Below are 60948 nucleotides of genomic sequence, written 5' to 3' on the forward strand. Positions count from 1 at the left end.
CCCCTCCTGACTGACTCATGAGAATTCTGTATATATATAAAGAAATATTCTCATTGAATTGTTTGACCATTTCTTTGTATCTACACTTTTGAACCATTGTCCAATGTGAACAACTTGACTCTATCCACCGAACCTTCCTGTACAACCTCCTTCTCGTTCCTGGAGAACAATTGTCGGTTCTCCGCAGAACAGTACTGCTGGGGAACAGCCCTTTCAGCTCAATGCCTGTGCAAACCACAAAGTCAATCCAAGCAAATCCCACCTTCCCGTACATTGTCCTTATCCTTCAATTCCATGCCTGTCCATATTGTATGTCTGTCAAAACACCCTTTAAACATAGACTACAAGAGAAAAACTGCAGGTGCTGGAAATCTATGGAAAAAAGTGGAGTCGACATTTCTGGCCAAGACCCTTCAGCAGGACTGGAGCAAAATGAGTAGATTTAGAAGTGGACGATAGGTGAAACCGCGAGGGGGAAGGATAAAGTAAAGAGCTGGGAAGTTGATTGGTGAAAGAGATACAGGGCTAGAGGGCCATGGAAGAAAAGGGGGGAGGAGTACCAGAGGGAGGTGATGGGCAGGCAAGGAGATAGGGTGAGAGAGGGAAAAGGGGACGGGAATGGTGAAGGAGAGGGGATTACTGGAAATTCGAGAAATCAACATTCATGCCATCAGGATGGAGACTACCCAGATGGAATATAAGGTGTTGTTCCTCCAACCTAAGTGTGACCTCCTCGTGACAGTAGAATGGGAGGTGGAATTAAAATGGGTGGCCACTGGGAGATCCTGCTTCTTCTGGTGGATGGAGCGTAGGTGCTCGGTGAAACGGCCTCCCAGTCTACCTCAGGTCTCACCGTTATACGGGAGGCCACACTGGGAGCAACGGACACAGTATATGACCCTAACAGACTCACAAGTGAGGTGCCGCCTCACCTTGAATGGTAGTGAGGGAGGAGGTGTAGGGGCAAGTGTAGCACTTGTTGTGCTTGCAAGGATAAATGCCGGAGGGAGATCAGTGGGGAGGGACAAATGGACAAGGGAGTCGCATAGGGAGCGATCCCTGCAGAAAGCTGAAAGTGGGGGTAGGGGAAAGACATGCTTGGTGGTGGAATCCAGTTGGAGATGGGGGAAGTTCTGGAGAATTACGTACTGGACGTGGAGGCTGGTGGGGTGGTAGGTGAGGACAAGAGGTACCCTAGCCCTGGTAGGGTGGCGGAAGGATGGGGTGAGGGCAGACATGCGTGAAATGGGAGAGCTGTGGTTGAGGGCAGCGTCAAAGGTGGAGGAAAGGAAACCCCTTTCTTTGAAAAAGGAGGACATCTCTTTCATTCTAGAATGAAAAGTCTCATCTTGAGAGTAGATGCAGTGGTGACGGAGAAATTGAAAGAAGGCGATAGTGTTTTTACAAGTAACAAGGTGGAAGAGGTATAGCCCAGGTAGCTGTGAGAGCCTGTGGGTTTATAATAGACATCAATAGATAAGCTGTCTTCAGAGACAGAAACAGTGAGATCGAGAAAGGGGAGGGAGGTGTTAGAAACGGACCAGGTAAATTTGAGGGCAGGGTGGAAGTTGGAGGCAAAGGTGATGAAGTCAATGAGCTCAAGCATGGGTGCAGGAAGCAGCACCAATGCAGTCATGAATGTAGCGTGGGAAAAGTGTGGGACGGTCGCCAGTGTAGGCTTGGAACATGGACTGTTCCACGTGGCCGACAAACAGGCAGGCATAGCTAGGACCCATGTGAGTGCCCATGGCTACCCCTTTTGTTTGAAGGAAGTAGGAGGAGCCAAAGGAGAAATTATGTAGAATGAGGACAAGTTGTGCTGAGCGGAGGAGAGTGGTGGTGGAGGGGAACAGTTTGGGTCTGGAGTCCGGAAAGAAACAGAGATCTTTGTGGCCTTCCTGGTGGGGAATGGAGGTGTATAGAGACTGGACATCCATAGTAAAAATAAGATGATGGGGGCCAGGGAACCTGAAATAATTGAAAAGATCCAGAGCGTGTGAGGTGTCATGGATGTAGGTGGGAAGGGACTGAACTAGGAGGAATAAAACGGAGTCCAGGTATCAGATATGAGTTCAGTGGGGCAGGAACAAACTGAAATAATGGGTCTACCTGGACAAGCGAGTTTGTGTATCTTGGGTAGGAAGTAGAAACCGAAGGTGTGGGGTGTGGGAACTGAGCTTGGTGGCAGTGGATGGGAGATCCCCAGGGCTAATAAGGTCAGTGATGGTGTGGGAGACGATGGCCTAGTGTTCCTTAGTGGGATCCTATTGAGGGATAAGTAAGAGGAGGTGTCTGAGAGCTGGCGCTGGGCCTCAGCAAGGTAGAGGTCAGTTCGCCAGACTACTACAGCACCTCCCTTACCTGCGGGTTTGATGGTGAGGCTAGGATTAGTGTGGAGCGAGTGGAGAACAGAGCATTTGGAAGGGGTAAGGTTGGAATTGGAGAGAGGAGTGTTGAAGTCAAGACAGTTGATTCCCTGTCGGCAATTGGCAATGAAAAGGTCCAGAGCAGGCAGAATACCAGGGCCAGGAGTCCAGGAGGAGGAGGAGAGTTGAAAACTGGAGAAGGGGTCATCAGTGCGGGATGAGGAGTCCTTGCCAAAGAAGGCAGCTCAGAGACTGAGGCAACTAAAGAAAAGCTCAGTGTCGTGGTGGGCACGGAACTCACTGAGGTGTGGGTGCAGGGGGACAAAGGTGAGGACAGAACATCCTGCCTCAGGGAGGGGAAGGTCGGAGGGAATGGTGAAGATCCAGTGCAGATGATTCGGAGGGGAGAAGAAGGTTGGTAGTGTCTGTGGAGAAGGGAGGTTTGGGATATTCAGGGATGGTGGGGTGAGAAGAAGATGGAGTCTCTGAGGACCCAAGAGCTGGCAGTGGGACCTGTGAGAGATGGGATTGCAGAGTGGCAGTGGGGGGAAGGGGAGACATGGGTTCCAGCGACAGCGTGTGAAGTCCTGTCCTGGAGGTCAAGGCCAGAGTCAGAGTTGGAGGAAATGTCGACCGTACTTTTTTCCATAGATGCTGCCTGGCCGGCTGAGTTCCTCCAGCATTTTGCATGTGTTGCTTTAAACATTGCTGTCGAGTCTGCTTCTACCATCTACTCTGGTAGCCTGTTCTGCGCCTACCACTCTGAGAGTAAAAAATCCTGACTGTAAATACCTTTAAACTACACCCCGACCCCATAATCAAGGAGACCTCCCACTCTAGGCATTCTCGCTTCTCCCTTCTCCCATCAGGCACAGGATACAAAAGCTTCAGAGCACCTTCAGGCTCAAGGATGGCTTCTATCCCACTGTTACCTGGTCCAGTAGCATAGCAGTTAGCGCAATGCACCGGCTCAAAGACTAGAGTTCGATTCCCGCTGCTACCTGTAGGAGTTTGTACATTCTCCCCGTGACCACCTGGGTTTGGTTTCCTCCCACGTTCCAAAGACATTAGGGTTGCAGGGTCAGGAACGTTCGGTGAATTATGGGCATGCTATGTTGGCACCGGAAGTGTGGAGATAGTTTCGGGCCGCCCAGCGCAATTCACGATAATTTGATTTGACGCAAATGATGCTTATCACTGTATGTTTCGATGTTCATGTGATGAACAAAGCTAATCTTTATCAGACTCTTAAACAGACTTCTCATACGCTAAAAGATGAACACTTGGACTCCCAGTTTACCTCATCGTGCCCCTGGCACTGCCCACACTGTACTTCCTCTGCAACGGTAACACTATATTCTACCTTTTGTTTTCCTTCTTACAATCTTGATGAATGGAATAATCTATCTGGATGGTACATAAAACAAAAATGCTTTTCATTGTATCCTGATACTTGTGACAATAATAAAGCAATCCCAATTTCCATCCTGGGTAAACGGCTTTGACTGTCTACCCTATCTATACCTCTCAAAGTTTTATGCATTTCCATAGGCTTGCTGTCTCAGTCTCTGACGCTCCAGAAAATAATCCAAGTTTATCCAGCCTCTCTTTGCAGCTAATGCTTTCTAATCTAGATAACATCATGATGAACCTCTTCTGCACTCTCTCCAAAGACTCCACATTGTTCCTGTAATGTGGTGATCCGACCTGCACACAGTATTCCAAATGTGTCCGAAACAAAATTTTGTACACCTGCAGCACAACTTCCTGAATTATATACTCAACACCCCAACTGATAAAGACACATATATTGCCTGCCTTCTTTACCACATTATCTACCTGTGTTGCCACTTGTACCCCAACATCCCTCTGTACATCAATGCTCCAAAGGCTCCTGCAACTTCCCTCTTTCATTTGACATCCGGAAGTGCAACACCTCACATGTGTCTGGATTAAATTCTATCTTCCATGTTTCTGCCAACTTTTCTAACATTGGTATCCTGGTGTATCCTTTGGCAACTTTGCACACTTTCCATAACTTTGCCAATTTTTGTGTTATCTGCAAACTTACTAATGAGCCCCTCTGTATTTTTGTGCAAATGATTTGCAGATATCACAAACAACAGAGACCCCAGCACAGAATCACACCACTCCACCACCACTCTCTGCCTTCCATGGCCAAGCCAGTTTTGACTCTAGCCTCTGAAGTCTCTATGTATTCCATGTAACATAATCTTCTGGATCAGGAGACCGTGAGGGACCTTGCTGAAAGCTTCAATAAAGTCAACATGACCTGCCCCAGATATGTCGAATCTTACAGCTGAAATAGTCGGAGTTATACAGGATGGAAACAGGCTCCTCAGGCTACTGAGTCCAGACTGTCCATCAAGACAGGTGACCCTAGCCATGATCAATACTCTTCAGAGATTGTCTGCATGGTGACAATGGTCACATAACCAGGACTTGTGATATGCACCACCTGCCCCCATGGCTTTATGTGACCCTGATCGGGGGGCAAAGCAGGTGCTGCACTTTCAGGATAGTGGAGGGAAGAAGCACCTTACGCCTCCCTTTGGTCGAGACGTATCTCCACCCCACCACCCACAGGGGCCACTTACAGCAGCCAACTAACTCACCGATCCGTGCATCTTTAGGATGTGGGAGGAAACCGGAGCACTCAGGGGAAACCTCCGTGGTCAGTGGGGGAACATGCAAACTCTACACAGACAGCACCCAAGGCCAAAACAGAACCTCGTCTTCGGGAGTTGAGACAGCATCTTTACTAGCTGCACTGCTGTGTGTCCCTTTCAACAATGGAGCTCATGGGAAGGCAGATGCCTACCATTGTTGTATGTGACTAGCCGTACCTGAAGCCAGTCTAAGGGTCTCAATGCCCCTATCAGATTGACCTTGGGCACAGCTCCCTCTCATTAAGATTATCAGCATGCCAGGTTCTCAACAGGAGGAGGTAGATGAAATTAGTTAGCATTTTGTTTATGGAAGATGTTTCTAAAATTATGATGAGGGGTTTAGGAAGAGGGTCGAAAGGGGATCTGGGTAAGGGCAGTTTCACTCAGTGACTGGAACCTGCCTAGAGAGTGTGGTGGACGAGTAGAGAGTGAAACGTTTGGGAAATAAGAGAAGCACTCGAGTCACAAAGACATGAAAGACCAGGGCCAAATGCCAGTACCTGAGTTATCAAAAAAAAAAAGCTGCTGGAGGAACTCAACAGGTCAGGCAGAATTTGTGAAGTAAAATGGACACCTGATGTTCCAATGAGCATGTGAGAGATTACAGGGAAATATGTGGAATGGGACTGATGGGAATAGTCTAATGGTCCAAATAGCCTCTTTCTCTGAAAACCGCTTCACCACCCACCTGCACACAGTTGTTTATAGGAGCTTGCTATGCAGAAATTCACGTTTCCAACTTCACAATGGTGTCTACGAACCTAATTATTTCATCAGCTATGAAGCACTTTAAAATGTCCTGGAAAAAAAGGGAGGTATAAGAATGCAAGATTTTTTTGATATATTGAAATGTCTAGATACGTTACTTAACACTAATTTGTCTACTTATTATGGGGGATCAAGAAAGTAATCTGAGTGTTTGATTAACAAATTAACAGTGCACAGGGCTGAGAATATCCGTGTGGAATTATGTAACAGCTTGGTCTCCAAGGAACACTGGAAACATTCCATTTCTGGAAACGTACAGAATAAGGCCACCGGCTGCTGTTTAGAACGTAGAACATTGAACACTACAGCACTACAGACTCCTCAGCCCATGATGTTTTGCCCACAAGTAGATCTGGGGAATGGGATGCTTAGATTTACGTATATCTCTGGTGATTGCACCCTTCACAGTTTTTCAGGGGTGACATAGAGATGCCCCTCCTTCTCTGTTTCAGCATTTAAACAAGGCAAAGAGCAGGAGGCAGAAATGTGAGGCTTTCTGCACAGGTAGGGCGAGGGGGTTTCCTGAGTGGGATGTTGTGGTTGGAGACTTCAGAGGGATGGATGGGTGTTCAAGGGCGATAAACACAGGGCTAGGATAGCTTGGGCATGAGGTGGAGTGAATTCCCTACAGAGAGATGATCACGGACAATGAGGCCGATCAGCCCATTGAGCCTCTGCCATGTTGTTTTTAATTATAGAGTCATGGAGACACAGGAGACTGCAGATGCTGGAGTCAGGAGCAAACAGCAACCTGCTGGAGGAACTCAGCTGGTTTGTGGGATGGGGGAAATTATCAACGTTGCCTGTCAAAACCCTGCATCGGGATCAGTCACGGATTTACTATACAGTGCAAAAGTACCCCCTACAGCCCACCACATCGATCTGACCTTTTTCCCCCATCTACACCAAAGCCATGTGTCTGTATTTGGATCATATGCCTTCCCCATTTGTGTCTAAATATCTCTTAAATGTTGTAACTGTGTTTGACTCCACAGCTCCTCTGACAACATGTCCTGGTATCAGCCACACTCTGTGTGGGAAAAGAACACTTACCCCACAGACCCCCTTTAAAAGTCTTTCCTCCCACTTGAAAGCTTGACTTCTTAGTTTTTCGCTTGGTTAGGTGAATTGTGAAGATTGATTAAAAATATGTGGAATTAAATGATTGGTCCGTTTTCCAATTCTCTTATACAGAAGATATTTTTAATTAAAATGATCTGCAAATTTCTGGAACAAGGTAATCAGAAGGTGAGGTGTTAAGTCAAGGTCCCACCTGCTCTCTGGGGTGGAAGGGAGAGAGCCCGCAGAGACAGAGACTTCTCCACAATGTCTTGGCCAATATTTATCCCTCATTCAACCAAATTATGGTTGTGGGAGCTTGCTGTGCCCAAACTGACTGCTGTGTTACAACAATGACATGCTCCACTTACTGTTAAACATTGGCATATTCCAATGTTAGGAAAAAGGTAGAGGGGTAATGGATAACAAGAGAATTGACAGCCAAGGCAAGGGATGAAGAGAGACGGAATCAAGATGTCACGGGGCTCTCTAATCTGCTTACTCACTCTATGAGCTCCTTGTAATGGTGGATGTATAGCTCCTCATGCATGTAAACTGGAAGAAGGTAGTCAGAAGGTGAGGTGTTAAGCCAAGGTCCCACCTGCTCTCTGGGGTGGAAAGCAGAGAGCCCGCAGAGGAAGAGACTTCTGTAACACAGTAAAATGGCCACATCAATGCAAATTATTTCTTCATTAAGTAATTGTGTTACAGGTAAGTAGTGTTTAATTCCAGAAACACTCAGCAACTGTGGAAAGTCAAACAGCCTTAGCATTTCAAGACCCTTCACAGATGCTGCCTGACCTTCAGAGTGCTTGCAGCATTGCTAGTAATTTTTCTTGTTATTTTGTGTTTAACCTTCGGTTTGTGGAGTTTCTGGACTGAACGTATTCATCAAACCTCCAGGCTGCAACTTACAAGCACACGACTTTTATGTTTGACTTCTAAAATCAGTGAGTGCTGAGCAAAGGGTTTCTAATTTATTGACATGTATAATTGATGAAACTCTGGTAAGAATTCTGGTCTTTCTATTAGTGAACAGGTGCATGTGCAATGAGGGAAGAGGGCGGCCTCTCTGAGCAATGCAGGTTGCCCAGTCCCATTTCTGCTCTGATCAGCCATAAACACTCTCCACTGGAGGAGGAACTGATTGCATAAGTGGATGCCAAACTTGCTTATTTAGCTAATGCTTTTCAAACAAACTGGTTATACTCAAAGTGTTTGGAGAATCTTCAGGGTTGTGACGAAATAGAGCTTCTCTTCTGTAGCTTACCAATACACACCACAGTGCAGGGGCAGCTTGTCTTTTTGAATCAAAGGCTAATGCACTGTTTATTCCTCAGATTGTAAATGGTTTGAAAGGGATCCCCTTTTGCTGGCAGGGTTTGAAGGCTTTCCTTAGATTATAACACACGGCCGGGCAGGGCAGTTCGAAGGACCGGATGGGTCTATTCCTCATTGCATCCCGATAAATGAATGTATAAATACCCTGTTCTATAGCATCGTTTTCAGTCTCTGTTACCTTTGCCCCTTTTTTCATTGATTACTTCAAACTTTGGTCCTCTCTCACAAACGAGCAATGGCTACAAATTTCAAAGTAAATTTGTCATCAAAGTATGAATACATCATCATACACTACCTTGAGATTCACTTTCTTGTGGAGTTCACAGTAGAACAGAGAAATAGAGTACAATCAGTGAAAACTACAAACAAAGCTGACAAACAACAATGTGCAAAGGGATACAAACGGCTCAAATAACAAACAAATAAATAATTAATACCGAGAACATGAGTTGTAGAATCTTTGAGGTGAGTGAATTTATCCGTGCGGGTCAGGAGCTGGATGGTTGAAGGGTAATAACTATTCCTAAACCTGTTGGTGTGGGACCTAAAGCTCCTGTACCTCCTTCATGATGGCAGCTGCAAGAAGAGAAGAAGTCCTGGATGGTGACGGTCCTTGATGATGGATGCTGCTTTCTTGTGGCAGTGCTCCTTGTAGAGGTGCTCAATGGTGGGAGGAGCTTTGCCTGTGATAGACTGGGCTGCGTCCACCTCTTTTAGTAGGCTTTTCCGTTCCTGGCCATTGGTGTTTCCATGCCAGGCCAGAATAGACAGGAAGAGTCCTTTCCAACAACAAAATCTCCTCTCAACTGCTGTTCGGGAAATGTATGTGGGGACCTCAAGGGAACAACCCATGAGGAAGTCATTGCTTGTTTCTATCCCATCATCAGTCTGAACATTTTTCACCCCATCACTGCTGTGCAATACTTGTGGTGTGTAATGCCTACAGGAAGGTCTTTGTAAATGGAACACACCACATCTTCGGCATCACTTTGCAAATAGTGAGGTTTACTATCCAGGACGATGACAGTAGGTATGCAAAAACACCTGAAGGCTCTCTTTGCTGCCCCTTGGTCTTAGAACTCATGGCTCAGTACCACTGTGGAAGGACTGCAGTGGGTCTCTATGTTGGCTCAGCACCAAATAAAGGCAATAAATGATAGGCTTGCCCGTGATGAACATGTTCCAGAGAAGGATCTAGTATAAAGTATCATGTCTGCCTGCAGGTCCACCTTCCTGGTAAGAGTGCAGCAAGGGTGAGATAATAGATTTACTGCATCATTGATCTTAGGTGACAAGAGTAAATGGGATGGATTTGACAGGATAAATAGAGATTCCTGGAAGAACAAGTGGAGTTTACAACTAGAAGCTGCCCTTTAAGAAGGTAACAGCAGCAGGCAGTATCCCAGCAGGGCCCTGTACACGGGTGGATTTGAGGACTGAAAAAGTGGGTTCACATCCTGCCATTGCCTGCAAGTAGTTTTTAATCTTCTCTCCGTGGCCCCGTGGGTTTCATCTGGTTGCTCCTGTGTCCTCACACATTCCTAAAAGACCTACAGATTAGAGTTAGTGAGTTGTGGACAGGAAGCATGGTGACACTCAGTAGAATCCTCAGATGTAAAATGACACATTTCAGTTTTGATGTAGAGGTGACAAATAAAGCTAATCTTTAATGATGAAGTGAAGTGTCAACGTGTGCTGCAATGTGTGCCTGTTCTCTCCACAACACCAACACAGCCACACCCCATTCCACCCAGCGGAGCAAACAGCTCCATCCACAGAGTAGCTGAGCCAAGGATGGGGTCACAGTAAAACTGGGATGGCTGCGTTTTACGTTGCACAACATCACAAAGAATTGCAGAGCCAAGCAGGAAGATGAAGTCAGGATCTAATTAAAGGTGGAACACATTGGGAGGCTGAATGATTACTTCCTGTTCCTGTGTGTCGAAGCATAGACACTGGCTCTTCGGCCCATCACATCAATGCCGACTATTGTGTCCGTCTGTACCAATTCCACTTGATTGCATTAACTACATACCCTTCAATGCCCTGCTCACTCAGGTGCCTCTTAACCTCCCTGACGAACTCTGCCTGAGCTGACAGAAACACCAAGTGAGAATCTCTGTCCTTGGATCAGGCAGGCACAACAAGAGACCTGTTGAGAGACTTGGAACTATGCTGTTTCACACCGCAGTGCCCTAGTACTGTCCTATAGACCCATAATACTTACAGTATTGAGCATAAGAGAAACAAAAATAGATCTAATTATTTTTCCTAGTCATGGAACAGAATTCTTTTGGCTTTCGTTTGGTCTTTACTGCCCTCTACTGGCTTGGAGTGAAAATATGCATCTCTTTAATTGTTTAATTGGCTCAAAGATGTTTGAATCTAGGTTGCCACAAGCTTCCAGACAATTGCATGCAATGGTTTTGATTCACGATGCATTCATTAATGACTAGATGGAACTTGCACCGAGTTTTCAGTGGCTGCACTTGAGAATATGGGAACAATGCCTCATTAGTTGCAGGAGTGGTCAGAGATCTAAGGCACTAATGTGCTGTGTCTGAGACACAGGCTGACACTCACCAGCACTTCACACAAACATTTGCTGATTGACAGATCACACCAAGGGAAATAACTTCTAACTCCTGTTCCAGAAACACTTGTAAAAGAGGACTGAAAAATAAGTACAGTGTTTATTGGCAACCCTGCATCAGTCAATGAGCTGGGGAGGGATGCACGGTCACAGACAACAGTCTATTGTACACCACACTAATTTACTCAGGAAACACTGATTAAAAGGTGGAGGGAACAACACACGCCAACTCTCGGTAAACGCATGGTAACTTCTCCTGGAAAATGCAGTGAGTGGAGGTTATTTACACATAAATTATGTGTAAATTCGGCTTCAATCACTTAAAGCAGAGTGTCACTAAGTTCGATTGACAGGAAATTACGCAAACATTTTCAGTCTAACAGGCTAAAGTACGGTCACAAAATGCACTCTTTTAAACAGGATTTGATGCACTGTCTCTGTACAGTACCTGGCCTTACACAAAAGAAACATAAGTGCCTTTTTCACTGCTTTAAATAATATATTACTTTATTAGGCAATAAATTAGACTGCAGCTATATGAAACGATTATGGAAACATTTAAGACTTCAGCTGCGTATAATATACATCAGTGCATATTATGTCAGTACAGTAGTAAGGTTACAGTACATTTAAGATTTACAGACATCCCTCGTTTCCAGTTAGCACACACGACATGTTCAAGGTATACAACAATATTCCACAAGGTTGTGTTAGGAATTACCCCGTATCTAGCTGGCTTTCAGCCGAAATACTGGTGACATATAACATGTGTTTCTATAGGGCAGGAGGGAGGGGAAGGTGTTGCACATACTGTACAAGGACTATTGTCAGTAGAAACAAATGGTTTGCCAAATATCAGCTAATTTAAAGATTCCACACTGATCGGACACTGTGATTGCCCGGCACTGCTGAGCACATTTATCTGCTCTTTTTTGAGAAGTTACTTATGTTCAGGAGATTCTGACAATCAATCCCACTCATCCCAAATGAAGAACCGTGGATGCTGAAAGCCTTCAGTAAAACTGAAAAATTCAGGTCAGACAGCTTGTGGAGATAGTAAAACTTAATGCTCAAAGTCACCAAGCAATGAAACGTTTGTCTCACTCCACAGACTTGATGCTTGGCCTGCCGAGGATTTTTGTTTACTTATGACTGATCCCACTTACCTTGTGGGATGAGGAACAAACAACAAGACGTTCTGCAACAAACATACTGTTTAGCTCCTTGCACTTAGGGATCCAGGCCAGTGGGCAATGGAGAGCTTTCAGAGACTTATGAGCATGTTGCTATGTTTAGTTACGAGGAAGGACGAGTAGCCTTGGGTTGTGTGCTTTGGAACAGGAGATGCTGAAGGGAGATTTAACTGAGGTATATAAAATTGTGTGAGGTTTTGACAGGGAGCGAAAAGAATCTATTTCGCTTAAATGAGCAGTCAGTAACCAGTAGGTATAGATTGAGGTATTGGGGAGGATCAGAGTATAACTGAGGAAGCTAACAGACAATCCAAAGTGGAACGTGGATCAAGAACTGACAGCCTGAAAGGGTGACGGAGTCAAACACCCTCACAACATTCATGAAGTATTGAAGTGAGCACACGAAGATTATAATCTACAGTCTGAATGCCGGGAGTGGGATTAGTCTCATCAGAATGGAGGGATGCAATGAGACAAATGGCTTCCACCCACTACATGCCTTGATAATTCTTTCCCCTATATAAATACTTGTATTTATTTCCTCCTGACAGAGGTACACTTGTCTTAAGAACCATCTCCGCTGGTACCATTGCTGCCTGTCTTTTGTCAGTTTTGGTTACCAATAACTAAGGTTAGAGTTATAAATTGCACAAACAGCAATCTACAGTGTTGGGCAGCCAGTGAGTCATGGACCTCCTCTGACTGTCTTTCCGTTATGCATTACACAGAAATTAGCTCTACAATATCTGTGGATGAATGTTCCTAGGGTTGCTTAATGGCCAATGGAGCCAAGGCACAACTCGGTGTAGCACTGAAGCATAGAGAGCTGAAGGTTCTGGGCGGTGGTCGGTAGTCTGTGCCAAGCAAACTGCTTATAGCCATGATTCAGTAGGGAAACTGCACATGAAGCATTCCCTGGGCTATGGACTGGATTCTGGTGACACTATCATCTACTGGAGGTGTGCAATACAAAGATACAGATTGGGCTCAGTTATGGTATGCTTCTAGTCAAAAGCTGTGCCCTATGTGAACAACCGCTTGGGTGAAGTATCGGAGGGGTGAGTGGGACAGCACTAAATCACATTCAGGATGAGAGGAAAAGGCTGGGGAGTGCCTGAGGGAGGGGGTCGGAATTTTGAAAGAGACCACAGTCTTGACAAATCAAGTGGGATCTCCTGCCCATCCTTAATACAAACCCACAAGTTTCAAAAACTAAAGTCCTATGAGAACGTGAAGAGGCATCTCCCATGGGGAGTGCAAACCTATGGAAGACTTTAGTGTTTTTGAAGTGAAAGATAACCGTCGCAGAGTTCTGTCTAAAATACACTTTTTTGTTTTAATTGTGTTCTTTCTTGTAAAAACTGTGAATAATTTATATTTATGTTTTCTTGTGAATGCTGTTTCTTTGATGCTATGTGCCTGTGATGTTGGTACTAGTAAGTTTCTCACTGCACTTGTGCAGATGACAATAAACTTTGTTTAACCTCATCTCATCACTCATAGATCTGTAATGACAATGCGGTTCAGACATTATATGAATGTTATGTCATGAGTGACTGGGGGGGTGCGGTGTGAGGCTTTCAGTCTTCTGTTACAAATTAGCCCACCTCACTATCAGTTGGCCCCATCTCCAATATGGTTCCTAGGGGTTGTGCTACTGGACTAGTCATTTTGAGGCCTGAGTTAACAAAACAGACATAACTTATTATCCCATCATGACACTTCATACATTTGAGTTCAGTTAATTTAAATACTGTAAATCTGGAATAAGATAGTGATCACGAAAATCACATGACCATGACCATGACTGGACATCTGCTTTCCATGGCCAGTTTGGACTAAACATGACCCTGTAAAGTGAAAACTCTGACTAGCCATGGGCATGGAGGGATAGGCAATAAATGCAGACCGTGGTCGCAACACCCATATCCCAGAGACCAAATTAAAAAACACTAGCCTATATGACAGAGAAATACAATTAAAAACATCTTAACATTGGAAAAAATACTGAGAACAATGAATAAACTAAGTTTATAGTTTAACTAGGACAGATAAAGAAATTAGGAGGGAAATGAAGAACAGAAATTTAAAATTGTGCTCCGATCAAAACCACGTTTCACATATTTCTGATTTCTGATATCCAATTAGTTTATATAACAAGGTTAAGATTAATTTAGGCTGCACAAATTGAGAGCTAAATTAAACAGCTCTTTAAAAGTGTCAGTAATAAGGGTTGGAATCCAAAAGGTAGTTTGATCTAAGAATACAGCGTGTTAAGGAACTGGTCAGGTCATTTCTAGAGTTTCACAAGTCAGCATGTGTTTTTACAGGGAGACTGTTCCCACCAGCAGGGGTGTAAGAATGCTGCTCAAATCTCTCATTCCCATTCCACGGCAACTAGCTAGCACAGAGTAGAATCCAATTAATGAAGGCAGTGAACAAGGCCGGAGACGGGAGTAAAAATTATGCAATCGGTACAGGGAGATTATGCCAGTGGGAAAGATCAACAGCTGGGGCTCCTTCCTCTCGAAAAGAGGAAATTACAGCAAAGATTATGAAGGAGTTTAATGATGGTTTAACTTGTATATTGATCAAGCCAGAAAGCCATAAGTTTTCAAATAGGAAATAAAAGAGGAACTTCACCGAGAAGGTAAGAGGCATAGACCGAGTGAATAATCAGACACATTTTCCCAGGGTGCAAATTTCTAATAAAAGGGAGCATAATTTTAAGATAAATGGAGGAAAGTATCGGGGGCAATGTCAGAGGTAATTTTTTTTTACAGAGAGTGGTGGATGCGTAGAATGCACCGCAGGGGTGGTGGCAGAGGCAGATACTTCAGGGCATTTAAGAAACTCTTAGACAGGCACATGGATGATAGAAAACTAAAGGGCTAAGTAGGACAGAAGGATTAGATTGATCTTAAAGTGAGTTAAAAGTCGGCACAATATTGGGAGCCAAAGCACCTGTACTCTGCTACAATGTACATTCTACCTTGAATAGTATATGCAAGTTTTTTTTTTAAAAAAACTAAATAAACATGAGAAATAATTAAAACAGACATAGGATAAGCTATGTGTAAATGATGGCAGAGACTTGCTGGTCAGGATAGTGCATTTGTCTACTTTAGGCCATCAGCCATGGTTGATGGGCTGAATGGCCTAATTCTGCTCCTATGTCCTGTTTTGAATGTCCAATTACTCCCCCTTTGTCTGAGCATATCCTGAAAGATGCTGGATGTTCTTGTGCTGAGGTGGTAGTGGATTATCTCAGCCAGCCTGGACCTTAGAGCAGCTGCCAGATACGCTGAAGAGAGTACAAGTTTGTCCAGAGTGTTTCTATCGTATTGTAACTCCACCACCGTATGAGCTGAGTTTTCAACACTCTATTTGAAATAAAATACAGCTGCCAACAAATAAAACGTCTCACCCTCTTCTACCTTAAGTGGTATTACTCCCTACATTTAATCAAACAAACTTGTCACTAATTACCAGTCAAATCTGTTGCCATCAGCTGAGCTAGTCCATGGGCTATAAGGATATCAACCACTGAACTGACACACTGAATGTTGCAGCGAGCAGCCCGGTGAGAGGCATTACTGCTGCGGTACTACCCAGCTTTCAGTAACCACCTCAAATGGCAGTAAGTCAAAAGGGCCGGTAAGAAAGTGGCCAATACTGCTTTTGTGACATGACTGTACCAGTAAGGAATTCACACACAGTACTGGTGGGAGCTTTAAATACTACACCCCCGAAGGATGGACAAACAAGACGAGGCGGTTCATGTCTTTGCCATAACATAGAAAATCAAGCAATACAGTGAGGGAGGGGTGCCAAACACCATCAAAAGTAGCTACAGTTAGCTAAAGACTTCAACATGTGTAACTAGTAACCAGAACCCAGTCTGCAAAGCTAGGTCAAATCCAAAGCTCTGAGACAAGCTATGAAGGTGTCACTTTTCAGTCAGAGTTGCTGGGTTCTCATCAGCACAATTTGTTTTCAGGTAAACTGCAGTCAATTGTGCACACAGAGCCAAAAATAATTCATGCTATTGTATAACTCCTCACTAGATATTTCTTCCTGGAAGCGGTGGCGGGGGGATGGGCAATGAGAGGAAGGGGTGGGGGGGGGAGACTGGATTCTATAATGAACCGGTCCATTCCCAATAGGACATGATTTATAATCAACTCCAGTTGTCTTGGCATTTAAAGCTTTCCACAAATAGTTATAATTCCCTTCAGAATTCCTAATTATTACAATAATGCCACTGCAATTTCAATAGGAAACACATTTCGGATAACTAGGTCTCATTCAGATTTTCCTGACGCTGTCTAAGTAAGCACTGCCATTTTTAGACTGAGAACATGAAACCTCAAGCTGCATAAACATAGATGAACCGCTTTCTTGTTAAGTAGAATTGTCCTTAAAATATAGACATTAAAAGTAAACTTTCAATCCTATTCCTAAACAAGTCTTTAATCCAGCTAAATACCTTTGCTAGTGGAATTCCTATAGATGGGTGAATAAGTCATGGAGTCGGGGTGATACTTCAGGCCTCAATATGAAAAAACCCAATCATCGTGATAAAGTGGGAGATGATCGAAAACATATTGGTCAATTAATGGGTACATTTTTCACAGCGGGAGATTTCAGATCTTTATAAACTCATGAAATTTAAAGAGGTATCACCTTCAATGAGAATTGTCCTTCATGTTTGGCCAATTACATCTCTAGGTGCCCTCAACCACACCAGCTTCCCCCAATACGTGCTGACATTTAATCGTGAAAAAGATGATACCCTTGCAGAGTTTGGTTAAGCACATTGTTTTTCGTGGTCAGACCTACAGTGTGGGGTCTCTTGGCACTTGGCTATACGCGCAACAGCTGTATCACATGCTTGTACCATGCCCACCTCTTGAAACAGGAGATCGGAACAGCTATCCTCTGGACTCCAAGGACCTGGTACAGAGAATGAAAAGTAAAAAGCTGTGCTCTGTAACTTGGGATAACACTTTTACCCTTCAAAAATTACACCTATAACCAGAAAAGTGTAAACACATTCCATTCTATAGATCTAGGATACTATAATTTAAAAATAAGTCACTGACCCTGTACATCAATATTAATCTACACATTCTATGAACGGTACTTCTCACCAGAGTTCAATCCCAGTTTACGAACATCACAAAAGTGGTTATTGTTCATAACGGAGCTCGGTACCTGACCCCAGCCCTTGGGGCAGACTAGACAAGTTGGGTTTGTTTCCTGTCAATTTGTTTCTGATATAGTTTCAGGTACTTTTCCAAGGTCAGGGTGACTTATTTAGTATTAACACCTGTCCTCTACTCTTGATCAAAGTTCTGATCCCAAACACGTCATCTACAGAATTAGGATGAAGAAAGAAAATGCCGGAAACACTGAGCAAACACACTTGGAGTATTGTGTTCAGTTCCGTCTGCCTCATTAAAGGAAGGATGTGGAAGCTTTACCAGGATGCTGCCTGGATTAGAGAGCGTGCCTGAGGACAGTTTGAGTGAGCTATGTTTTATTTATCTTTGGAGCAAAGGAGAATGAGAGGTAACTTGATAGAGGTATACAAGATGATAAGAGGTATAGAGTGGATAGCCAGAGACTTTTTCCCAGGGTGGAAATCACCAATACGAAGGGACATAATTTTAAGGTGACTGGAGGAAAGTATTTGGGGGGGGGGTGAAAGGTAAGATTTTTACACAGAGAGTGGTGAGTGTGTGGAATACCCTGCCAGGGTGGTCATAGAGGCAGATACATAAGGGACATTTAAGATGCTCCTAGATAGGGACATGGATGATAAAAAAAAGGAGGGCTATGCGGGAGGGAAGGGTTAGATTGAGTAGGTTAAACGATCAAATTAACATATTGGGCCGAAGGGCTGTACTGTGCTGTGATGTTCTATGCTTGAAGTTCTATGTTCTCTGTTCTAAATCAGACAGCTTATGTGGAGAGAAACAGAGCTTACGAGGGGCTTCGGACCGGAAACGCCAGCTCCGTTCCTCTCCTGGAAGGGGACATGAATTAAACTGTGAACCAAACACTGGGCATTTCCCAGAGAGCTGTGAGCCTTGAGGGTGGTGGCTCTCTGCAGGGCTGCTAGGAGGAGCCAGTGGAGTTCCTGGCAGGAACAGAGATCAGAGGACAAGACCTGAGCACTGACTTCAACATGGATATCAGCAAACAACACAATCTGTATCAGAACAGAGAACAGTACAGCACAGGAACAAACCACTTGGCCCACCATGCTGTGCTGAGTTTGTTTATTCTCCCAGATGGGTTTCAATCTGTGCAGAGGGTTTGGAGAGAGAGGTGGTGGTGGAGGAGGAGGAGAGAGGAAGTATTTAGTCCTAGCAGTTCATTGTTGGGCAGTGTTGATGGACCAGCTCCCCACCTGCCCACCATTTCTGTATGTTTACACAAAGATTTACACCAACATTTTTGTGACTGTGCCTCACATGCCATGAGGCCAACATTACCCGGTGAACTTCTGACCAAAGCCTTCTGCCATCCTGAGACCTACGAGTAGCTGGTGTGTTGCTGCCTACGCCGGGCGGTCCTCATCTTCTCAAAGCGAGCCTCCATTTCCTCCAGCACTTTGGGCGTGTACCGCACCACCAGCTTCACCGTGCCTTGGGCTGCTTTCAACAACTCCACAGCCTTCTCATGCTGCTCCCCTTCCACACTCTAGGTACAGAGGGGCAACGAGACAGACAGAAGTAATAGGTAAGTGTCAGTAATACAACAGAATGAATCATACGTTCCCCCCCATGCACTGGGTATAGACGGACAACTAGACAACCAGGAAAAGTCAGTAATATGCAGAATGAAACAGTAATGCCCCTACTCCTACGTTGTTTCTCTTCACCACACCGCTTCTGATGGTCCACATTCACATAGTGAGACTAGGCAAGGGAACACATGACGTATACAGACAGAAACAAGCCATTCAGCCCATTCAGTTCATGCTGACACTTATGCACCACACTTTCCTCATTTAAACCTGGCCAGTAAACTAACCTGCAGTAACACACACTAAATGCTGAAGGAACTCAGCACTCAGGCAGCATCTATAGAAATGCATAATCAGTCGATGTTTCGGGCCCAGACCCTTCTTCAGGACGGGAAAGGAAGGGGGTGAAGCCAGAATAAAAAGGTGTGGGGGGGTTGAGTAAAAGTGTAAAAGTTTGTTAAATTCCTCTGGCTTAGCTGTAGATCCAGTAAAACATTCCATCGAGACCATCTGCAGAACTAATCCACAGCACCACTTTATCTACAGTATATTTTACGAAAAATGCAAAGTAGAGTAAAGATCAGAGTGTTAGTAAAATGCAGATTTACTGTGAAAAGGGACCATCAATCCCCACCCATCCCACTTACACAACTGTGGGGCCACTGGTGAGCAGGGTGTCTGCCTCCTGGTGGCATTAGTGGGGCCGCACACAAAGTGTTGTCACAGTTTTGCTCTTTAGCCACGACCTCAATGTTGGAAAAATAACCAAAACGTTAAAATGTGGACATAGCAAACACAAATATTTAAATGGCATGCTTTTAAAAAGTTATTTATAAAGGTAAGTATAACCTGTACCCTGTGGCTTAGCATGTCCAAACTACCAACTCAGGTCACCAGATAAAGTATTTAAATACATGGAGACTAAAAGCAGAGTATTAAACTCTGGTGGTGCCCAAGAGAGAAGTGACTGTTTACATAAAGATTCATGACGAGGGGCAACACCTTCCCCCCAAAGGAGCAGTGGGTGTGGGTATGTAGGGTGTAGAGTGATAAACTGGTGGGGAGTCAAGGCTATGGAGAGAGACTAGGATGGTGAAGGCTGGAATTGGATCGACCCTGGTCTCACTGAGGGGATGATTGGTAGAGTCCTGCTCCTGTATCTGTTGTTTCCTCCAGATCCCCAAATGAGAGGAGGCCCATCACTCTGAAACCCAACAGACGGTGTCAAAGATATGAACACGATTTATACCAACCTTTGAAAAGGGTGAGAGACAGCCATTCCTAGTGTGTGGGTCTATATGAGCAGGCAGAGTAAGCCCAATTGAACAAGGCTAACCTTACAGAAAAGAGCAAAGAGTCAATGTTTGGCCCGAAATGTCGACCATTTACTCTTTTCCATCGAAGCTGCCTGGCCTGCTGAGTTCCTCCAGCATTTTGTGTGTGTTGCTTAGATTTCCAGCATCCGCAGATTTTCTCTTGTTTGTGATAAGACTAATTCCAATCAGGTGGCACGGTAGTGTAATGGCTAGCACAATGTGTTACAGTGCCAGCAACCGGGGTTCGATTCTGGCCACTATCTGTAGGAGGTCTGTAAGGAGCTTTTCCCTTGTGATTGCGTGGGTTTCCTCCGGGTGCTCCAGTTTCTCTCACGTTCCTAAGACAAATAGTTAGGGTTACCAAGTTGTGGGCATTCTAGGTGACACTTGCAGGATGTCCCCAGCACACCCTTGGACCGTGTTGTCCATTGGCACAAATTTTGCATTTCACTGTAGGACCATGAGAGATAGAGTCAGGATTAGGCTATTTGGCCCATCCAGTCATCGCTGCCATTTCATCACTGCTGATCCATTTTCCCTCTCAATGTTTTGATTTTTCAATGTACATGTGACAAATAATCTTTAACCTCTGGTTGGGCAACCACCTCGGCAGTCTTCAAGCTGTAACAGAAAGCTCCACCTGGAGTAACCTCATGCACTTCTGAGCACTTCGCCTCAAAAGGAAAAGGTGTACTGTAGATTCACTAAGCTAGATCGAGTGAACACAAGAACTTTACTAATATCTAAGTTAAAAAGAAGATTGAATTCTGAGGGCAAGTCATATAGACACAGTTTTATTTCCTCTAAGGTACGGGTAATCTGATTGATGTTTGAAGGTGATCGAGATGAATGATTTTCACTGGAGTGGAGGACAAAGTTTAACAGAAAAGCCCGATTGCTCAGAGTTGGCTGAGGAAGAACTTCGCTGGATAGAGGTGGGTGAGAATCTACAACTCTCAATCGCTAAAGATTGATGAGACTGGGGGTGACCGGAAAACCTTGACCGCAGATTGATAGAATTCTGTTTCGCAATGGGTTAATGAATATGGGAGAAGGGGTTGAGATGCACACCTGATTGGATTACAGGATCAACACAGAAGATGCTGCAAGAACTCAGACAGCATCTCTGGAGGGAATTGGACATTTGACATTTTTTTGGGTCAAGACCCTTCGTCGGGACCTGAAACATAGACTGCCCATTTCCTTCCACAGCTGCTGCTCAACTCGCTGTGCGGTGCTCCAGCATTTTGTGCGTTGCTCCACACTCCAGCATCTGAGGTCTCTCAGGTCTCTGGTGAACTACAGATCAGCCTCTGAAAACTGTCATGGCACCCTATAACATTCAAGCATTTTTTTGAGAAACAATGGAAAAGCCAGTGCTTCAAAACACATCGCCCACTCACATATATCAGTCTAACTCTATGACGTTAGCACCCACCACTCCGTTCACTGAGAGAAGCTGATCGCCGCGCTTAAGTCCTCCATGTCTATCTGCCACTCCGCCGGGAATAATTCGGGATATGTAGATGGGGGAGTTCTGTTCCTTCCCACCCATTATGTTGAAGCCAAGTCCCTCTTCTGTCTTCGGAAGTTCCACAACCCGAGGGTGTGCGTGGCCCTCACTGGCTGCGAAAGCCGCCACTGTTGCCTGCATTCGGGGGTGGGGGGGGGCAGGAGGAAGGAAATCATCATGGCTGGAAGATTTTTTTCTCTGACAAGAAAGACATACTTGCAATAATATTTTCAGAGCCAGAAGCATTTTACGATCAAAGTCTGTACAATATGTTTGTATGAGATGTGGTGGGTAACTTGTGCAGAGCGAGATCCCAAAAGCAGCTCAGATGTAACCTGAAGCTGCAAGATGTGCTACAGAAATACACGTTTCCCTTGGGATATGTACAAGCAGCTATAACTTATTCATCAGCTAATCGTTACCTTGGCTGTTGCGTGGGCTCTTATCTCAGGGCTGCCACTGATGTCGAGCGTCTCGTAAAGCTGTTCATACACCTGGAATGAGAAACATGTAGCCTATTACCTGTGCTTGTCCCTGGCTTCACACCCCTCTGGACCTATCCAAACGTCAAAACCTGTGACAAAGCAAAACTAAAGGAAGAAAAGAGAGAGAAACGGCAGCCAGAGAAAATTCCCCAAGCACATGTGCTGATGCTAATCCTGGGTTTGTCAAAAACTATTTCAAGTCCACCCATGCAACCAGACACTCCAGTCCCCTTCCTGATGCTGTCAGCGTGTCTGTGGATTCCAGCAGCAAACGGGAAAATACAGTAATCCAGATGCCTCTGTAATAAAGCAATCACATATTACTCTATCATCAGTGAACTGCACTCTGCTCTTCAGAAATTAATGGAATAGACTAATAACTATAATCACCCAAGAACAATGGATGTTCACTAGTGGGTTATAAGCTAATACCAACATATCTCTTGTGGCATCGTCATGGTATAATTATAACAACAGGACTACTAATCAAGAGTTAGCTTCACAAATGCCTTCCAAGACTTGACAAAAAATTACTAGTACATCTCCCATGGAGGTGCACGCGGAATGAAGATTGGCTTTAGAGTTTAGATGAAGCAGTGTTAGCTGAGAAATAGTCACTGAAAGCCTGTCCTTATCTAGATAGATAGCACCAGGCCATTGTCTCCCACACTATCAACGACTTTATCCGCTCAGGGGATCTCCCATCCACTGCTACCAACCTTATAGTTCCCACACCCCGCACTTCCCGTTTCTACCTCCTACCCAAGATCCACAAACCTGCCTGTCCTGGCCGACCTATTGTCTCAGCTTGCTCCTGCCCCACCGAACTCGTTTCTGCATACCTCGACACTGTTTTATCACCCCTTGTTCAATCCCTTCCGACCTATGTTCGTGACACTTCTCACGCTCTTAAACTTTTCGATGATTTTAAGTTCCCTGGCCCCCACCGCTTTATTTTCACCATGGATGTCCAGTCCTTATATACTTCCATCCCCCATCAGGAAGGTCTCAAAGCTCTACGCTTCTTTTTGGATTCCAGACCTAATCAGTTCCCCTCTACCACCACTCTGCTCCGTCTAGCGGAATTAGTCCTTACTCTTAATAATTTCTCCTTTTGCTCCTCCCATTTCCTCCAAACTAAAGGTGTAGCTATGGGCACCCATATGGGTCCTAGCTATGCCTGCCTGTTTGTTGGGTTTGTGGAACAATCTATGTTCCGTGCCTATTCTGGTATCTGTCCCCCACTTTTCCTTCGCTACATCGACGACTGCATTGGCGCTGCTTCCTGCACGCATGCAGAACTCGTTGACTTTATTAACTTTGCCTCCAACTTTCACCCTGCCCTCAAGTTTACCTGGTCCATTTCCGACACCTCCCTCCCCTTTCTAGATCTTTCTGCCTCTGTCTCTGGAGACAGCTTATCCACTGATGTCTACTATAAGCCTACTGACTCTCACAGCTATCTGGACTATTCCTCTTCTCACCCTGTCTCTTGCAAAAACGCCATCCCCTTCTCACAATTCCTCCGTCTCCGCCGCATCTGCTCTCAGGATGAGGCTTTTCATTCTAGGACGAGGGAGATGTCTTCATTTTTTACAGAAAGGGGCTTCCCTTCCTCCACTATCAACTCTGCTCTTAAACGCATCTCCCCCATTTCACGTACATCTGCTCTCACTCCATCCTCCCACCACCCCACTAGGAATAGGGTTCCCCTGGTCCTCACCTACCACCCCACCAGCCTCCGGGTCCAACATATTATTCTCCGTAACTTCCGCCACCTCCAACGGGATCCCACCACTAAGCACATCTTTCCCTCCCCCCCCCTGCATTCCACAGGGATCGCTCCCTACACAACTCCCTTGTCCATTCGTCCCCCCCATCCCTCCCCACTGATCTCCCTCCTGGCACTTATCCGTGTAAGCGGAACAAGTGCTACACATGCCCTTACACTTCCTCCCTTACCACCATTCAGGGCCCCAAACAGTCCTTCCAGGTGAGGCATCACTTCACCTGTGAGTCAACTGGGGTGATATACTGCGTCCGGTGCTCCCGATGTGGCCTTTTATATATTGGTGAGACCCGACGCAGACTGGGAGACCGCTTTGCTGAACATCTACGCTCTGTCCGCCAGAGAAAGCAGGATCTCCCAGTGGCCACACATTTTAATTCCACATCCCATTCCCATTCTGACATGTCTATCCATGGCCTCCTCTACTGTAAAGACGAAGCCACACTCAGGTTGGAGGAACAACACCTTATATTCCATCTGGGTAGCCTCCAACCTGATGGCATGAACATTGACTTCTCTAACTTCCGCTAAGGCCCCACCTCCCCCTCGTACCCCATCTGTTACTCATTTTTATGCACACATTCTTTCTCTCACTCTCCTTTTTCTCCCTCTGTCCCTCTGAATATACCTCTTGCCCATCCTCTGGGTCACCCCCCCCCCCGTCTTTCTTCCCGGACCTCCTGTCCCATGATCCTCTCGTATCCCCTTTTGCCTATCACCTGTCCAGCTCTCGGCTCTATCCCTCCCCCTCCTGTCTTCTCCTATCATTTTGCATCTCCCCCTCCCCCTCCAGCTTTCAAATCCCTTACTCACTCTTCCTTCAGTTAGTCCTGACGAAGGGTCTCGGCCTGAAACATCGACTGCACCTCTTCCTACAGATGCTGCCTGGCCTTCTGCGTTCACCAGCAACTTTGATGTGTGTTGCTTGAATTTCCAGCATCTGCAGAATTCCTGTTGTTTGCCTTATCTAGATTTGTTTCTTTCATTATAAGCTCTAGCATTTATAAATGATGTTATGAACATACAGATGCATTGTGCATGAGGGGTGGCCCGGCAGAGTCCCTACAGGATGGAGGGATGCACTGCAGCATGACGGATCCCATCTCAATGCGGGATTTTGAAGAAAGAAGAGGAAGCTATGGACGGTGGACTCGTATCAGAAACCTAAACAGCAAACTGTTCAGGTGTTTTGGATGGTGAGGTTGTGGTGGTGTGAACTGATCAGGAGGAACAGAGACCGAGGTTCACTGTATCACCACACACCATTCCACTCCAAACATAAATAGTGAAACTGAAAGATTATTAACATTTTCCCCAATGTGACATGATAAATTAGACAGACCACACAACAAAAATTTCCAATTAACCTGTCCATGCCAGATCTATAATTCTTTTCCCAACCCAGTATCATCAGTACATCTTTCCAATTCAACTTAATCTTGATAAAAACATTCATACTTATCCCAACTATTCCTGGGGCAGAACACTCCACATTATAAACATGTACTGTGTAAAATTTTAAAGCTTCATAACCTTTTTTTTTATTGTTAATGGGATGTCAAATTAAAATCTGCAAATGAACTTCGGGGAAGGAAAGGAGAATTGGTGGAGGGCGCTCAGGAATCGGGGATACAGGATGATATTCATGTCACAAGCGCAGTGGGGCAACCGGGAACTGGGCACTGACCTCTTGGATAGCAGAGCTTCAGGGAAGGAAATGGGAATTGGGGGAGGGCACCAGCAAAAGAGGAGGGTTATGGGATGATATTCACATCACGAGCGCAGTAGGGGGGGTCAGGAACTGGACACTGACCTCTCTAATAGCAGAGCAGAACTTGCTCTGAAGAACCCGCTGCAATGTCTGCAGTTTCTGAGGCGGGACATTGCCACTCCGCTGTAACTTCTCCAGGAGCTCGACAGCCCTGGCAACATCTGGAACACACAAGAGGAGGCATCAAGAGTCAGCCAGTTCTCCAGAGCACTCAGGCCCTCAAGTTCCCTGGTTCTTCCTTTCTGCTCCAACTCTTTCACTCAACACTCAGCATGAGGCCCATCTTTTGCTCTTCCTTCATTTATTTACCCTACTTTCCTCCCTCACAATGTCACCAACTCCCAATCCCTCCTTCAACTTACTCCCAACTCCAGAGAACGTCCTAGGCCCCTCAGGTGAGCTACAACAGCTTTCAGTGTATCACACAACACCTGTCTTCACAGAACTGCACAAGGTCTCACAAACTAGTTTGAAAATTAGCACAAGAGGCATCCTGGTCAAACTATTAATTCCTGAATGAACAGCTTAAATCTTCAGCTCATTACACGTTGCTGCTTGTGGGAGGTTCCTGTTTGCAGAGGATTCTATATCACAACAATAACTACACAGTTACTACACTGGTTTTTAAACTTAAGGATAAAGATTAGCTTTATTTGTCAGATGCACATCGAAACATCCAGTGAAGTATGTCTTTTGGTGTCAATCAAATCAAATCAACTGGGTAATCCACAAGTGTTGCAATGCTTCCAGTTCCAACGTAGCACGGCCACAACTTACACGATTCAACACGAAATAATTGTTACTTTGGATCCGATGCAACATTAAAAAAACACAAAAGGTCAAGAACACAATAATAATAAAATATATATACATAAAATAGCTTATATACAAAGATTGATTGTACGTCAATAAAGTGACACTAGGCTGCACACTAGACTGACGGGAAATAATAAATTAGTGGGTGGAGGTGTTGATCAGCCTTATTACTTGGGGACAGTTAACTGTTTTTAAGTCTGGTGGTCCTGGTGTGGATACTACATCGCCTTCTCCCCGATGGGAGTCAGACAAACAGCCCACGACCAGGGTGCGTGACATTATTCATGATGTTACTGGCCCTTTTCAGGCAAGTTTCTGTATACGTGTCCTTGACGGTGGGTAGGCTGATGCCAGTGATGCGTTGGCAGTTTTGGCAACTTATTGTAAAGCCTTTCTGTCTGCCACAGTATAGCTTCTGTATCATGCAGTGATGCAGCTTGTTAGGACGCTGTCTACTGTGCATATGTAGAATGGCAGAGTATGGATGTGCAAAGTCTAACCTCTTCTGTCTCTGCAGAAAGTAGAGACATCGCTGAGCTTTCTTGACTGTGTAGGATGTGTTCTGGGACCATGAGAGGTTTGTGAGATGTGCTCTCCCAGGAGCTTGAAGCTGCGTGCAGCTTCCACTGCTGTGCCACCAATGTAAAAGGGGGTGTGAGTTGTGTGAGTTCTCCTGAAGTTGATAAACATCTCCTTTGTCTTAGTGACATTAAAGAACAGGTTATTTGCCTGGAACGGGGCCTCGAGCTCTTCTACCTCCTCTCTGTAGGCCATCACATCATTGTTGGTGATGAGCCCCACTACAGCAGCCCTGGGGTGGGGAGGAAGGAACAGCTGTGCGTCCTGACTATCTGAGGTCTATTGGTTAGGAAGTTCAACACTGCGTTGCACAGTGGCGTTTTTAGACTGAGTAGTAGTAGTTTGTTCTCCAAAGTCAGTGAGACAATAGTGTTGAATGCCGAAATGAAATCTAGAAACAGCATCCTGACATACGTGTCCTTGCTTTCTAGGTGTGTCAGGCCAGGTGCATGACAGATGCCATGGCATTTCTTTGGTAAGCATATTGGTGAGTTTCCAATATGGCAAGAATGGAGTTTTTGATATGTGCCATTATCAGCCATTCAAAGCCCTTCATGATGATTGGCATCAGTGCCACCGGGCACTAGTTATTTAGTTCTGCAGGTGTAGAATTCCTTGGTACAGGGATGACGGTGGCTGATTTGAAGCATGTGGGGATAGCAGCATGAATGAGTGAAGAGTTGAAGATGTCCGATAAGACATCAGTGAGCTTGTGTAAACACACCCTGAGTACTCAGCCTGGGATGTTGTCTGACCCAGTCGCCTTACAGGGGCAGACTCTCTGCAGAGTCCTTCTCATGTCTGCCGCCGTTACAGACAGTGGCTGTTCACCTGGGAGTGGGGTAGCTTTCACGGCCAGTGTTGTGTTGCATGCCTTGCCGCATGCATAAAAGTTGGTTAGAGCATCGGGGGGGGGGGGTGCGGGGGCTGTCACTGGCACAGTCAACACCGCTTTCCTGTGTGTAGTCAGTAATGGCCTTGACGCCTAGCCACATCATTATCAGACAGGTAGTCCTGAATTTCTTGTGTGTAGGCAGTGTTTGCCTTCTTCATGCTTAAGATGAGATTTCTCCTGGTTGCTCTGAGAGCTGTTCTGTCACCAGACTTGAAAGCAGTGTCCTGGGCTTTTAGTAGGGAGTGCACCTCCATGTTCAGCCAGGGCTTCTGGTTGGGCTGTGAGATGGCCGTTCTTCAGGTACCAACATCGTTTATACACTCACAGATGACAGAGGAGGCACATTCCTCAAGCTCTGTGTCTACTCTGTTTTGTTGTGGCTCCTTGGACATCTGCCAATCGGCTCATTCAAAACGGTCCTGAGGTACAGAGATTGCCTCATTAGACCGTACAGTGATGGTCCTCATGACTGGCTTCTCCGTTTTCAGCAACGGTCAGTACACTAGGATTAACATTCTGGAGACATGGTCAGAGAGACCAAGATGAGGGTATAGAATGGCTTTGTAGGCTTAATAACCATACACCTTTGGAATGAGGGAGGAAACTGGAGCACCCAGAGGAAATCCATGCAGTCACAAGGAGAACACTTTCCATATTCCATTCAGCCCATCAGGTCAGTGCCAGTTTTCAGTTGCATGTAACATTCCCTCAATCTTGGTAAATGGGCGATTAGGACAGAGCATAACGTCCTGGGGAAGGGACAAGGCACCGAGAAATGGGAAAACAGGAGAGGGCAATGAAAGGTCAGTAATGGGCAAGGCCACCAGCAGTGAGGGATTTGGACACTGCATTAGAAATTGGGGGCTGGTAGGTTAACTGGTGATTGTAAATTGTCCCATGATTAGGCTAGGGCTATATCAGGGATTGCTGGGTGGCTCGGCTCAAAGATCTGGAGGGGCGTATTCTGCGCTGTATCTTGATAAATAAGGAAGTATTTAGAGTGAACCATTTCCCTTGGCAGGGACATCAATAACTGGGGAATGTGGATTTTAGGTCATTGGCTCAAACATTAAAGGGGAAGAGAGGACATTTCACTGAGACAATATGGGGGCAAATTATAGAGTCATACAACACAGGAACAGACTATTCAGCAATCATTCATGCTAATCCCTTTCGTTCTCCCCATAGTCTTATCAACAGCCCCAGATTTTACCACTCATTAACGCAGCAGCGACGATTACAGCAGCCAATCGATTCCTCACATGTTGTTGGGATGTTTTGAGAAAACCCCGTTCAGTCACAGGGAGAACATACAAACTCCGTGCAGGTAGTAGCAAAGATGAGGATTGAACCCAGAACTCTGAACTGTAAACGGCAGGTCTGCTAGTTGTACCATTGCACTGTCCTTTGTGTGTCCTGAGGCCAAGAAAGGCATTAAGTAAACTGATTCCACTTCCTTCTTATAACGTCCAACAAAGGGACTAGAGGGAATAACTGGGACGCATGAAATAAAGGGGTTAACGTCATATGAACAAAATATTAACCTGAAAACAGTTGTTTGTAGGAGATTGATAAATGTTGCAGGGAGACCGATAAATGATGCAGTTCCTAAGATTCCACAATTGGAAGATTTTTTAAATGACTTGTGTCGGGTGAAATTTCAAAATTTGTAGATAATACAAACTAAGCTATGTGATATATAGTGAGAAAGATAATAGACTGCCAAGGCATTCAGGGCTCACAATACTGTCTCCTCTACTCGGGAAAACCAAAAGTAATTTGTCTGACTGCTTTGCCCTTCATCCAGCTTGCATGCCTCTTTCATTAATTCTCCCTTTTATTCTCAACTCTTCATCTTTAACTCCTACACACTTCTAGTGAAGACCAACAAAGCACCTCACCTGTCAACAAACCATGTTATAACCTTCCAGAATAAATGATTAATTCAACAATTCAGACAACTACTGGTGACAGCATTCTCACTTTTTCATCTAGACAGTTCAGATTCCATTCACCTCCAAAGAACTTTTTGTTATTCATTAGTTACCCCAACTCAACACTGCTTTTGTTAACCCATCTCTCTTGGTCTCCAGTCTTACAACAACTTTCCTTTTTCACTCTATCTCTCCCCCTTCCCTACAATTATCCACTTGAAACACGAAGACACAGTTGGTAGAAGCTCCAGACTCAGGTTCAATCCTGACCTCGGGCTGTCTGTGTAGGGTTTACACATTCTCCCTGTGACTGCGCGGGTCTCCCTCGATGTTGCGGTTTTCTCCCACAACCCAAAGATGTGTGTCTGGTAGGTTAATTGGCCGCTGTAAGTTGCTGCTCGTGTACTGCAAGTGATAGAATCTGGGGGGAGTTGGTGGGAATGCAGGAGAATTAACATAGGATTAGTGTAATCAGCTGCTAAATCAGTACAGACTTGGTTGGCTTGTTTCAGTACTCTAAGACATTTCTCTTTATGACATTTCCCTGTCCACAATGCTGGATATTTTTAGCACTTTCCGTTTTTAAAGCATCTACAATTGTTTTGCTCTCCAAGGTGAACAGCTGCAAGGTACAGGTTAGATCACAATGGACAATTGCGTATTGTCACTGGTCACCCCATGCAGGGAGGGTGCAAAAAAAGATTTATTGGAATGAGCAACATACACACACACACACATAAGAGATTCTGCAGATGATACGAGCGATGTCAAGATTCAGTTGTAATCAAACCAGAAAATGAAGGAACCAGTCTGCTGGATTATAGACAAGATTATGGGAGAGGATGCAGTGGAGATGCCTGGGATGGACTGTTTTACTAGAGAAAAGAGGGGCTACAAATGGCAGATGCCACAATCCAAAGCAAAAATAAGAACAGACTGCTGGAGGAACTCAGTGGGTCAGGCAGTGTCTGTGGGGCAAAATGGACAATCATTGTTACAGGTTGAGTCTGGCCGAAAGGTTTCAATCAGAAATGCCGAGTGCCCTCCATAGACACTGCCCAAGTTCCTTCAGCAGGCATTTAGAAAGCAGTTTCCTAGGTTCTTCCTCCTTGGAATGGAAGAAGCTGCAGAGAGGGGAGATCTGGCACATATGTTTATGTGGAGCTTCGATGGGAAACTGTTCCCCATACAGGAGGTGTCTGTAAATAAAGGCATAGGTTTAGGGTAAGGCTTCAGAGGGTTAGTGGGGATATGAGAAGGGTGTTTGAAATCTAAAACATGCTGTCTGAGGGGGATGGTGGAATGAGGTACTTTCATGATTTAAGTTTCTGAACAAGCACTTGAATCACCAAGACAATAGGTTATGGGCCATATTCTGGTAAATGGGTCTACCATGGATGGGTATGTGATGACTAGTATGGATAATGATGGGCTGAAGGTCCGTTTCCATACTGGATGACTCCATGAGAAAGTTAAAGAAAACCAGACCATTTATCGTAGAGTAAAGGAGAGAACCATCAAGCTCCTGAAGCATAGGGGTTAGCTTCACTCGCCCCATCACTGAACTTCCAACAACTCTTCATCTCACGTTCTCGATATTTATTGTATTTATTGCTTATTTATTATTTTTCTCTTCCTTTTGCATTTGCAGTTTGTTTTTTTTTGCACATTGGTTGTTTGTCCATCCTGTTGGGTCCCATCTTTCACTGATTTTATTGTGTGTTATTGCATCGGGCAGCAACCTTGCTGCTTGTTTAGCATCTGGTCTGTGTTTTTACAAGGCCAAGTTGCTAGCTCGACACTCAACCCAGCACGGGTGAGGAAAGTGTACAAGGCGCCAGCCAGATTCAAACCCAGGACAACTCACCTCGAAGTCCACTGCTGATGCCACTGCAGCACCGGCTGGCAGATCCTTGGATTTATTGTGATTGCTCAAAGAAAATAAATCTCAGGGATGTATATGGTGATTTACATGTACTTTGATAATAAATTTACTCTGAACTTTGATAGAGCTTTCAAGAGCGTGGTGGAAACAAGGAGGGAGGCTGGTCCTGCTAGTGGATGGTGCACATTCATAGTGCCAGACTCAAGTTGCCCACGCCAACCTTGCACCTTATTGTCTACCTGCACTTTCTCATAACTGTAAAACATTATTCTGCATTCTGTTATTGATTACCTTGTACTACCCCAATGCACTATGGATTGAATTGATCTGTACGCAAGGCATTTCATTTTACCTTGGTACGCGTGACAATATAGCATAGAACAGTTCAGCACAATACGGGCCCTCCGGCTCACGGTGTTGTGCCAATCTTTAACCTACTCTAAGATAAATCTAACCCTTCCCTCCTACATAGCCCTCCCTCTTTCTATCATCCAGGTGCCTATCTAAGTGTTTCTTAAATGCCCCTAATGCACCTGTCTCTACCACCACCCCTGGCAGGGTGTTCCATGCACTCACTATTCTCTGTGTAAAGAACGCTCTGTTATCTCCCACTGTACTTTCTCCTATCACCTGAAAATTATGTCCCTTTTATTTAAACAAATTAATTTACCAATTGAACCATTCTACAGTTACACAAGATATGTATTGGCTTGCCATTTATTTCTCTGCTGAGGGAAAAAGATGTAACACACTCAAAATACTGGAGGAACGCAGCAGGTCAGGCAGCATCTATGGAAGGGAAGAAACAGCCAGCTTCTCAAGCTGAGAGCCTTCTTCAGGACTGAATTCATGATTCCTTTCCATAGATGCTGCCTGACCTGCTGAGTTCCTCCAGCATTTTGTGCGTGTTGATCAAAATTTCCAGCAACTCCTGTGTTTATGATTAGATGCAATATTGCTTTCCTATCCAGGCCTCTCACGATTTTTACATCTCAGTAAAATGAGATGTAATCCCCCATCGGTTTTCTCTGCTCCAAAGAAAAGACTTTAAAATTGTCAGCCGTGGGAACACCCTCATGAAGGTCCACTGTCCTCATCCTCCAATACAGTTACTCACTCCCTGTAACGTAATGCCCACTATACACAAAGATAGTGAGAGGAAAGAATTATGGAGTGATCAGAACAATAAGTTAAAGATGTTAAACACAAGGTAACATAGGCTTGAGTTATGACATGGGTAGAACTTTGAATGACTTCACAATTTTTCCAATGAAAAATGATATCGTTTCTGTTAAATAGGGGCTGTGGACAATTCTGATTTGATGGAGATGGACGTGAAAGTACAGAGGAACATCTGGAAAAATTTCTGAAACGCTCGTTCGCTGCTGTCGTTACTGCGCGGTCGGGAATCTTTCGGAGGGAAGGTCTCAAGATCCCTGGCTTTGCCTGCTGTTGGTGACCGAGAAGGAGGTCGAATCATTCGGATAGAGATGGCGCTCAGTACTCGGTGTCAGAGAGCTGATCAGAGCTTGAAGTTTTCGGATGACTGAGAGTCGGACCGTGGTCGGGTATGGCAGGGAGAGTTTTTCTTCCTTCTGTCCGTCTGCGTGAGATGTGGGACATTTGAGAGACTTTGAACTTTTACTGTGCTCATGGACTTCTTCATCAAGTTATGGTATTGTTGCACTGATGTAACTATATGTTATAATTGTGTGGCTTTGTTAGTTTTTTTCGGTCTTGGTCTGTCCTGTGTTTTGTGATATCACACCAGAGGAAATATTGTATCATTTTTTAATGCATGCATGAATAAATGACAATAAAAGAGGACTACGTGTCTTCATAATCTAATATCTAATCTAATATACTTGAGTGATGATAAACCTGATTCTGATATGGGTCTCTATCGTGGACTGAGAGTGGGACGGAGGCAGGGAGAGGGCAGGGAGGGCAGGGAGCCAGAAGTACCAGAGAGCCATTCTGTAATGATCAATTAACCATTTGTTTGGAATCAAATAACTTTGCCTGGTGTCTCAGGGCTGGGTGTGTCTGCACCCACGCCACCACCCACCCCTGGTACTCCATTTCTGCCACCTATCCCACACCCCTCCTGCGCGCTCCACCCTCGCCGTTCCTTACATCCTTTGCTCCTGTCTGATTTACAAACTCATTCTCTGTCCCACGTTGACAAACACAGAACCGTGCAAAACTCTTAGGCACCATAGGTATATACATATGCCTAAGACTTTTGCACAGTACTGGATATGTTACTATATACAACCCTGAGATTCATTTTCTTGCTGGCATATTCAATAAATCCTTAATAGAATAATAACCATAATAGAATCAAAGAAAGACCGCATCAACTTGGGTGCTCAACCAGTGTGCAAAAGACAACAAACTGTGCAAATACAAATGAAAGAAATAATAAATAAATAAATAAACAATAAATATTGAGAACATGAGATGAAGAGTCCCTTGGTTGAGGCAACGTCTCAATGATGAGGAAAGTGAAGTTGAGTGAAGTTATCCCCTTTGTTTCAACAGCCTGATGGATGAGGGGTAATAACTGTTCCTGAACCTGGTGGTGTGAGTCCTGAGGCTCCTGCACCTTCTTCCTGATGGCAGCAGCAAGAAGAGAGCATGTCCTGGGTGGCGGGGGTCCCTGATGAAAGCTGCTTTCCTGCGACAATGCTTTGTGTAGATGTGCTTAATGGTGGAGATGTGCTTAATGGCGGAGATGTGTTTAATGGCATCTCTTGTGGACCTGGTGTGCTGGTAGGCAAACTGGAGTGGATACAAGTCGCTTCTCTGGCAGGAGTTGATATGGTTCATCACCAATCTCTCAAAACACTTCAGCATTGTGGATGTGGTGCTGCTGGATGTAGTGATTAAGGCAGGTTACCATGCTCTTCTTAGGCAGTGGAAATTACTGCTGAGTCTCTCAAAAGCAAAGCTGGAGGTGTATGCCTCATGATCAATTCCTCTTGGTGCACAAATGTGTCAGTGATGTTCCAATTCTGCTCACCAGACCTGGAATACCAGGTAATGAAGTGTCGGCCATTTTACCTGCCATGGGAGATTTCAGCAATCATTTTGCTAGTGGTGTACATTCCACTTCAGGCCAATGTCAAACAGGTTCCAAATGATCTGAGCAATGGAATCAACATGCACGAAATAGCACACCTTGACGCCTTCACCATCACTTTGGGGGATTTTAACCAGGCCAGCTTGAAAAGGTCACTAAACAATTATCATCAACAAATCACTTGTAGTACCAGAGCAAACAACACAGTGGACCACTGTTACACCACCATTAATAGTGCTTACCATGCTACTGCACGCTCGCACTTCGGAAAGTCTGATCACCTAGCTGTATTTCTGCTCTCCCTCAGCATAGGCAAAGGCTGAAGAATGAGAATCAGAATCAGGTTTATTATCACCAGCATGTGACATGAAATCTGTTAACTTAGCAGCAGCAGTTCAATCAAGTCAAGTCACTTTTATTGTCATTTCAACCATAACTGCTGGTACAGTACACAGTAAAAACGAAACAACAATCCTCCAGGACCATGGTGCTACATGAAACAACATAAATCTACACTAGACTACCTGAAACAACACAAAACTACATTAGACTTCAGACCTGCACGGGACTAAATAAAGTGCACAAAACAGTGCAAGACAGCACAAGAATTAATAAACAAGACAATAGGCAGAGTAAAGGACAAATTACAATGTAATAATAAATGATGTAAATGTAAATGTAAAAGTAAACAATGTTTTAGCAGGAATACATAACCTAGCAGAGCTGAAAAAATATAAATTAAATAAAACATAATAAACAAGTAAATCAATTATGTATATTGAATAGATTTTTTTAAACATGCAAAAACAGAAATACTGTATATTTAAAAAGTGAGGCAGCGTCCAAAGCTTCAATGTCCATTTAGGAAGCGGATGGCAGAGGGGAAGAAGCTGTTCCTGAATCGCTGAGTGTGTGCCTTCAGTCTTCTGTAACTCCTACCTGATGGTATTGTCCTGGGTATGACTCTAAACTGCAACTGGTGATGAGGCTCTGACTGAGGACTTTCAGAGCTTTGGGAAAAGTGGAGTTACCCCTTAGTCATTCATTGCACCCAGGGCCGCTCTGACCCGGAACGGTGGCACCTGCAAGGGTTCCTGCTCAGGATACGAGCGAAAGCCAACGGCAGATCCGGCAGGTTCAGTAATTGAACTTATGATGGAGAAGGCGGGTGAGCTAGGACCTCAAATGTCAATGGTTATAGTACAGGCAGATGAACATTTAGGAAGAGAAATTGGCGACTTCTTTAGTTCGTCCAACGGTAGGCAATAGCAAACCTCCGTTGCTAGATACTAGGTTTCCTAGAATCTATTTGCTAAGAAAACCATGGCCAAACTCACAAAATGTATCACACAACAACAGCGTCAAGAGGATCTTCAAGACAATTCTGAAGATGCTTCGCTCGGTAGGGTTGATTCTGGTCAGCAGGGAATCCCCGACTGTCACCAACCTACTGCTCATAAAATTCAAGTAACACAAAAGAAAATTATTGCCACTTGGAATGTAAGAACCCTATATCAAGCAGGAAGATTGGACAATGTGATAAATGAATGGAAAGGCTAAAGATTAATATCATGGGAATTAGCGAAGTTTGTTGGATAGGTGCTGGAACGTGCCAGAATAGAAATAAAACACTAATTTATTCTTGTGGAACATCCCATACTGATGGAGTAGGAATTCTTATGGATGAAAACATGGCAAAAAGTGTTTTAGGACATTGGGCAATATCAGAAAGAGTGCTCCTTGTTAGATTCAGAGGACAACCATTTGATTTAGCAATTATACGGGTATATGCACCAACAACAGATGGAACAAATGAGCATATAGATAAATTCTATGAAGAGCTTGAACAAGCAAAGAATGGATGCAAATCTCAAGATATTGTTATTGTCATGGGAGATCTAAATGCTAAGGTAGGACAAGGTGCTGATGGAAATACCATAGAAAAGGGGCCCCCAACCTTTTTTGCACTGCAGACCAGTTTAATATTGACAATATTCTTGCGGACCAGCCGACCGCGGTGGGGGGGAGTAGGGTTGCCAACGGACAAGAGTAGCAGCCAAATACGTTGTGTTTACCCAGAGAAAGACTACAATGACCATGAAGCCTTGCGCAGGCACCAGAGCACATGCGTGTACCTGCTGATTTTTTTCTACAAATCGTTTTTGGCGATTCTGTTCGGGGGGAGAGGGTGTTAATCACGACCGGAATATAGGTAATGAGTGGTTAATACACTCAATTTCGTTTCTAAAAGGATTTATCTAATGAATTTAATATTAAACACACAGCGCATATTTTCCTCACATGAATATAGCGATAAGTCAATTATCAGGGGAGGACAGGGGAGCTTGAAGTAAGTGTTGAACAAACTTCCAGTAGAAGTGGTAGAGGCAGGTTCGATATTATCATTTAAAGAAAAATTGGATAGGTATATGGACAGGAAAGGAATGGAGGGTTATGGGCTGAGTGCAGGTCGGTGGGACTAGGTGAGAGTAGCATTCAGCATGGACTAGAAGGGCCGAGATGGCCTGTTTCCGTGCTGTAATTGTTATATGGTTATATAAGTAAGTCAATACCATCATAACATTTTAAGTAACGTTTGGATATTAAACACACAGCACATATTTTCCCCGTATGAACATATAAAATTATTGCAACACACCAATATCGCTGAATCAGTGGGAGCCCTGGGCTTGTTTCCCTACAACAAGACGGTCCTATCGAGGGGTGATGGGAGAGACAGCGATACTCCAAGGGGGTTCCTTAAGTCCAGTCTATTCCGCAATTTAGTTTCCGTTGCATTCATTGCAGAAAACTCCACTTCGCAGAAAAATGTTGGAAGCAACGTTTTCAGTGCTTTTGTGGCTTACTCAGGATATTTAGCCTTGACTTTGATCCAGAATGCCAGCAGAGATGTTATGTCAAACATACTTTTCAGCCCGCCATCATTTGCATGCTCAAGGAGTTGATCTCCTTCCCGCACTGACATGGATGACGCGTGGGTAATGACCTCGCATGCGTTCAAACTCAACAGAGGCTGTGACAGGGAATGAAGAAAGGTGCAGCTGACTCCTATCACCAAATCATATCGTTTCCTCAAGGCCCGGTAGCGCACGCTTTGTGGCCCGGTGGTTGGGGACCGCTGCCATAGAAAAATTTGGACTAGGGGAAAGAAATGAAGGAGGTGAGAAACGGGTAGAATGGTGCAAGATGAATAATCAGGTCATTATGAATACCTACTTTAAAAACCATCTAAGACACTTGTGGACCTGGAAAAGTCCAGGTGATAACAATAGAAATCAAATTGACTTTAGAAACTCAGTGACTCAATGCAAAACATATCCAGGTGCAGACTGTAATAGTGACCATAACCCAGTAGTATGTCATGTAAAGGTAAATCTTAAAAAACTAAAGAAGCAAAAACCTGAACAATCCCTTGACTACTTGCAATTAATTAAAGAAGAAAACTTAAGACAAAAATTTACAATTGAAGTATGGAATAGATTTCAAAGTCTAGAAACAGAATCTGTTGAAGATGATAGCAATCATGTAGAAATGAAATTTAACTCTCCAAAGGATGCCTTGGTAGAATCAGCAAAGTCAGTGATTCCTAAAAAAGAAAAAAGCACAAAGAATAAATGGATGACAGATGAAATCAAAAATTTAATGGAAGAAAGGAGACGGAAGAAAGCAAATCCTATAGAATATAAGTCCTTAGATAAAAAAGAGTTAAAAGCTTACATCAAAAAGCCAAAGAAGAAAGGTTAAACCAGGAATGTCAGCAAATAGAAAAAATCCCTATTACTGATCCAAAAAGGTTACATCAACAGATCAAGAATATCACTGGTAAAGAGCTCCCCTGTTCTTCAAGTGGATGTTTGAAAGCAAAGGACAGTACCATTATCATGGAAAAAGATGAGATTATGAACAGATGGACTGAGTATATTCAGGAATTGTTTGAAGACGATCGAGGCGAAAAACCATAAATTAAGAAAAACATCGAAGGTCCAAGTATTTTAAAATCAGAAGTTCGTAATGTAATAAATAAGATGAAGAAAGGAAAGGCAGCAGGTCCTGATGAATTAGTAATAGAACAAATTATCGCCCTTGATGATTATGGAATTGAAAAACTTACTGATTTAATCAATGACATTTATGAGACTGGAATAATACCAGAAGAGATGAAAAAAATCAGTACTTATCACTCTTCCTAAGAAACCTGGAGCAATAGAATGTGAATTACATAGGACCATAAGCTTAATGAGTCATATCACCAAGATACTTCTAAGAATTTTGATGACAAGAGCTAAAAGTAAGATACAAGCTGAAATAGGTAAAGAACAATGTGGTTTTGTGAAAGACAAAGGTACAAGAAACACAATATTGATGTTAAGGATACTATCAGAACGAGCTAATCAAGTGCAAAAAGATTTGTTTGTTTGTTTTATCAACTACACAAAAGCATTTGATGAAGTGAAGCACAATAAGTTATTTGAAATATTACAGAAAACTCTAGATCTAGATCCGAAAGACCTCCACCTAATCAGAAATCTGTACTGGGAACAAACTGCCGCTGTAAGAATAGATGGAGAAGTGAGTCAGTTTACAAAAATCAAGAGAGGCGTTAGACAAAGGTATGTTTTCTCCCCTGATTTATTTAATGTATACAGTGAAACAATATTACAAAAAATAAGAGACATCTTGGGAATCAAAGTTGGCGGTGAAAACATCAATAATTTCAGATATGTAGATGACACTGTGTTAATTGCAAGTACGGTGGAAGAACTACAAGACTTAATTGATATAATTGTTGAAGAAAGTACAAAAATGGGTCTATCTATCAATTGCAAAAAGACAGAATGTATGGTGATATCCAAAAAGAAGGAGAATCCTATCTGCAAGCTGAGAGTAAATGGGGAAGACATAAAACAAGTACAGAACTTTTGCTACTTGAGAAGCTGGGTGACATCAGATGGCAGGTGCGACATGGACATTAAAAGAAGAATAGAGATGGCAAAAGATAGCTTTATGAGAATGAAGAGTATACTGATCAATACTAAAGTAGGCATGACAACCCGCCTCAGAGTACTGAAATGTTATGTTTATCCAGTTATGTTATATAGCTCAGAATGTTGGACACTATCCAGTAACATGAGGAAACGAATTGTAGCAGCAGAGATGTGGTTTTTGAGGATGATGCAAAGAATATCATGGACGAAACGAATATCTAACAAGGATGTCATGAACAGAGCAAACACAAGAAGAGAAATAATGTGTGAGATCATGAAAAGGCAACATAACTTTATTGGACATGTGATTGGGAAAGAGGAGTTAGAATGCACGGTAATTATCGGAAAGATTGAAGGGAAGAAAGCAAGAGGAAGACAAAGACAAATGATGATGGAGACAGCAGCCAGAGAACTGGAAATGAATACCAATGAATTGATCCACTTGACCCGAAACAGGAGTGTGTGGGCCATGGCAGTCAAAGCTCAAACTGGGCATGGCGCCTGATGATGATGATGACCCGATGGTAACAGTGAGAAAAGGACATGCCCTGGGTGCTGGAGGTCCTTAATAATGGACGCTGCCTTTCTGAGACACCACTCTCTAAAGATGTCCTGGGTGCTTTGTAGGCTAGTGCCCAAGATGGAGCTGATAAGATTTACAACCTTCTGCAGCTTCTTTCGGTCCTGTGCAGTAGCCTCTCCATGCCAGACAGTGATGCAGCCTGTTAGAATGCTCTCCATGGTACAACTATAATAGTTTTTGTGTGTATTTGTTGACATGCCAAATCTCTTCAAATTCCTAATAAAGTATAGCCGCTGTCTTGCCATCTTTATGACTACATCAATATGTTGGGACCAGGTTAGATCCTCAGAGATCTTGATGCCCAGGAACTTGAAGCTGCTCACTCTCTCTACTTCTGATCCCTCTATGAGGATTGACATGTGTTCTTTTGTCTTACCCTTCCTGAAGTCTACAATCAGCTCTTTCATCTTACTGACGCTGAGTGCCAGGTTGTTGCTGCGGCACCATTCCACTAGTTGGCATATCTCACTCCTGTACGCCCTCTCGTCACTACCTCAGATTCTACCAACAATGGTTGTATCGTCAGCAAATTTGTATTTGGTATTTGAGCTATGCCTAGCCGCACAGTCATGTGTATACAGAGTGTAGAGCATTGGGCTAAGCACACACCCCTGAGGTGCGCCAGTGTTGATAGTCAGCGAAGAGGATATGTTATCACCAATCCGCACAGACTGTGGTCTTCCAGTTAGGAAGTCGAGAATTCAATTGCAGGTGGAGGTACAGAGGCCCAGGTTCTGCAACTTCTCAATCAGGATTGTGGGAATGATGGTATTAAATGCTGCGATATAGTCGATGAACAGCATCCTGACATAGGTGTTTGTGTTGTCCAGGTGGTCTGAAGCCATGTGGAGAGCCATCGAGATTGCATCTGCCGTTGACCTATTGTGGCAATAGGCAAACTGCAATGGGCAAATTACTGCAGCACCAGTTAGTGAGGACCACGAAGGTATGGACCAGGGGAATGCCGGAGTGCTTACAAGACTGCTCTGAATCGGTGATCTGGACTGTATTCAGGGATTCATCTTTGAAGCTGGATGAGTATGCTGCAGTTGTCACTGACTTCACTAAAACCTATGTGGATGAATGTATGCCTACAAAAACTTGCTGTACATTCCCAAACCAAATGCCATGGATGAACCAGGAGGTTCGTTGTCTGCTGAGAACTAAATCTGTGGCATTTAAGTATGGTGACCCAGGTCTGTACAAGAAAACCAGGTATGATTGCTGAGAGCTATTTCAAGAGCGAAGAAACACTTTTGAGCGAGATTAGATTAATTATGAGGACATGCAGTCCTCTTATATTCATTTAGTAATGCATGCATTAAGAAATGATACAATATTCCTCCGGTGTGACATTACAGAAACACAAGACAGACCAAGACTGAAAAACTAACAAAAACCACATAACAACACACATAAAAGTTGCTGGTGAACGCAGCAGGCCAGGCAGCATCTCTAGGAAGAGGTGCAGTCGACGTTTCAGGCCGAGACCCTTCATCAGGACTAACTGAAGGAAGAGTGAGTAAGGGATTTGAAAGTTGGAGGGGGAGGGGGAGATCCAAAATGATAGGAGAAGACAGGAGGGGGAGGGATGGAGCCAAGAGCTGGACAGGTGATAGGCAAAAGGGGATACGAGAGGATCATGGGACAGGAGGTCCGGGGAGAAAGACAGGGGGGGGGGGAACCCAGAGGATGGGCAAGAGGTATATTCAGAGGGACAGAGGGAGAAAAAGGAGAGTGAGAGAAAGAATGTGTGCATAAAAATGAGTAACAGATGGGGTACGAGGGGGAGGTGGGGCCTTAGCGGAAGTTAGAGAAGTCAATGTTCATGCCATCAGGTTGGAGGCTACCCAGAAGGAATATAAGGTGTTGTTCCTGAGTGTGGCTTCATCTTTACAGTAGAGGAGGCTGTGGATAGACATGTCAGAACGGGAATGGGATGTGGAATTAAAATGTGTGGCCACTGGGAGATCCTGCTTTCTCTGGCGGACAGAGCGTAGGTGTTCAGCAAAGCGGTCTCCCAGTCTGCGTCGGGTCTCGCCAATATATAAAAGGCCACATCGGGAGCACTGGACGCAGTATATCACCCCAGTCGACTCACAGGTGAAGTGTTGCCTCATCTGGAAGGACTGTTTGGGGCCCTGAATGGTGGTAAGGGAGGAAATGTAAGGGCATGTGTAGCACTTGTTCCGCTTACACGGATAAGTGCCAGGAGGGAGATCAGTGGGGAGGGATGGGGGGGACGAATGGACAAGGGAGTTGTGTAGGGAGCGATCCCTGCAGAATGCAGAGAGAGGGGGGGAGGGAAAGATGTGCTTAGTGGTGGGATCCCATTGGAGGTGGCGGAAGTTACGGAGAATAATATGTTGGACCCAGAGGCTGGTGGGGTGGTAGGTGAGGACCAGGGGAACCCTATTCCTAGTGGGGTGGCGGGAGGATGGAGTGAGAGCAGATGTACGTGAAATGGGGGAGATGCGTTTAAGAGCAGAGTTGACAGTGGAGGAAGGGAAGCCCCTTTCTTTAAAAAAGGAAAACATCTCCCTCGTCCTAGAATGAAAAGCCTCATCCTGAGAGCAGATGCGGCGGAGACGGAGGAATTGCGAGAAGGGGATGGCGTTTTTGCAAGAGACAAGGTGAGAAGAGGAATAGTCCAGATAGCTGTGAGAGTCAGTAGGCTTACAGTAGACATCAGTGGATAAGCTGTCTCCAGAGACAGAGACAGAAAGATCTAGAAAGGGGAGGGAGGTGTCGGAAATGGACCAGGTAAACTTGAGGGCAGGGTGAAAGTTGGAGGCAAAGTTGGAAAGTTGGAAAGTTGGAGACTCGTTTATTAAAAGTCAACGAGCTCTGTATGCGTGCAGGAAGCAGCGCCAATGCAGTCGTCGATGTAGCGAAGGAAAAGTGGGGGACAGATACCAGAATAGGCACGGAACATAGATTGTTCCACAAAGCCAACAAAAAGGCAGGCATAGCTAGGACCCATAAGGGTGCCCATAGCTACACCTTTAGTTTGGAGGAAGTGGGAGGAGCCAAAGGAGAAATTATTAAGAGTAAGGACTAATTCCACTAGACGGAGCAGAGTGGTGGTAGAGGGGAACTGATTAGGTCTGGAATCTAAAAAGAAACGTAGAGCTTTGAGACCTTCTTGATGGGGGATGGAAGTATATAGGGACTGGACATCCATGGTGAAAATAAAGCGGTGGGGCCAGGGAACTTAAAATCATCGAAAAGTTTAAGAGCGTGAGAAGTGTCACGAACATAGGTAGGAAGGGATTGAACAAGGGGGGATAAAACCGTGTCGAGGTATGCAGAAACGAGTTCGGTGGGGCAGGAGCAAGCTGAGACAATAGGTCTGTCAGGACAGGCAGGTTTGTGGATCTTGGGTAGGAGGTAGAAACGGGAAGTGCGAGATGTGGGAAGTATAAGGTTGGTAGCAGTGGATGGGAGATTCCCTGAGTGGATAAAGTCGGTGATGGTGTGGGAGACAATGGCCTGGTGCTCCTTCGTGGGGTCACGATCGAGGGGTAAATAAGAGGAGGTATCCGTGAGTTGTCGCTGTGCCTCGGCAAGGTAGAGGTCAGTACGCCAGACTACAACAGCACCCCCCTTATCGGCAGGTTTAATAATAAGGTTAGGATTAGTGCGGAGAGAGTGGAGAGCAGAGCGTTCCGAAGAGTGAGGTTGGAATGGGGACAAGGTGTGGGTGAAGTCGAGACGGTTGATGTTAACGATAAAGAGATCCAGAGCAGGCAGAAGACCAGAGCGGGGTGTCCATGAAGAAGAGGAGGGTTGAAGACGGGAGAAGGGGTCATCGGTGGGGGTGGAAGAGTCCTTGCCGAAGAAGTAGGCTCGGAGACGGAGACGGTGGAAGAAAAGTTCCTCATCATGGCGAACACGGAACTCGCTGAGGTGTGGGCGAAGGGGGACAAAGGTGAGGCCCTTACTGAGGACCGAGCGCTCTGCCTCCGACAGTTGAAGGTCGGAGGGGATGGTAAAGACCCGGCACGGATGAGAGCTGGGATCAGAGGGGGGAGGGGGGAGGTTGGGGGTGTCAATGGAGAGGGGAGGGTTGGGGTGAGAGGAAGATGGAGCCTCTGAGAGCCCAGGAGCTGACGGTGGGATCTGAGGGAGACGAACCACATAATTATACATATAGTTACAACAGTGCAACAATACCATAACTTGATGAAGAACAGGCCATGGCACAGTAAAAAAGTTCAGAGTCTGGAGGTGACATCGGATGCACGTCAACTCTGGTGGGTTTGCAGGACATTACTTCCTACTAAGTGAAACCCAATAGCATGAATGGTAGTGATGCTTCACTACCAGAGCAGCTCAATGCCTTCTATGCCCGCTTTGAAAGAGAAAATATAACTTCAGCTGTGAAGCTCTATTTCCTGAGGAGACTGAGGTCTTTTAACATCTGCCGGATGATGCTGAGGATGTTCTACGAGTCTGTGGTGGCCAGTGCTATCATGTTTGCTGTTGTGTGCTGGGGCAGCAGGCTGAGGGTGGCAGACACCAACAGAATCAACAAACTCATTCGTAAGGCCAGTGATGTTGTGGGGATGGAACTGGACTCTCTCATGGTGGTATCTGAAAAGAGGATGCTGTCTAAGTTGCATGCCATCTTGGACAATGTCTCCCACCCACTACATAATGGACGGGTTGGGCACAGGAGTACATTCAGCCAGAGACTCATTCCACTGAGATGCAACACTGAGCGTCATAGGAAGTCATTCCTGCCTGTGGCCATCAAACTTTACAACTCCTTCCTTGGAGGGTCAGACACCCTGAGCCAATAGGCTGGTCCTGGACTTATTTCCTAGCATAATTTACATATTACTATTTAATTATTTATGGTCTTATTACTATCTAATTATTTATGGTGCAATTGTAACGAAAACCAATTTCCCCCGGGATCTATGAAGTATGACTATGACTATGACTATGAAGATCCTGCTGCACCTGATGACCCTATGATCTCTACCTCGGTAGCCGATGTCAGGCTGTCTTTCAGGAGGATGAACACTCGCAAGGTGGCAGGCCCCGAAAGGCTGGAAAGACTCTGAAAACACGTGCCAACCAACTGGCTGGAGTACTCAAGGACATTTTCAGCCTCTCTCTGCAACAGTAGTAAGTTCCCACCTGATTCAAAAGGACAACAATTACACCAGTGTTCAACAAGACTAGCGGGAGCTGCCTTAATGACTACCGTCCAGTAGCACTTACATCTACTATGATAAGTAGCTTTCAGAGGTTGGTCATGGCTGGAATCAACTCCTTCCTCAGCAAAGACCTGGACCCACTGCAATTTGCCTATTGCCACAATAGGTCTACGGCAGACGCAATCTCAATGGCTCTTCACATGGCCCTAGATCACCTGGACAATACAAACACCTATGTCAGGATGCTGTTCATTGCCTATAGCTCAGCATTTAACACCATCACTCCTATAGCCCTGATCGATAAGCTACAGAAGCTGGGGCTCTGTAATTCCCTCTGCAACTGGATCATCGACCTCCTAACCAGAAGACCACAATCTGTGCAGATTGGTAATAATATCTCCTCCTTGCTGATGATCAACACTGGTGCACCTCAGGGGTGTGTGCTTAGTCCACTGCTCTACTCTCTATATACACATGACTGTGTGGCTAGGCATAGCTCAAATACCATCTATAAATTTGTTGATGATACAACCATTGTTGGTAGAATCTCAGATGGAGATGAGAGGGTGTACAGGACTGAGATACACCAGCTAGTTGAGTGCTGTTGCAGCAGCAACCTTGCACTCAATGTCAGTATGACCAAAACACTGATTGTGGACTTTGGACGGGTAAGACAAGGGAAAACACACCAGTCCTCAGAGAGGCATCAGAAATAGAAAGAGTGAGCAATTTCAAGTTCCTCTATGTCAAGATCTCTGAGGATCTAAGCTGGCCCCAATAAATCAATGCAGCAATCAAGAGGGCAAGACAGCAGCTATATTTCATTAGAAATTTGAAAAGATTTGGTTTGTCACCCTAAGTACTCGAAAACTTCTATAGAGGTACTGTGGAGAGCATTCTGACAGGCTGAATCACATTTGGTATGGGGAGCTACTGCAAAGGACTGAAAGAAGCTACAGGAAGTTGTAAAATCAGTCTTGGGTACTATCCTCCATAGCATCCAAGACATCTTCAAGGAGCAGTGCCTCAGAAAGGCAATATCCATCATTAAGGACCCCCATCATCCAGAACATACCCTCTTCTCATTATTACCATCAGGAAGGAGGTACAGAAGCCTGGAGGCACACACTCAGTGATTCAGGAACAGCTTTGTTCCCTCTGCCATCCAATTCCTAAATGGACAGCGAACCCATGAATACTACTTTTATATTATTAGTTTTTACACTATTTTTAATTTAACTATTTAATATACATATATACACTTACTGTAATTAATTTACTTTTTCCCCCAATATTATTATGTATTTCATTGTACTGCTGTCACGAAGTTAACAAATTTCATGACATATGCCTGTGATAGTAAACCTGATTCTGACTGAAGCCGGTGGGTACTCCAGAGTGCCAAAGTGAGAGGATAAAGATCTCAGTGAATACTCCAGCCAGTTGATCAACACGGGTCTTTAGAACTTGGCCAGGTACCCCCATCTGGGCCGGATGCTTTTTGTGGGTTCACCCGCCTGAAGGTTGCTCCCATGTTGGCCTTAGAGACTGAAACCACAGGGTCATCGGGGGCTGTGGGAGCTCATGATGGTTCCTCCATGGTCAAAGTGAGCATTGAAGGCATTGAGCTCATCTGGAAGCAAAGCCCTGTTGTCACCTATGTCACTTGATTTAACTTTATAAGAGGAGGTGGTATTCCAGCCTTGCAACAACTGCTGAGCATCCTTTGTTAATTCAAGTTTAGTCTGGAGTTGCCACATGGCCCGTGAAATGGCTTTGCAGAGATCATAAATGGACCTCTTGTAACGTTCTTGGTTACCAGACTTGAATGCCTCTGATCAGTCCCTCAGCAGATTGCGGATTTCACGGCTCATCCAGAGCTTCCGGTTGGGGAAGAGTCTGGATGATTTTGTGGGGACACACTTGTCAATGACTGTTTTAATACAGTCCATGACAAATAAAGTCCAACAATCTCATTCAATTTTAGTTGACGAAAGGAGAAGAGAGATTGAAAAAATAATCACTTTATAATGGGATGACAGCATCAACTTCAATCTTCCAAAAGGGGGAATAGTTACTGAGTCATCCAGCACATAAACTGGCCTTTCTGCCCATCACCCCTATGTCAGCCATCAAAAACCCACCTGTGCTAATCCAACTTATCAGCACTTGGTCTGTAGTGTACTACGATAATTCAAGTGCTTACCTCCATACTTCAATCTGTAATAATTCTTTCTCCAGTACTCCCTCAGCATGCACGTTCCTAATTCCAAATACTCCCGTGTGAAAGAATTCTATCTCTGATACCCTCTCAAACTTCTTCCTTTATCAGGAAGGCTCTACAATGGCCAGTCAAGACATCACTGGCACCAGCCTACCCACCATCAAGGGCATATATACAGAAAGGTACCAGGAAAGGGCCAGTAGCATCATGAATGGTCCCACATAACCTGCTCATGGAATGTTTGTCCCACTCCAATCAGATCCATGACAGGACCACCAGCCTCAAAACACTTACTTACCCCAAGCAGTAAGGCTGATCAACACCTCCACACACCAATTCTGTCACTACTTTATTATTTCCTGTCAGTAACCTAATGTCAGCCTAGCGTCACTTTATGGACATACAATCAATCTATGTATCTTATATATATTTATATATATTGTGCATTACTATTATTATTGTGTTATCTTTTATTTTTTGAGCTGCAAAGGATCCAACGCAACAATTATTTCATTCTCCTTACACTTGGAAATGGCATTAAGCAATCTTGAAAACATGCTCTCCAGATCTGCAAACACAAGGAAATTTGCAGATGCTGGTAATTTCAAGCAACACACATAAAAGTTGCTGATTTGGACAGCTTTGATGCAGGAAAAGATTCCCTAGCATCTCCCTTATCTCTAATTGGAACTAATTGTCCACTCCTCTGTGACTGGGAGCCAGGATTGTTTTAGGATGTAGACTGTTGAAAGCTGAAGATAACTGCTGATGAGGCAAGCTGCTTCAGGATGGTGACAGGTGGTGGGAATAAAATCTTACTTGAGTAGATACTTTGAAGAAAAGAGACAACTCCATTGAACACCCAAAAACATTCCTGACACCCATCCACCTACGTGAAGTGTGCCAACCCCTCAACAGGGAAATTGGAAAGATGCCTGCAGCTCCAAACAAGTACCAGTATGCAACCTAACCTACTACTACTAGGGCTCCGCCTCCCGCACCTATTGGTTTTAACACCTTTATCACCTTATGCATATTAATCTGACAGCATGTCACGCCGATTGATTAGTCCGCCCAAATGCCAATCAGATCCTGGACAGACGATTGGTCAGTAGAATAACAGATCATTCATAAAATAAATAGGCATCGAGGACGCAGAGCGCCGCCCGTGTCCGCCCGCAGAATACTGATAGGACGGACGCAGCGGGCGCAGGAGCAGGAACCCGGTCTCCCGCTCTTGTCGCCCTTTCTGTCCCGCTTCGTCCCCTCACCTCTCTCCAGCGATAGAGACTCCGCCAACGCCGCCATCGTCAAGCCGGCATCACCTGATCAGCAACCATGTAGGGGCACGTGACCCTCCCTAGCAACGCTCCGCCCTCACAGGCACTCAGCCCCGCCCCCTACCCGGCGTGTTGCAATGAATGTCTTCAGCCGCTGGCGTCGCTGCATTGCATAGAGGGCGGAGTCTGTTGCTGGCCTCTCATTGGCTCTCACTGCCTGACTCCTATTGGTCCATCCTTCCAACTTTCTATTGGTTCAATAATCTAGCCTCTATTTCCTTACAAGTATAATGGGCTAAAAAGCCATCTCACTTGCAAAGTGGCAAATCTGGAAAAATTGAATCCCAGAAGAATTCTCAACAGCTGTGGCAGAGCTGTTTCCTTTTCTCCTACAAATGCCCTTATCTCCTACAAATTGAAACCAAGTGACATCGGTGACAACGAGGTTTTGCTCCCAGCTGATTGACAAATGCATAGAGGCACTTTTACAAACTCCCACAGCCCCCGAAGTCGCTATGAGTTCAATCTTCAAGGCTGACGTGAGAACATCCTTCACGGGGGTGAACCCACAGAAAGCATCGGGCTCTGACGGGGTACCTGGCCAAGCACTAAAGACCTGTGTTTATCAACTGACTGGAGTGTTTACTGATCTCTTTAACCTGCTGCTTCAGCAGTCTGAGGTACCCATCAGCTTCAGGCAGGCTTCAATCCCATCAGTGCCTCAGATGAACGTGGCGACCTGCTTCAACTATCATCCAGTAGCTCTGAGATAAAGTGTCTTCAGAGGCTGGTGATGAAACATATCAACTCCTGCCTTAGAAATGACTTGGAACTGCTCCAATTTGCCTACCATTACAACAGGTACAACAACAGATGTCTTTTCATTGGCTCTTCACTCAACCATGGAACATCTGGATAGTGAAGATGCATACTTCTGGTTCTTCAATGACTGCAGGTCAACATTCAATACTGTCATCCACTCAAAACTAAGATCTTCAAGACCTTGGTCTCAATAACTCCTTTTGCAACTGGATCCTCAATTCTCTTATTTGCAGATCCCAGTCAGTTCAGATTGGCAACAACATCTCCACAATCTCTATCAGCACAGATACACCACAAAGCTGTGTGTTTAGCCCCTGCTCTACTCACTTTACACTTATGATTGTAAGACTAAGCACAACTCCAATGCCATAATTAAATTCGCTGATGACACCATTGTCCATGGCTGAATCAATGTGGTAATGAATCAGCACGAAGGAGGAAGATTGAAAATCTGGCTGAATGGTACCACAACAACAACCTCTCACAGAATGTCAGCAAGACCAAGGAGCTGATTATTGACTTCAGGAAGAGGAAACTGGGAGTCCAAGAATCAGTTCTCATTGGGGGATTAGAGGTGGAGGGGATCAACAACTTTAAATTATTCTATGTTATCATTTTAGAGGATCTGTCCTGGGTCCAGCACATCAGTGCCATTATGAAGAAAACTCAGCAGCGCCTCTACTTTCTTAGAAGTTTGCGAAGATTCGGCATGTCATCTGAAACTTTGACAAACTTCTACAGATGTGTGGTGGAGAGTATATTGACTGTTTGCATCACAGCCTGGTATGGAAACACCAATGCCCTTGTATGGAAAAGCCTACAAAAAGTAGTGGATATGGCCCAGTCCATCACAGTTAAAGTCCTCCCCACCATCGAGCACATCTGCATGAAGTGCTGTCAGAGTTTGCCCACAAGAAAATGAATCTCTGGGTTGTATATGGTGATACAGATGTACTTTGATAATAAATGTACTTTGAACTTCGAAGGATTACTACTATCCAGGCCATGCTCTCTTCTCGCTGGTACAGGAACTTCAGGACCCATAGCACCAGGTTAGGGAGCAGTTAATACCCCTTCTACCAAACTTACTGGTTCCTGGAGATGGCCTCCTATTCACCCTTTCCCTCCTCCTGTTAACAAATAACCATATAACAATTACAGCACGAAACAGGCCAGCTTGGCCCTTCTAGTCCGTGCCGAACTCTTACTCTCACCTAGTCCCACTGACCTGCACTCAGCCCATAACCCTCCATTCCTTTCCTGTCCATATAGCCATCCAATTTAACTTTAAATGACAACATCGAACCTGCCTCAACCACTTCTGCTGAAAGCTCGTTCCACACAGCTACCACTCTCTGAGTAAAGAAGTTCCCCCTCATATTACCCCTAAACTTTTGCCCTTTAACTCTCAACTCATGTCCTCTTAATGGAAAAAGCCTATCCACGTCAACTCTATCTATCCCCCCCTCATAATTTTAAATACCTCTATCAAGTCCCCCCTCAACCTTCTACGCTTCAGAGAATAAAGACCTAACTTGTTCAACCTTTCTCTGTAACTTAGGAGATGAAACCCAGGCAACATTTTAGTAAATCTCCTCTGTACCCTCTCAATTTTATGGACATCTTTCCTATAATTCGGTGACCAGAACTGTACACAATACTCCAAATTTGGCCTTACCAATGCCTTCTATGATTTTAACATTACATCCCAACTCCTATACTCAATGCTCTGATTTATAAAGGCCAGCATACTAAAAGCTTTCTTCACCATCCTATCCACATGAGATTCCACCTTCAGGGAACTATGCACCAAATCCCTCTGTTCTACTGCATTCTTCAATGCCCTACCATGTACCATGTATGTCCTATTTTGATTAGTCCGACCAAAATGTAGCACCTCACATTTATCAGCATTAAACTCCATCTGCGATCTTTCAGCCCACTCTTCTAACTGGCCTAAATCTCTCTGCAAGGTTTGAAAACCTACTTCATTATCCACAACTCCACCTATCTTAGTATCATCTGCATACTTACTAATCCAATTTACAACCCCATCATCCAGCTTCGGGTTTGATTCGAAGAAGGAGTCTGAGAGTCTGAGTGGGAGTGCCGAGAAAGAGATTTTTGAAATTTTCGTTATTTTTTTTTCTCCAACGGCTTTCTGAGAGGCGGGACTGCGCAGGAGTGTGACGTCGGGCAGTGCAGCGCGGCAGATTTAAAAGGAACAAAGCCTCATAGAGCGGGCAGCGTAGTTTGCGGGTGGCAGAGTGAGCCGGGAGCAGAGTGAAGACTTAAGGGCTTCGGCTCACCGGGCTTAGGCGGAAGCGGGCGAGGCGAGGAAGGTTTGACATTAATTTTCTGTTGCTATTTGAGGAGAGGGGCATTATGACTGTGAGGACAGTTTGCTGTTCTCGGTGTCGGATGTGGGAGGCCCTGGAGTCTCCAAGCCTCCCGGACGTCTACATCTGCGCCAAGTGCATCGAGATGCAGCTCCTAAGGGACCGCGTTATGGAACTGGAGCTGCAGCTCGATGACCTTCGTCTGATCAGGGAGAGCGAGGAGGTGATAGAGAGGAGTGGAAGGCAGGTGGTCACGCCGGGGCCACAGGAGGCAGACAAGTGGGTCACGGTTAGGAGGGGGAAGGGGAAAAGGTAGGTGATGGGGAGTACCCCGGTGGCTGTGCCCCTTAACAACAGGTACTCCTGTTTGAGTACTGTTGGGGGGGACAGCTTACCCGGGGGAAGCGACAGTGGCCGTGCCTCCGGCACAGAGTCTGGCCCTGTAGCTCAGAAGGGTAGGGCAAGGAAGAGGAGGGCAGTTGTGATAGGGGACTCGATAGTAAGGGGGTCAGATAGGCGATTCTGTGGATGCAGTCCAGAGACGCGGATGGTAGTTTGCCTCCCTGGTGCCAGGGTCCGGGATATTTCTGATCGTGTCCAAGATATCCTGAAGTGGGAGGGTGAGGAGCCAGAGGTCGTGGTACATATAGGTACCAATGACATAGGTAGGAAAAGGGATGAGGTCCTGAAAGGAGAATATAGGGAGCTAGGAAGGGAGTTGAGAAAAAGGACCGCAAAGGTAGTAATCTCGGGATTACTGCCTGTGCCACGCGACAGTGAGAGTAGGAATGCGATGAGGTGGAGGATAAATGCGTGGCTGAGGGATTGGAGCAGGGGGCAGGGATTCAAGTTTTTGGATCATTGGGACCTCTTTTGGCGCAGGCGTGACCTGTACAAAAAGGACGGGTTACACTTGAATCCCAGGGGGACCAATATCCTGGCGGGGAGATTAGCGGGGGCTACTGAGGTGACTTTAAACTAGAATGGTTGGGGAGTGGGAATCAAATTAAAGAGGCTAGGCGTGAGGAGGTTAGTTCACAACAGAGGGATGGGAACCAGTGCAGAGAGACAGAGGGGTGTAAAGTGAGCATAGAAGCAAAAAGTACAAAGAAGAAAAGTAAAAGTGGCAGGCCGACAAATCCAGGGCAAGCATTAAAAAGGGCCACTTTTCAACATAATTGTACAAGGGCTAAGAGAGTTGTAAAAGAGCGCCTGAAGGCTTTATGTGTCAATGCAAGGAGCATTCGTAATAAGGTGGATGAATTGAAAGTGCAGATTGTTATTAATGATTATGATATAGTTGGGATCACAGAGACATGGCTCCAGGGTGACCAGGGATGGGAGCTCAACGTTCAGGGATATTCAATATTCAGGAGGGATAGACATGAAGGAAGGGGAGGTGGGGTGGCGTTGCTGGTTAAAGAAGAGATTAACGCAATAGAAAGGAAGGACATAAGCCGGGAAGATGTGGAATCGATATGGGTAGAGCTGCGTAACACTAAGGGGCAGAAGACGCTGCTGGGAGTTGTGTACAGGCCACCTAACAGTAGTAGTGAGGTTGGAGATGGTATTAAACAGGAAATTAGAAATGTGTGCAATAAAGGAACAGCAGTTATAATGGGTGACTTCAATCTACATGTAGACTGGGTGAACCAAATTGGTAAAGGTGCTGAGGAAGAGGATTTCTTGGAATGTATGCGGGATGGTTTTTTGAACCAACATGTCGAGGAACCAACTAGAGAGCAGGCTATTCTGGACTGGGTTTTGAGCAATGAGGAAGGGTTAATTAGCGATCTTGTCGTGAGAGGCCCCTTGGGTAAGAGTGACCATAATAAGGTGGAATTCTTCATTAATATGGAGAGTGACATAGTTAATTCAGAAACAAAGGTTCTGAACTTAAAGAAGGGGAACTTTGAAGGTATGAGACGTGAATTAGCTAAGATAGACTGGCAAATGACACTTAAAGGATTGACGGTGGATATGCAATGGCAAGCATTTATAGGTTGCATGGATGAACTACAACAATTGTCCATCCCAGTTTGGCAAAAGAATAAATCAAGGAAGGTAGTGCACCCGTGGCTGACAAGAGAAATTAGGGATAGTGTCAATTCCAAAGAAGTAGCATACAAATTAGCCAGAGAAAGTGGCTCACCTGAGGACTGGGAGAAATTCAGAGTTCAGCAGAGGAGGACAAAGGGCTTAATTAGGAAGGGGAAAAAGGATTATGAGAGAAAACTGGCAGAGAACATAAAAACAGACTGTAAAAGCTTTTATAGATATGTAAAAAGGAAAAGACTGGTAAAGACAAATGTAGGTCCCCTGCAGACAGAAACAGGTGAATTGATTATGGGGAGCAAGGACATGGCAGACCAATTGAATAATTACTTTGGTTCTGTCTTCACTAAGGAGGACATAAATAATCTTCCAGAAATAGTAAGGGACAGAGGGTCCAGTGAGATGGAGGAACTGAGTGAAATACATGTTAGTAGGGAAGTGGTGTTAGGTAAATTGAAGGGATTGAAGGCAGATAAATCCCCAGGGCCAGATGGTCTGCATCCTAGAGTGCTTAAGGAAGTAGCCCAAGAAATAGTGGATGCATTAGTGATAATTTTTCAAAACTCGTTAGATTCTGGACTAGTTCCTAAGGATTGGAGGGTGGCTAATGTAACCCCAATTTTTAAAAAAGGAGGGAGAGAGAAACCGGGGAATTATAGACCGGTCAGCCTAACGTCGGTGGTGGGGAAACTGCTGGAGTCAGTGATCAAGGATGTGATAACAGCACATTTGGAAAGCGGAGAAATGATCGGACAAAGTCAGCATGGATTTCTGAAAGGAAAATCATGTCTGACGAATCTCATAGAATTTTTTGAGGATGTAACTAGTAGAGTGGATAGGGGAGAACCAGTGGATGTGGTATATTTGGATTTTCAAAAGGCTTTTGACAAGGTCCCACACAGAAGATTAGTGTGCAAACTTAAAGCACACGGTATTGGGGGTAAGGTATTGGTGTGGGTGGAGAATTGGTTAGCAGACAGGAAGCAAAGAGTGGGAATAAACGGGACCTTTTCAGAATGGCAGGCGGTGACTAGTGGGGTACCGCAAGGCTCAGTGCTGGGACCCCAGTTGTTTACAATATATATTAATGACTTCGATGAGGGAATTAAATGCAGCATCTCCAAGTTTGCGGATGACACGAAGCTGGGCGGCAGTGTTAGCAGTGAGGAGGATGCTAAGAGGATGCAGGGTGACTTGGATAGGTTGGGTGAGTGGGCAAACTCATGGCAGATGCAATTTAATGTGGATAAATGTGAAGTTATCCACTTTGGTGGCAAAAATAGGAAAACAGATTATTATCTGAATGGTGGCCGATTAGGAAAAGGGGAGGTGCAACGAGACCTGGGTGTCATTATACACCAGTCATTGAAAGTGGGCATGCAGGTACAGCAGGCGGTGAAAAAGGCGAATGGTATGCTGGCATTTATAGCGAGAGGATTCGAGTACAGGAGCAGGGAGGTACTACTGCAGTTGTACAAGGCCTTGGTGAGACCACACCTGGAGTATTGTGTGCAGTTTTGGTCCCCTAATCTGAGGAAAGACATCTTTGCCATAGAGGGAGTACAAAGAAGGTTCACCAGATTGATTCCTGGGATGGCAGGACTTTCATATGAAGAAAGACTGGATGAACTGGGCTTGTACTCGTTGGAATTTAGAAGATTGAGGGGGGATCTGATTGAAACGTAAAAGATCCTAAAGGGATTGGACAGGCTAGATGCAGGAAGATTGTTCCCAATGTTGGGGAAGTCCAGAACGAGGGGTCACAGTTTGAGGATAGAGGGGAAGCCTTTTAGGACCGAGATTAGGAAAAACTTCTTCACACAGAGAGTGGTGAATCTGTGGAATTCTCTGCCACAGCAAACTGTTGAGGCCAGTTCATTGGCTATGTTTAAGAGGGAGTTAGATATGGCCCTTGTGGCTACAGGGGTCAGGGGGTATGGAGGGAAGGCTGGGGCGGGGTTCTGAGTTGGATGATCAGCCATGATCATAATAAATGGCGGTGCAGGCTCGAAGGGCCAAATGGCCTACTCCTGCACCTATTTTCTATGTTTCTATGTTTCTATAATTAATATATATGACAAACAACATTGGACCCAGTACAGATCCCTGAGGCACACCACTAGACACCGTCCTCCAATCTGACATACAGTTATCCACCACTACTCTCTGGCGTCTCCCGTCCAGCCACTGCTGAATCCATTTTACTACTTCGATATTAATGCCTAACAATTAAACCTTCCTAACTAACCTTCCACGTGGAACCTTGTCAAAGGCCTTACTGAAGTCCATATAGACAACATCCGCCGCTTTACCCTCGTCAACTTTCCTAGTAACCTCATCAAAAAATTCAGTAAGATTTGTCAGACATGACCTTCCATGCACAGATCCATGTTGACTGTTCCTAATCAGACCTGTCTAGCCAGATAATTATATATACCATCTCTAAGAATACTTTCCATCAATTTACCCAGAACTGACATCAAACTCACAGGCCGATAATTGCTAGGTATACTCTTAGAACCCTTTTTAAACAATGGAACAACATGAGCCATACGCCAATCCTCCGGCACCATTCCGGTTTCTAATGACATTTGGAATATTTCTGTCAGAGCCCCTGCTATTTCCACACTAACTTCCCTCAAGGTCCTAGGGAGTATCCTGTCTGGACCCGGAGATTTATCCACTTTTATATTCCTTAAAAACACCAGTACTTCCTCTTCTTTAATCATCATACTTTTCATAACTACCCTTCTTGTTTCCTTTACCTTACACAATTCAATATCCTTCTCCTTAGTGAATACCGAAGAAAAGAAATTGTTCAACTTCATTGACTTCAATAGCTGTCTCCCATTGATACTTTGTCAGTGCCCCCTTGGTTTATGAAACTTGGCTCCTTTTGACTGGATCCCCCATCTCCGTTTGCCTGTTTTCCCATGTGCTCGAATCAACTGCCTCCCAACGACACGCATTGCCTGTTTCTATTGACTGTAGGTTGTTACCTCCCACTATTCTCCCATTGAAGGAATTGTTACCTCCCACTGACTGCCCTTGGCCCATTAACAGATTTTCGCCCTTGGATATTGGTAAGGGGGTAGGATCCTCAGGAAAGAAGCATCATGTACGCTCAGCTGGATAGGATATGGACGTAACTCTACGATGCTACGTAGCTCCCCTGGTGCCGGGGTTGAGAATATTACACAGTCTTAAAGGGTGATAGAACATAAGACACATGACAAGGACAGGACCTTCAACCCACATTGTTTGCACTGACCATCATGCCAACCTGAACTAATTCCGTCTGCCTGCACATGATCCTTATTCCTCTATCCCCTCGCAATGATCCTTTACAGTCCAGATGAAGGGTCCTGACCCAAAAAACTGACAATTCATTTCTCTCCATGGATGCTGTCTGACCCATTGATTTCCTCCAGCATCTCTTCAGATCTCCTTCTGCATCTTCAGACTCTTGAATCTCCCTCAGCCTGTGCATGTGTTTGTCTAAATGGTTCTTAAATGTTGCTATCTGTCTTCCATGACCAAGCGAACTTTGAATCTAATCCCAGGAGACTTTTGGATTGCCCTGCTATGAAGGATCTAGTCAAATGCCATGTGGACACCATCCATTGCTCTTCCCTTAATTATCTTCACCTTCTTAAAAGAACTCTATCAAATTTGTGAGACATGATCTGCCCATACAAAGACATGCTGACTTTTTGCATTAAATCCATCCCTTCTAAAGGTGAGTCAAACCTGACCCTAAGAATCTTCTCTAATAATTCCCCTACTACTGATGTAATTGACCAGATTATTCCGATTGTCCTTCTTATAACAACAACGTCGGCTATTTCTGTGGCTAAAGAGGACACAAAGGTCTCCACAACAGCCCCACCAATCTCCTCACAAACAAGAGAAAATCTGCAGATGCTGGAAATCCAAGTAACACACACAAAATGCTGGAGGAACTCAGCAGGCCAGGCAACATCTATGGAAAAGAGTACAGTCGACATTTTGGGCCGAGAGCCTTCAGCAGGACTAAAGCAAAAAAGATGAGGAGTCAGAGTGAAAGGGTGGGGGGAGGGGGGGAGAAACACAAGGTGATGGGTTAAACCAGGAGGGAGGGAAGGGTGAAGTACAGAGCTGGGAAGTTGATTGGTGAAAGAGATACAGGGCTGGAGAAGGGAAGATCTGATAGGAGAGGACAGAAGGCCATGGAAGAAAGAAAAAGGGAGAGGAGCACCAGAGGGAGGTGATGGGCAGGCAAAGAGATAAGGAGAGAGAGAGAGAAATAGGAATGGGGAATAGAACAGGGGGGTTGGCATTACCGGAAATTCGAGAAATGAATGTTCATGCTGTCAGGTGGGAGGCTACCCAGACAGAATAAAAAGTTTTATTCCTCCAACCTGAGTGTGGCCTCATTGTGACAGTAGTGGAGGCCATGGATGGACATGTTGAAATAGGAATAGGAAGTGGAATTAATGGGTGGCCTGACCACTGGGAGATCCCACTTTTTCTGGCAGATGGAGTGGTCTCCCAATCCATGTCAGGTCTCACCGATGTACAGAAGGCCACACCAGGAGCATTGGATACAATAGATAACCGCAACAGACTCACAGGTGAAGTGTTGCCTCACTTGGAAGGACTATTTTGGGCCCTGAGTGGCAGTGAGGGAGGAGGTGCAGATGTAACACTTGTTCTGCTTGCAAGGGTAAGTGCCAGGAAGGAGATCAGTGCTGAGGGATGAATGGACAAGGGAGTTGAGTAGGGGGCAATGCGGAAAGCAGAAAGTTGGGTGGGGGTGTTATATATTGGTGGGATCCTGTCGGAGGTGGTGGAAATTCCACAGAAATATGAGCTGGACACAGAAGCTGATGGTGTGGTAGGTGAGGACAAGAGGAACCCTATCCCTGGTGCGGTGGCGGGAGGATGGGGTGAGGGCAGACATGCGCGAAATGGTTGAGGGCAGTGTTGATGGTGGAGGAAGGGGAGCCCCTTTCTTTGAAGAAGGGGGATATCTCCTTCGTTCTAGAATGAAAAGCCTCTTCCTGAGAGCAGCTGTGGTGGAGACGGAGGAATTGAGAGAAGGGGATGGCGATCTCCTGCCTGGTCTCCCTCAATATCCAGGGATAGAAATATTAAAGTTGCATGGATACAAAGAGGATACCAGGGTCTGAGCAAGTTGCTACTGCTTGGCAGATGGAATACAGTGTGTAAAATAAAACATTTTTCATCCAGAAGTAACAGAAATACTAAATATTTAACAGGAAATGCTGATATTCAAAAAGACTACATTGTCCGTGTACCGTACATACATATGTCACTAAACACAGAATAGTACAACACAGTACAGACCTTTTGGCCCAATGGGTTTGGGGGGGAAGTCAAAGTTAAGTTTTTTTTTACCGATCAAATGGAATGCTGTCAGGGGCGGAGGGAGAGACAGATACATTCTGGACTTTTAAGAGACACTTCGACAGGCTCATGAATGACAGAAAATGGAGGGCTATGTGCGACAGAAGGGTTAAATTGATCTTGGAGTAGTTTAAAGTGTTGACACAACATTGTGGGCCAAAGGGCCTGTTCTGTACTGTCTTGTTCATATGTTCTAAATCCATGAAGATAAGAAAACAGGAGAGCTAACTTGGCTCACAAAGCCTGTCCCACCATTTACTATAATCATGGCTGATCAGCCGTAGACCTCATCCCCCGCAGTAGACCATCTCCCTCAATCCATACAACCATAACATCATAAGACAGAGCAGCAGAATTAAGCTATTTGGCCCATTGAGTCTGCTCCACTATTCCATCATGCCTCTCAACCGCCTTCTCGTCTTCTCCCCATAAACTTTGTTCGCCAGAAGAAACTATAGTCTACCCAAGGACAGGGGAGGCAGACAGACCAAATGTCTTTGTTTCCTTCTATTTTGTGGACTCTGAACTGACTCCTGCTCTGGGATAATCTAATCAGAGCAATTGAATGTGGACACAAGAAGCTTCAGGTAATGACCGGCTAAACTCGAGACCCATTCTCAAACAAGCAGCTATTTGTCATGTAAAGGGCGTGGGCTCTGAACTGACTCTTGCCCTGGTAAAATCTAATCAGAGCAATTGAATGTAGACACAAGGAACTTCAGGTAATCACCAGCTAAATTTGAGACCATTCCCGGAGGAGTAGCTATCTGTTACGTAAGATGCCACACCTTCCAAAGAAGCAATCTGTAATCTTGTCAGTCTCTGTCTGGGTTGCCTCACTTAACTGGATTGGACCAGTCAGAGTGTAAAGACACAACTACACAAGACTGGGGCAGGCAGAACCAAGAAACAATGTTGGCTGTAGCCCTGTACAATGACCAGTAAGAAGGTGACCCAGGTAGGTCAGGTGACCTTGAGCCAATGGGATGGAGATCCAATGGTTCAATTGATGAGGAATAGAAAAAGACTCAGGAGCTCCAAATACTCAGGGGTGATAACTCTCCAGCAATCCAGGGGTGATAGCGGAGATCAACTATCACGGATAAGGAGGATTCCATGGACACGTGGAGATGGAGACCACAAGGAATGCCCGGCCAGCGTGGACTCCTTTCCCGGGTAGTACCTTTTCTCTTCATTGTCTGGTACAGGGAGGGTCAGGGACACTAA

General features: G+C 44.9%; 1 protein-coding gene across 1 annotated transcript; it reads right to left on the reverse strand.

The window, feature by feature from the left end:
* Positions 1-11270: 11270 nt before the first annotated feature.
* lin7b (lin-7 homolog B (C. elegans)) lies at positions 11271-49124 on the reverse strand. Its single transcript, XM_063062484.1, has 6 exons — positions 49088-49124; positions 25684-25802; positions 22019-22090; positions 21522-21731; positions 18558-18721; positions 11271-16966 (listed from the first exon to the last, which is right to left on the reverse strand). The coding sequence occupies exons 1-6, from the start codon at positions 49122-49124 to the stop codon at positions 16945-16947; spliced, it is 624 nt and encodes a 207-aa protein (XP_062918554.1). The 3' UTR covers positions 11271-16944.
* Positions 49125-60948: the final 11824 nt, after the last annotated feature.

This window comes from Mobula hypostoma, chromosome 11, assembly GCF_963921235.1.
Source record: "Mobula hypostoma chromosome 11, sMobHyp1.1, whole genome shotgun sequence".
In the NCBI taxonomy this organism is placed as follows: domain Eukaryota; kingdom Metazoa; phylum Chordata; class Chondrichthyes; order Myliobatiformes; family Myliobatidae; genus Mobula; species Mobula hypostoma.

Coding starts and splice junctions, on each gene's coding strand:
- lin7b (XM_063062484.1), bottom strand. CDS start 49,124: ATGGCGGCGTTGGCGGAGTCTCTATCGCTGGAGAGAG. Junction 22,091..25,683: donor TCTGCTCTGCTATTAGAGAG/GTCAGTGTCCAG, acceptor TTCTCATTCCAG/GTGTATGAACAGCTTTACGA. Junction 21,732..22,018: donor GAGCCCACGCAACAGCCAAG/GTAACGATTAGC, acceptor CCCCGAATGCAG/GCAACAGTGGCGGCTTTCGC.